The following is a 72,089-nucleotide window of genomic DNA, read 5'->3' on the forward strand; positions in this document are numbered from 1 at the left end:
CACTGCCAACAAAAACCTGCTGTTTCCATCTGAAGCTGGTCTAAGTATTCAGAGTAGACTCATATGAAGCTGCAAGAAGCAGCTGCGAGAGACTTGGAGATCCTTAGCATCAAAGTCAGGCAAGAATGTCGGGACAGACTCGCCCTTCAGACAGCACTGTTTTCTGCCTCTATAAAAAACGAGAACGAAATCCTATTGCTTCAGCTGGATGAGTTCACAAACTGAGGGAGAAGTGGGGAAAACGCACAAGTTTCACATATGCAAACGCTTTTGAAAGAAGCAATGCATGCAATAGCATGGCAAATTTCTCCCAACTACAAACTAGAGAAAATTTTACATTTGATGCAAATTCACTGCATGACAAAAAACAGAAGCAAAAGCTTTTGGCCTGGGAAGGCTGGACCTGCCACGAAAATGCCAGGAACAGCAGAAGAAATCCACCTAGACAGATTTCACTGCTGGTGCTACTGTTCCAGCTCTTGTTAGAGCAAAAACCGGATCCTTTCTTTGATGAGTGCCTTGGCACTTGCACTGGCACATCCCCACTGAACTGCGTGCCCCTGGGTTTCCAGGCGCTCTGGTGCTCTTGTGACTTGCACAAACACGTGTCCATGAAGCCCCTGGCTCCCAGCTGCTGTGGTGGTACCTGCAAGGTACCTGTCCTGGGAAGACACTGAGGCTACTGATGCTCTTACTAAAGCTGTCTGAGGGCAGGCAGGCTGCATGCTTTGGTGAGGATTAGGCAGCCCCAGCATTTTGTTGCCCTCTCTGGCTCTGAGAAGGAGCCCTTCAGTGTTACCCATCAAATCAATCCAAGTAGAAACACAAATGAGAACTTAAGCTTTTCCATTTTTGCTTCTTTTTACGTTTTATTTGAGTGAAATTAATTACTGATTTTACTACATTTACACCTGTAGAAATGTTTATATGACCAAGAGCTTTTTCGTTTTCTCCAACTCTACTGCTAGTTCCACCAAAATGAAAACCCCCAAAAAATCTTGCCTTACAAAATTCAGAACTGTTCAGAGGTCTCTGAAAGCCAGCAAAACACAACACCTGTGGTTCAGGCTCCTTAATTAAATGTTGCACGATGCACTCAACTTTGACATTTTTAAACATTTTATTTGTAATATTGTTTACAAATTTTCTTAATTTCTAATCTTCCCAAAGTTATTTTCCCTAATGTTGGGAATGTTGGGAAAAAAATATTTTGACATTTATAAATGTTTATATGAAAATATTTATACATTAGTGAAAATGTATTTTCAGTATTATTTCATTATACTCCTTGCCTCTTTTTCCTTGCCTTTCCATCATTCCTCTTTTTATGCCTTTGTACTGTCATTTCTTACCTTTGTTTTACCTCCAGTACTGCTTGTTTCTCCCGTCATCTTTATTTCCAGTCCTTCATACCTTTTCCTGCCTACCTGCACAAAACTCAAACTATTTCACTAATGAAGCAAAACGTTGGACTGTTGTGGGAATCATTATGGACAAGTAGATACAAGAAGCATCATAGGCTGCTTCTATGAATTTCTGAAGTTTAATATAGTTAAAGATCAGGTATTTATTTCTCCATTTCTGCAGAGACAGACTGGGAGACATCCTCTTGTCTGTACAAGATGATTGTGTCATTTTCTAGGGCATGGGAACCAGAGCACGCCACCCCCAGCTCCCGTTCACAAACAAATAGCAAAGCAAATGTCTCTGCACACCAGTACCACGTGCTCTCACTCCCAGGGATGAAGTACAGCGAAATCATCTGCTCAGTCTTTGCTGGGACACAGGCAATCTTCATCCAAATTCTATACTTTTACATTTGTCTGCTTACCCTCCAGCACACTCCCCCACAGAAAAAGCACTTTCCTGCTCAAAAAGAGATTTCGATAAACCCAGGGTGAACTGTAGCACACTCAGCAGGAGCTGAGACCAGTTAAACACAAGAAGTCACTTTATCATTTCTGAAATGCATTCGTGTCGATCACCACCCTTCATCATTTCTTCAATTCTGTGTCTGGCAGGAGAATGATGAAGTAACTCATTTTAAAACAATTAGCTGACAAGTATTTTACGCTGATTAATCATGAAGAATAGGCCTGGCAAATACAAACAAGGCTAATGATTTTCTACAGTAATTTTGCAGTTTCAGTCTGGTATTTTTCAAGCAACCAGTACAGTGAAGTAAGAGGAAAGGCTAGTAGCCTTGTTTCTAGTTATGGCTATTATAGTCCTTTTTTGAGGTGCAGTTCTTAATTGTCTTGCAATTTTGGCACACTGAACTTTAACATTTTGGTTTCCGATTTTTCATTTGCTGTTTTCCATACTTTTACTTTTTCCCATTAAATTCTGGACATTTCAAGACTAGAGAAATATGGGGTTTTTCTACATTAAAAAATAACATCCCTTTATCAGTACTTTGGCAGTGGAGCTGTATTTCAGAATTTGTCAGGTGCATCCTTTATACCAGCAAAAGGCCTTTTGCCGTTCTTGCTTAAAAACCTAAATGAAAAAACGTCCACATCTGTAGAAATTATAAATCTTTGGGAAAAAAAATCCTTTTCACAGTGAGTAGGTAAAGGGACAGTAAGCCTGGACAAAGACTTTGTATTAGACAAGAAGAATTTCCTTCCAGCCCTCAGCTCTCAGTCTTTCTATCTGAGGTCCTGAAATGTGAACACATATATGTAAAGGTGCATAAAATAATGAATGGCATGACTGTATTCTGTGTCTTTCAATGAATTAGGGGCCATCAAATGAAGCTAGTAGGAGCCAGATTCAAAATAAACAACAGGATTTTAGCAAAGTACCATATTCTAAAATTCCAGTTATAGGTAGAAAAGTTCCAAAAGTTACTTTATTTTTTTTCCTTTGCTTTGTTTCCTAGCTCAGTGGAAGAAAATGAAATGGAGACTAATTTACAGTGTGGTGGTTATTTCAGAAGAAGGACTCAAGAAAATTCCCTCTTCAGTCATTTACAAACCACCTCTTCAGACCTGGCATCGCAAAATTATTAGTTCAATAAAACCATAAAACAGATGTTTGTAAGAGACTTCAAGAGATAAAGGCATCCATTTCCTATCTCCCAAACAAGATCAACTTTTAAGATCTCCTGTAGAAACCAGGTAGTTTTAAAACCCATAACAACACAATATATACCTCACTCTCCTTTTCTACTGCAAATTAGAGACCCATCTCCAAACAAATTATATGGGTAACTAAACTGGATATTTACAGAAACTTCTCTGAACTGCATTTGGCTAGACATTGCTTTTTAAATACAATTGCCTGTTCGAATGGACTGACTTATGCTTCAGTCACACCAAAAAATGCTGTCAGCAAGCTTTCATTGTGATATTCTCACATGCACAGAGAACTAAATGTTTGGAGGTACACAGGAATTTAAGCTTAAAAGGTAACCGGAATGTTGACTAAATAATTTAATGAAAGTTTTGATTCAAATGAATATTAAACAAAACCCAGTCACTCCATATTGGATATGTAACTGTTTAGAAAATTTGGAGCTTGGGGAACCAACACTGCTAAATTCAAACATTTAAAACCATAAGAAGCTGCTTAAAGGTGAAAATGATGACTGCAGCCTCTAATGAAACAGATTAAAGGGAATTGTCTCAGCTATGAAAGGATGTTTTTGCCCTTTGGATCTGACACAACAATCACTGTAAGGCTGTTGATTTTATAATTGCAAGGAAGAGAGCAAAACTCATAAAATGATATGGAATGCTGTAAATGATATGGATTATTACATTTCCTATCAGTTCAGCCACAGGAATACTAAGCTAAGAATGACAATTATTTACTCTGAGTTATAAAAGAAGTCAATTATATGTGCAGTCTTGGCTTGAAGAATAGGATAAGGAGGCAACAGCCTAAGGCAGCAGGCTGGGGACAACAACCTGAACACCTGCCAGTGCTTGAAGAGAGAACACAGCCTCTTCCAGACTGAACTATCACACAGTTCCTACCATCATTGCTCATTACTGTGCTTGGTGCAGCTGAGGGAAGAGCTGAGCTGTGTAGGAACTACTCTATGGGGGGGAAAGAAGTGGCCCCTCTCTGCAGAATTCAATGGGTCCACTTGCATTACCGTGCTTTGACTCGGTTCATGGAGTCATGGAGTACATGAACTGCATTTCTTTTGGGTGAGACTAAATGGTAAGATGTGCTCCAGGAGTGCAGCTAATGCCATCCGACCGCTAGTGGACAGTCAGCCCATGGGATCTGACTGGAATCCAAATAGGGGATGAAAGTCCAAATATAGACCAAAAAAAGATCCAACATCAATAGAGAGTTGTGACTTAGTCCTCAGCATCAAGTGTTTTGCTCTACACTCTGCCTTGCACTACAATACTTGTCAATGCAGACATAGCCAGAGACCAAAAAATGTCAGGTCTCTGAAGCTGCTGTTTTGTCTCCCCACTAGCCATTCTTTCGAACTCTTTTTGGTGATTAATAATGAGCTTTCTCCTCACAGTCATTACTCTCTGCTAGGAGAAATTTGGAGGCCAGTGTTTATTTAATTTGATTCATATACCAAAGACCTCTATTTTGAAACCTGAAAGAAGTAGCTTTATTTCTGCATACTATACTGAAGATAGGAGGTTTTAGCTTGGGTGAAAGACAAAAGGATCACTACCTTCCTTACAGTCCCTGGTTAGACATGACAAAGGTGTGATCTCCTAACCATGGCACTTCCTCTTGTTCTTGTTGTTGTGATTTGACAATGGAAAAATATGCTTCAGATGACAAAAGTATTAATTTCAAGGATTTTTTTTTGTTGCCATGTTGCCATAATGTACACCTTTTAAAGTGAAGAATGGATGATTCATCTTACTGGGGATCCAAAGACTGCTGGAACACAAGGGTTATTTTATTTCCACAAGCAGTCAGCTTACTTTTTTTAATGTTGATCGTCACATCGTCAGGCCTCCTGTAGGTACAAGAAAGGGCTCGTTTAAAGCACAACAACTGCAGAAGCCTGAAAATATAATCTTATGATTGTCTCTCCTTTGAAGCACTTTCCTGTAGAAGTTTCGAGTTGATTGAACAACTTTGTAAACCATCACCTTTAATGATGGCTATATAAACAATACTCTTTCATGATCTCTAGCTTTCTGAAGGAGATCTGGTCCCTGAATTAAGAAACACAGCATGTAATCCCAGTCAGAGTGGACACTCGGTTTTCTTAACCGAAGTCAAATGCGTAACTTCTGCACCACTCCATGATGCTGTCATGACTTAACCCCAGCCGGCAGCTAGGACCGCGCAGCCGCTCATGCAGGTCTCCCCCTTCCCCTAGAAGAGCAGGAAGAAAAGGGAGAAAAGGAGGGGAAAGGGAAAGAAAAAAACCTCCTGAGTTGAGATAAAGACAGTTTAGTAGTAAAGTAACAGAAAAGGAAAGTAACAATAACAATAATAATAACAACTATAATAACAAAACCAATAATAATAATACCACCACCAAGTCACTCTCACCACCCAGTGAATTGGTACCTTTCAGAGCAGCACCTTCCTGCCCCCAGCCAACCCCCATTTATATAAGCGCACATAACCTCTATGGTATAGAATATTCCATAGGCTATTCCATCGTTCTGTCTGTGCTCCTTCTCAACTTCTATAAGAAGCTGAAAAGAGTCCTTGAAAAGCATAAATATCACTTAGCAACAACTAAACCAGTATGCATTATTGACATTCCTTTCACAGCAATCACCAGAAACAAAATTAACACTTTCCCAGCTGAAACCATGACAATGCTCTTTCCTTTGCTGTGTTAAGGAACCATGACACGTTGCCATCTGCCTGTCAGTAAAGAAACTGTCAAAAGATGGGCAGGGCCATTCACTCAAGGAGTTTGTTCATGTGCATAATGAAGCAGAAATGGTATCTCTGGCCACGGACTGCTCTTAGGGCTAAGGCATCTACTGTGAGATGTTTCATTAAACTTAGTCACCAACATCCACTCATACCTTTCCTATTTGGGTGTCAGCAGTCTGGATGCTGCAGAACAGATTTACTACTTCAGTCAAGACAGCATCTCCACAGTCAAGCACCTCTTAGCTCTTACAGAGCAGGACAGCATAGGGGGGGAAAAATAATACCGAAGCACAATAATATAATTAAGGCCTTCAATATTGCACCATGCAGTTGTTTTGCTCAGCCTCAGGCAACACGAAAAGGCCAAAGAATAAACCAAACACAGATATTTCCACCACTACCTCCTGCACAGGATAGCCATTTTGATAAGGCCAATTGCAGCCTCAAATATATGTCCTCTACAAATCTATGTTAGCCTGAAATCAACTCTTTACTCTTCATAGTGACTTCTATCTGTAAACCATCAGTACCCATTCCTGCTTAATACACACCAACAGCTCTACCCCTTAGAGATTTTACTTTTTATCTGTTTTCACCAGTTCTGCAATCACCTTCATAGCAAATAAAATTTTGTGCTTTCATCCTGCTTAACACAGCTTGGACACCTCCATTTCTGTAGCAAGTGGCACGTTCCCCTGGTCTCTGAAAGGTCCCTATTTTAAACCAGCAATAAACACAACTCAGGTTTTGTAGTATCCTTTCACAGTGGCAAAAAAAGTCCAACTGTGACAATGGACATACTGGTTTGCCTCGCATTTGGTGTCTCTACCTTGGCTGCTGCCTTGCACAGGCTTTTCTTGCTTTGTCCCGTGCTTGGAAAAGAGAAGTTTTGTAAAAGTTGTCTTCACTGATTGCCCAGGGTCCTTTCGAAGGACCTCCACGAAGGTCGTCCTCCACGAAGAATATCATATTTCTTTCACTCCTCCCTCTGGTCTTTCTGTTGCCTGCTTAGATTTCTTTCTTTGTTATTCTTTACAGCTTTTAAGAAAAATCTTCAAAACAGGCCAAAATGGAGTTACTTGAACTGACTTCCATTGGAAACATCTGTCCTTACACTAGAGTGATTTTCTCAGTCCATCAAAGAACAACTGTGTCTATTGCAATTAATAGTGACAAGCTAAAAAATGTTAGCTAGGTTGCTTGGGTTTTTTTCTCTTTCATACATCTTTCATATAGGGAGTACAAAACATCTATGAAATTTTACCTCAGTACTTCATTGCCAGGCTCCAAAATCACTGAGAAGCTTTAATGTTTCACAGAATGCATGATATTTTTTTCCTATCGTAATTTTTGTTTCTTTATTTTTCAGTAATTGCTCAATAACTTTGCATAATTACAATATCAGAATGGCATCTTACTTTAGAACAGCTAAAATTAAATGAATGGCACAATTTGGAAAAAAGTCTTTGAGGTGGCCTACAACTAGCATAACTTTCCATGATATGTCAGTCTAATCTGAAATCAAGTACATTTTGGAGGATTTGATATTTTTATTCTTCTACCTATTATTTCTTTTGAAAACAACACATTTTCAAAATTTAATTGAAAAATATTGAATGTAAATCTATGCTCATAAACATCTTTGATTAGAAAAGAATAGCTAATCTTTTTAAAGAAAAGAAGGAGTTGACCAGGAATAAAACACAACCTGGTAATACTGTGCCAGAAAAAAGAAATAGACATTTCCTGAGTAAAATCAAGATAAGAAGTTTTCTAAATGTTTTCTAAACAATTTATGGTGAAAATTTAAAAGCTAGTACTGTGATGATCCTGAGACCAGGAGACCATCATACCTCAAGAAGTTAGCAATAAGCAAAAAAGTTAATCTGAGTACACCCAGTCCTGCGCTGTGCTGTGCTGCACATCCAGCATGGCCTTCATGCCTATGTTGGGCTGCACAAATCCCTCGGCTGCAGGATCACGTCAGCTAGCTTTATTGCAACAGGGGAGCCTACAGCCTGCTCCCACTGGGTACCAGAGATTGCAACACCTTCCTGTTCTTGCCTTTATCCAAAAGGGTAGCAAAAATTTCTTATGTGAGTATCCTTTCTGTTTGACAGTAGAAATGATGAACAGAGTTGTTCTCATGTAAGAAAATCCTATAGTAACTCAGATGACCAAAATGGGGTCACTCTTCCCATGGTCGGGGTCCGCATGGTGTGCTGTGTGTGGATCAGAGGCCTGTTTGAAGCTGCACAACTCAGGTTTCCCAGTATCTAAATGGTTGTAAGATTGTCTGTATTCTTCTTTCTTTCTTTACAGTGTTAGCTCTAATAAGTAGCTTTTTAAAGGATACTTTACAGATCCTGAATGTCTTTCTTACTGGGATCATGACGGACCAGTATCTCCCAGTGCAAAACAACTACTTAGTTAAAATGACTATTTGAAAACAGCAGGACTATCTAGACTGCAAATGGAAATCAGCTTTTCTCATAAAATCCTAATTTCTATTTTCCTCTTCTGTGTTTACTGAAATTGCAAGCACTGCTATTTGAGTAAAGGGTTCATGCCCAGCATGTGTGCAGTTACAGTTACTGCTGAACTTCTGATTGGCTCTGAAATATATTTCCCTTGTTCTCTCCCCAGGAGCACTTTCAAGAGGCATTGAGAAAATTGGCTTAGACAACCTGCTCACTCCAGTTTTAAGAACCATTTTTGATGCAGTCAAATACATGCAAATGACTTACAAAAATATTATTTTTGAATCTTAAACATTCCAGACATTTAGTTCAAAACGCCTCTGTAGCAATTACATATAGCCATTACAGGATGTAATTCTGTCCTTAGGGACTCTCAGTGCTGGCCCTAGAGCTCAAATTGGCAATATCGACAGTAAAATTCTTCAAGTACTTGATTAAATCAACATAAGACAAGCAAGGGTTTGGACTTGTATTGTTTTTTCTTTGGCTGCTGCCTATGTGCACACCCACTATTAGAAATGTGCAACCAACAATTGTATGTTTCCTACAGAGGACATATACCCTGCATGTTACTGCAGAGTCTCTAATACGCTGCAAATTCAAACACCAACCTTCATTTCAGTCACTTATTCATGTATCAATACCTCCAAAGACAATGGCTGAATTTTCTCTTTTTCATTTATTTCTGGTGAATATGGCACCAATATATGGCAGAACTGTGACTTCACAAGTTTCCTCTGTGCACATTTCTCCAACCTGTTGAAGGTCCCTCCAAATGGCAGCAAAACCATTCAGTGTATCAACCAGTCTTCCCAATTTTGGATCATCTGCAAACTTGCTGAGAATACTCTCTGTCTCTTCAGCTATGCCGTTAATGACGTTAACCAGTATTGGCACCAGTATCAAGCCTTGGGGTACACCAGTAGTGCCTTGTCTCCAGCTGGACTTTGTGTCACTGATCACAACGGTCTGAGTGCAGCTGCACTTTTCAGTCCCCCTCACTGTCCACTTATTTAGTCAGTACTTTATTAGTTTGTCTATAAGGATGTTATGGGAGACAGGGTTGAAAGCCTTGCTAAAGTCAAGATAAACCTCTCATTCACCAAGACAGACATCTCATCATAGAGAGTTTTCAGGTTGGTTAAGCATGCTTTCCTCTTCATCAACCTATGCTAACTACTTCCATTTACCGTCCTGATTTTCATGTATTTGCAAATGGTTTCTGGGATTAGTTGCTTCATCACCTTCCTGGGGATCAAGGTGAAACCGACTGCCTTGTAGTTTCCCAGATCTTCCTTCTTGCCTTTTTTGAAGACAGAAGCAACATTTGCTTTCTTCTAGTCTTCAGGAATCTCTCCTGGTCACCACAGCCTTTTAAAGATAATCAAGAGTAGCCTCACAGTGACACCAGACAGCTCCCTCAGCACTCCTGGGTGTGTACAGTCAGGTCCCATGGACTTTTGTATGTCCAATTTGTTTAAATGTTCCCTAACCTGATCCTTGTCCATCGAGGGTAAGTCTTCAGACTTTTCCCAATGGGCTCAGGGGCTGAAAGTGACTCTTATCAGTTAAAGATCAAGGCAAATAAGTCACTGAGTACCTCCAACTTCTCCATGTCATTTGTCACCAGGTCTTCTGTCCCATTCCCCACGTTTTCCCTCATCTTCGTTTTACTGTCAGTTTACTTGTAGCAGCCCTTCTGGTTGCCCACCACATCCCTTGCCAGGCTTTGCTATCCCTATGTCTGCACGGTCCAACAGTCTCTATATTCCTCCCAGGTCACCTGTCCCTTTCACATCTTCTATGCTTCCCTTTTACATTAGAGTTTTGTCAGGAGGGCATGCAGGCATCCATACCACCTTTATGCAATTTCCTGCATGTCCAGAAGGACAATTTTTTCAACCTGGAGAATGTGATCCTTAAAAATCAACCATTTGCCATCTCCCATGCAATTCTTACAAACAACTCCCTGAACAGGAGCTGAACTTCACTATCTTATGGTCACTACATCCAAGGCTACTCCCAGCATTCACATCCCTAGTAAGTTCTATTTGTTTATAAGTGTGAGGTCCAACAGAGCACCCTCCTTCATTGGTGCCTTGATCACCTTTGTCAGGCAGATGTCATAGATGAACTCCAGAAACATCCTGCATTGCTCCTAGTCTGTTGTATTGCCTCTCCAACAGGTATTGCAGTGGTTGAAGTACTCCTTGAAGACCAGGGCTTGCAAAGATGAGGCTTCTTCCATTTGCCTGACACCCATCACATTGATCTGACCACTAATCCTGACCTATAAACCCTCAACTGGTTCTCCATATGTCCCAAGGCACTGTTCCATTCCCGCTGCTCTCTTATAAACAGCGTTACTCCTCTCATCACCATCCCAGATAGTCCTTCCTAAAGAGCGAGTATCCAACCACTGCAATGCTACAGTTGTGTGAGCTATCCCACAATGCCTCCATGATCCCAGTGAGATTGTAGCCCTGTAACTGCACACAGATCTCTAATTCCTCATGTGTCTTCCCTGCATACATGCATGCAGTAGTGTACAGGCATTTCAGAGAGGCACCCAGTTGTGCCAATTTCCAATAAGGTAATAATATGCAAATATTTCGTTTGTCTCAGCTAGAGAAGAGAACACTTGCAATTATATTTCCACTACCGAGAAATGACCTGATGTGTCTTCCTGACAATAACATCAGGAACTACATTTAAGGTGAAAGAATATATTCAATACCATGTGTTAAATAGTGGACATGACTCAACACTCAGGGTTTGACAAGATTATGCAGCCTCATTGCAGTGGTTTTGTTATGCTAATTAGCAAACAAAAAAGAATTATTGAATTGTGCAGAGCAGTATATTTCTCTCATTAAATAGCATTTTGTCAGGCAAAGAAAAGGGCAATTAAAAAAACCAGTCAGGATAAACCACATCAAAATCCATGACCTTGGTTCAGCATTCCACGGAGAAAAACAATATATAGCAATAGAGCACGCGGAAATGCTGTTTGGAAGGGAGTGCTAAAGGTCATCTGTGCCAGTCTCCCACTCAAAGCAGAAGTATTCCCAAGGCTGTCAAGTCAGCCTAGGCTTTGTCTAGCCTATTCTCAAAATCTTTCAAGGATGGAGAATATACAAGCTCTCAAGCTGTAATTTGTGGCCCATGTTCCTTGGTGCATCATTTGGCACCATTCAGAAGAGCTTGGCTCCGTCATATTTGTAATCTAGCGTAATCTAGTAGGCATAGGTTAGTAGATCTCCCAGCCCTGTGTCAGGGGAAGTTCGAATTGGAACTCAGGAAAAGGTTTTTCCTCAGGAAAAGGACAGGATGGTTGGTCACTGGAACAGGATCCCCAGGGAAGTGGTCATGGCACCAAGCCTGTCAGAGCTCAAGGAGGATCTAGACAATGCTCTTAGTCATATGGTTTAATTTTAGGTAGTCCTGTGAGGAGCAGGGATTTGAACTTTATGATCCTTATGGGTTCTTTCCAACTTGAATTATTCCATGATTCTGTGATTCTATGATTCCTTAGCCTCCTCTCTGCAGGAATAAACAGGCCCACACCCTCATGTCCCCCTCAGAAAGTCATATCTGACCATCTGTGTAGCCCTCTGCAGAACCTTCTTCAATTCCTCAATATGTTTCTTGAACTGGAGAGCCTATAACTGGACCCAGCATCCAGCTGTGGCCTCTCCAGCACTGACAGAGGGAAATAACAGCTTCCCTTGATCTGCTGGACATAAAACTCCTTTTTTAGGCCTGTGTTTTTTGCAGTGAGAACTCAGTGTTGGATCAGGTTCAGTGTAGTGTATGCTATAAAGACCAGACCCTTTTTAGCAAGGTTGCTACTCAGCCCTTCCCTTCCTAGCCTGCACTGATGTGTGGGGTTACTCTGTCCCAAGTGCAGAGATTTGTGCTTCTTGAACTTAATATGATTTCTGCTGGCCAAGTTCTCCAGTGCCTAAGGTCTTTCTAGACTGACTGTAGAATACGTTTCTGATACTCTTTCTGTCCCTCACAAGTTAGCACATCTCCTGCTAACAGGCTTTGTCTTTCCTGATTTCAGCCACAAGCGTCCAAACAGCATTTTTATGCTTCTACTTCATTTCCTTTTCTTGTTTCTATGACTTGAAGGCTTTCTTCTTGCACTTTAGTTGAGCAGTGAGCATCTTTAAACAGGTAGGTTTTGGGCCAGAATGTTGGATTATTCAAGAGATGTAAGCTCAAAATGCTATTGAATGACTGTACATAGTTTTAAGTTCAAGTGATCTTTATAGATAAGCAAAGACTCATGAACTTTGAGCCCCTTGTTAGGGCCTGCAATAAAACATTGGCAGTCCCATTGGCTGAGACTGGACATCTGAGCAACTGAAGGAGGATGTTGTGCTTTAAGCATCAGCAAAGAATAATAATGTAATATGGTCAAATACCAGCAGAACAGATTTTAAAGCCAGGATTGAGTCTTAGAGAAGACAATAGTGCTACACAGAATTAAAACCTGCCAGAGTAGTTGATGGGATAGAACCAGTCTGAACAAAAGAATGAAATTTTTAAAGGAGAAAGGAAAGCTTATAGACCAATTATGAAACAGTGAGCAAACCTGAAAGACTGCATGAAAGCACCTGAATATGAGAAAACAGTTGTGAGGATTACAGCTTGCAAATACATAACTGCAGTGGTTTTCATGAAGAAAAAAGCTCTGTCATGAAGGTCAAATACAAATGGGGACAGGAGTGACGAAGAGCATCACTGAGTATCACTGACACAAAAAAAAAATGTCAAAAGCGGTTGGGAGCAGTAAGTCTGAGTTTGCTTCAGAAATGTTTGTGGGTCTGACCCTCTTCACTGACCCACTGAAAACGGGCCTGTGGCCTCCACAGCTGAATAGATAAATTGCTGGAGATGCTTTCAAGATATAGATACATGTATATATACTGTCTGGATGAGAAGGAGCAGGGGAAAGTTGTAGCACTCATCAGTGACCTACAGATAGGATACATTTTTCATTCTAATATATCTTCTTATTAGCTTAAGTGCAAAGATAACATAGCTTAGGAATTAACTTTTCATTGCTTTCATTGTAACATTTTATTACTATGTGGGTATATTAGTATCTTGCATTTGTAGAGCTGATTCAACAAAATGTCTCTATGCCACAAATAAAGGGAGAACAGGCTGCAGGTTTACTACTCTCAGAAGGATTCATAGACACAGGTTGTATTTTCTTAAAAACAAGTCATGTGAAGAAGGACTATCTACCACTGTCTGAAGAATGTGGCTCCCCAGCCATGATTTGTGAAACCATACTGTGAGTGAGAATATTTTAAAGAAGATTTTGGTCTCAGATAGTGCATAGGCTCAAATATCTAAAGGGATCTAAGCACAATAACGTGTAATTTTAGTTCCCTGACTCATGTTATGGAACCCACTAAGAATTTAGTGGGTTGAGTTACCAGTGCTAAGACACTGCTTAGCTGTGAGGGTGAAAAGAAGTCCTGCATTCCAGCCCTTCTTTGACAAATTTTACATACTATAAATTTTATCTAGAGTATTCTAGTTATGCATATATAGAGAAACTATCACAGAGATGACTCCCTTAGCCTGGAAAATCAGGCCCATTTGTTTATTCTTCCTTTCTCTCACTCAGTGATCTTTAGAAATCTTCTTCCCCAAATGAGAATCATTTCAACAGAAAGGACAGCTTGTTTTATTGTTTTGTTTTGTTTGGGTTTGTTTTGTTTCTGAAAAATACGCTTCTATTTTCATCTGAACACTCACTGTTTTCAACATTTTATTTTTTTTTTAAAAGGTGAAATTTTTAAATAGAAGTAGAGTTAGCAAAGAAGCTCTCCAGGACCCATTGTCCCTGGGGAGTTCCTAAAAGAGTTCTTAGCCTATAAAAAAGAAAGTGCATCATGTCAATGCTGGTGAGATTTACAGACCTGAGGAAAAGTGGAGGATGACAACTTTAATAAAGTCCCTTCTCTCCAGTCATGTTACTTGAAACATGAAGAGACAATAAATTTGGAAATATCCTATATGGATGGCACCATTCACTTTCAGGCTGAGGGACAGGACTTGCAATTTTTCCTGTACTTAAGTGCTCTAAGTTTTGGAGGAAAGCCTTTACAGGAATGGAAGAAATTAAGAGCTACACAAGGGGGCAGGAAATTGCTATTAAAAGAATCAGACACTTATATTGCCTGGCTCTATAAAATCTGTAAGTCTTTGTTTTCAGAAGCCTGAAATGCAATGCCTCTACTGGGATGATAGCAGGCAAAGTTATGTTAGAGAGCCACTTTGCAGTTATCTCTATAAAGATATCCACTGTCTTGAAGAACCAGAATTCTAAGGGAGTGATTCAATTGCCTAAACATAGGCATTTATTGTTATTTCAGATGACCTGGCTATCAAACACAGCCACAGAGGCAGTTATAAACAGAAGGTACAGAAGGCACTTGGGGAGAGGCTGCTGGAGGCCAGGTAGCATATGCTTGGGTTTCTGAAACAGCATCTGATTCTTATGTTTAGGCAGCTGATCCACACCGCCCCCCCCCCCCCCATTTTTCAATGTTTCCTTAAAGCTGATTCCTCTCGAAAATATGCTCTGTATCTTACCTTAGATTGCATTTTTAGTCCAGCTATCAAAAGGAATGAGGCTCATGAAATCATACTTTTCATTGTTTTTTATACACAAACATACATCTCTGTCTATCCACATTTTCCATTCAACAACTTTTGAACAATTTCAGCCAATTTTACAGATGGACAGTGGCTTCAAATGCATTAACAACCTACAAGTGTCATGAATATAGGCTGGATGAATGACCCTATTAGTGCCCTGACAAGAAAAAGAGCATAGTATGAATTTTATTATAGACATTGAAGAGCCATATAAGAGAGAGCAAGTATGAGTACTCCAGCAGCATGAAAAACTTCATGTGGAGTTAGCAGCTCCATAAATGGCAAAAAGTCCATGCATAGGAAGCCAGGCTTCATGAGTTACACTGCTTACAGAGTTATCACACTTGTTATCACACTTTCACAGCCATCTCCATTAGCATGCGCTACCCAACCAGCATGGAAGTTTGACATGGCATAAGAAACAAGAAAGAGAAAATTTAGAGAGAGGAAAAAGCTCTAAACTGAATCCAAAACCAAAGGTCTGTAGGGGCAGGGAAAGACTCATATATTTATTCTTATATACTCAAGGCAGAAATCTGAAATAACAATAATGAAAAATGGCAGAAATGTATATTAACACATTTGTATCTGAACTGAGAGAAACTTTCACAAGTACCCATAGACATCCTATAAAAATAGTATTACATATGTTAGTAGTTGGCACTTCCAAGATCTTGTGGGAACAATTCTACCATATCTAACTGGTTCTCCTATACTTGTTTTTATGGCTACTACAAATCATTTCCTTGCTTGAGAGAGGAAACACTTGGCACTTTACTTATTTTTATAAGTAAAATCCATGCAAATGAAAATTATTGGATCCTTGAATGTTTCCGCTGGATTTTTTATTTTTGTTTGTTTGATTCCTATATAATGCAGCTAAGTCCTTGTGTACTTTATGAAGTACCTGCATATGCTCTACATATGAAAAGGATGTTCCAATGGGACCACCACTTGCAGGTCTAGGGGAATAAACAAACAAACACTGTTTAAAGATTAATTTCTAAGAGGATCACAGAAGTTAGAAAATGCCAGAATTATATTGTCTGTGAAATTCTCTTTTTATGTCTGTGCATTATGGTAATGTATTTAATGACATGCTTTGACACATCATTTTATTCCAGTGGAAACGATCATGACCACTGACTAGTGTTGACATAGTTTCAGACAGCTCTGTGACTATAGTTTCTTTTGAAAAAGCACAGGGATTTTATCATAGCTGTTTCAACTGCCTGATTAGCAATTTAATGGGATTTAGTTGACCCTAAATGAAAGGACAGACAGCCCTAATGCCTAAAAAGGCTGTTAGATTTATGTAAGCCTTCTTACTAAATGGGTTGCCTCAAGTATCACAGCAGCCATTTCCTGAATTTTGAGCCAAAATGGATACATACTTCTTCTTATGGTGGAATTAAAGGACGTGTCAGATAGAAGGTTTTAATTGGATTATCCCGCCAATATGATGTAAAGTTTGCATAGTAGTAAGTAACAGTATCTAGTATAAAGATTTCCTTAGGCTCAAGGACTTAGAATTGTCCTACATGCAACAGTTCTGCTTTAACTATAGTCATGTAGGATCAGATATAATTAAGGGAAACTACTGACTTAGTATGGGTAAAGGGCTTATATAGCCTTATATACCCTAGTCAAGAACAAGGTTTTACAAAGTGTAACAATAAGATGACACATAGAGGAAAAGGAATGCAGTGAGCGGAACTTATGGTGGGATCTAAAGCACGTATAAAGATTTTCATTACAAAGCATTGTTCAGATTTTTTGTTTTATCTCCATATACTGGAATATTATATTTGATCTTTTCCCCATTTTGGTACTCAACTTGAGGTATAGAGGAAAAATGCTGAAGAGCTCAGTTCTTTCTGATGTGCTGTCTGATTGGTCATCCTCATACTGGTCTCTTACTAATAGACACTCCTCAAAGTAATTCAAAAGAAACTTTGAATGGTCGGAAGCTCAAAGACTTCCTATGTAGCTTTATTCATTCTTGGGATGAATGTGGTAATGAACTTTAATCTCCTGATGCCCAGCTTTTTAAAAAAGTAGAAAAATAACATGAAAATACAACTCCATTTCACTTGATTTGTTATTTCAAGCTGATAAAGATTTCACCTGAATGCTTATTCATGTATAAAGAAATTTTCTGTATTAAAAATTACCTATTCATTACCATTAAACTACCTGTGCATTAGAACCAAAGGTCATCATTCTTCAGCACCTTACTGTCACTTAACATAGCATAGTGCATGTAAAAATAGGGGATAAACCACTGATATCTTGAGGAGAGTGCTCATCAAAGCTTTTACACAGATGTGAATGATTATAAAGAGTGCTAGGCGGTAAAGAATGCAGACTGATCCCTCCTAGCCCTTAGCAGCATGCCATTAGAAGGGCCTACTGAATTCTCACTCATCTAGTCAGGAGCTGAAGGTAACCCAGTCAACAAGTAACCTTGGGTGGTCTGGTGAAAATCTCAGCTGAAAAAGATTCAGAAGTAAGCATTCATGCTGAATATTGTCCAGGAAGAGGTACGCCTTCCTGACATTTCTTTCAGGTTGTTTGTATATGTTATGGTTTGAGAAAACCCGTAACAATTTATTGTCGTTTAGACAACTATTCTATCACCCGGTGACCACTCCCCACCTGGAAAGGGGAATTGGGGAAAGCAAGGAAACATGAGGGCTGAAATAGAAATAGATTTAATAGGATAAGTCTAAATATAAAGAACCAGTAGTAATCCCAATACTAATATAAGATATATAAGAATTATACTCAGACAATTATATCAGTAGGAAGCTGTGCGCTCCCAGCATTTTAAATGTCGGACACTGTGAGTGCAATGGCTTCAGGAAGAAGGGAAGGCCTCAGGGGTCTGTCGTCGGGGCAAGGAATTTCTCTGCACTGCCATCATCAAGGGAGAGAGAAATTCCTCATCAAACCTTCTAATTTATATAGAATGTGACATTCATGGTATGAAATAATCCTGTTGGCCAGCCTGGGTCAAATGCCCAGGCCTCACTCCTCCTCATCCCTGCACCTGGCAAGGATTGAAAACACTGAGGCCTTGAATCCCACATAGCCTAACTGGCTATAAAGTAAATATTTTCACAAATTCAGACACTAGAGTCTTCCAAAAGTGGAGTTTTCCCCAGAATTAGAAGAGAAATTAGTTCTGTGTCACTCAACACAGGACAGTATACCACTGCTGAACTGATCAGGTAGAATAGGGGAATTTTTTCTCCAACCGAAGTATCAGGCATTATCCATTGCTTAAAGCATGATGGGAGATTTAATTGTTCTACTCTGTCATGGCAAAACCTGCAGCGAATTCTTGTAATTAGGCTGACTGACACTGTAAAGCATAGTTCTCTACTCTGTTAGTCATCTCTTAAAAAGAAATTGCTGGGTCTCTTGTGGTTACCTTGACAATCCACAATTTAAGCTATTTTTTAATGCAAGTTTACCACAAAAGTGCATGCTGCACATTACAATCAAATGGCTCCAATAGACTGCTAGCAAAAATTACTTTGTCATTTAGGTAGAGTAGGCAATACGTATGCAAAACAATATGGATATGTTCTTACCATTCAGCAAAGCGATTTGTGGAAGTTATACAGATATGCATACATTTCTTTCTTGCTTTTAGATTCCTGCTGTCCCTGTGTCCTCATTTGCAACAATAATTGGTCTACATCAAATCTCACGTAATTAAACCGAATAGAATGGCACTTTCTTTAACAAGGGTAATTGTTCACATGTTGCCCCTGTGTAACGAGTCACCATAAACAAAAGGATGTGTTAATAAGTTTGCACAGCTGATATTTTGGGCTGGATCCTGGCTGAATAAGGACAGCTTAGCAAAACATTCCAAGCACTATGATGTTTCAAGCCACAAAATATACTCTAATTGGAAGGAGATTTTCCGCTGCAACGTTTATCTTCCCTTGCATTTTCAGCTTCAGCAGCTAAGAAATGAAACACTCAGAAGTCTCTCTACTGCTGGAATGTGAAACAGGTTCACCTTCACAAACTTTTAATAAAACTATATCTTTGCCTGGTACTTTTTGTAATGGAACCAAGCCCTCCTCTATTTAGATGTGGTGGCTGGGCACTTCTAAAACCTAACACAGATCATGCACATACCTAATTGACAGATGGATTTTGGTAAGGTTTGTGGACCTGACTGAGAAATTAATCACTGCTTTGTGCTAACTGCTGCAGTTACTCAAACAAAATTTTCAATTCTATATAGTAAGTCAATAAAAATACAGCTGGAATGAAGAAATGAAGGATTTTGTACTATGGAGTCATTACCTTAGAATCACTGTGAAAATCAGGGCCTCAAACCACCTTGTGTATTGGCAAAATGCTATTTGGAGGAGAGCAGGAAATAATCACAGTAAAACATTGGGAGGATATTTTCTGAAGTTTAGACTATATACACTGATAACCTTCATTTCCTACTTGAAAAAATATACCTTGAACTGTAACATGGGCACCAGAGGGCACAAAGCTACAGAAGGAGTTGAGGAAGCTCTGTTTTTGCAGGCAGACATATTCTGCTTATTAAGTGCCTGAAGTACTTTCCCATATGAGCATCATAGTGGACAGAATTCATCTGGAAGGGCACTGTTGGGATTTCATAGACCATAATTATTTGGAGTTCAGGATATCTACAGCCTTCTAGAAAATGCCTGTCTGATTAAAGGCTACTTTAAAGAATGATTTTAGAAGGTGTTTCAGTCATGCCCTTGTTTGACACTTACGAAATAACATCTGCACCCATAACGTGAAATTCATCAACCGAAATGTTGTTCAACAAAAAGCTGAGGATAACTTGAGTATGTAGTCACTAAGTGAAAAACTGTAGTAGTGTGTATAGGTTTAAATGCTGTGGGGAAAAAAAAATCAGAAAAATTATGAAGGATGACACAAGGTAAAATCTTTTGCCATAACAGTGTTCCTGAGAAGAATGGGAGACCATGGATGCTAAAGGCAGCTGTCTCTCTCCAGTGACACTGCAACTCAACTGTGAGGTCGTTATTGGAAAAGCGTTAGTCTGGTAGGAAGAATGAGGCTAAACTTCAACTTAATTCAGAAAAGGAGCTGAAAAAAGGAAATGGATAGCAAATATCCATATTCTGAAACGGGAGATACTGCAGGCAACAAATGGCTCACACATTGCTGCAGGATGAACAAAGCATCACACAGAAGCAGAAAGGAAGGTAGAAAAGACAAGACTGATGAGAAATGGGAAGTTTCCATATTCTGAGCATTGCTGATCATTCACATGCAGAAGAAAATTACATCCAGCCGCCTAATGCTGCAAGCAGACATTTTGAACTATTTTTGGTGAAATATTTTAGACAACTAGTCATATCTGTGATTAGTGACTGTCCTGGTTTGAGGCAGCAGAGAGGAGGTGAAAGTCTTTCCTACTGCATTATAGGTTTTCTCCTCTAAAATCTCTCTGTTTCTCTCTATAATATCCCTCTGTACTCGGCACTGGTGAGGCCTCACCTTGAGTACTGTGTTCAGTTCTGGACCCCTCTATACAAGAGGGACATCGAAGTGCTGGAGTGGGTCTAGAGGAGAGCTACCAGGCTGGTGAGGGGTCTGGAGACCAAGTCATATGAGGAGAGGCTGAGGGAGCTGGGCATGTTTAGCTTGGAGAAGAGGAGGCTGAGGGGAGACCTCATTGCCCTCTACAACTACCTGAAAGGAGGCTGTAGAGAGGTGGGTGTTGGCCCCTTCTCCCAAGTAAATAATGACAGGACCAGAGGAAATGGTCTGAATTTGCAGCAGGGGAGGTTTAGATTAGATATTAGGAGGAATTACTTTACTGAAAGAGTGGTCAGGCACTGGAACAGGCTGCCCAGGGAGGTGGTTGAGTCACCATCGCTAGAGGTGTTTAAGAAACGTCTAGATGTGGCACTTCAGGGCGTGCTCTAGTGGCAGAGATTGTAGGTTGTTTGGTTGGACTTGATGATCTCAAAGGTCCTTTCCAACCATGAAGATTCTATGATTCTATGATTCTATGATCTGTTAGCAAGTTGGGATGCCTTGCTGCAGAAGTAATGGAAAGCAGCCAGCAGTCAGGCACGTTGCCTTCTGCTGCACTGACCACTGCCCATGCCTCACTGACACCTCCCTGCCAAAAGGCATACATCATCTTAGTGACCCCAAACCCACATCTGACTTACATCAAAGTGAAACTGAAAACAAAGAAGTCAGACAACACCAGGCCAGAAAAGCATACGAAAGCATGTTCTTCATGGGGATTTAGGTAAGAAGGGCTCAGACACCTAACTCATATATACTTTGCTTACCACATGCCTATAGTGTGGCTATAAGGGCCTCTTTATTTACAATAATCTTAACTCTACAATTACATGTTTTAAAAGATGAAGGAGGTACAATACTATTTCTTCTTCTCCCTATGTTCACAGGTACTATATCTTCAAGAAAGTGGGTATAATACAAAGCAGGGCGTTCAGAACTTTTTGTATCAGCTCATCTGAGAAAGGTTGACAAAAATCATCTGTAAACCAGCTATTTTAAACCATAGCTGTCATTCAGCTGTGGTGATGGTGACCATCTGACTAGATCTACAAGCCTGTCTGAGAGCCACCCATGAACCTAGCATGGATCTGCCCTCCACCTGCTGGACCATGGAATCATAGAATGGCTTGGGTTGGAAGGGACCTTCAAGATCATCTAGTTCCAAGCCCCCTGCCATGGGCGGGGACACCTCCCACTAGACCAGGCTGCTCAAAGCCCCATCCTTGAACACTTTCATGGAAGGGGCATCCACAACTTCGCTGGGCAACCTGTTCCAATGTCTCACCACCCTCACAGTAAAGAATTTCTTCCTAATATCTAATCTAAATTTCTCCTTTTTCAGTTTAAAACCATCACCCTTTGTCCTATCACTCCACTCCCTTATAAAGAGTCCTTCCCCATCTTTCCTGTAGGCCCCTCTTTAGGTACTGGAAGGCTGCTCTAAGGTCTCCCCAAAGCCTTCCCTTCTCCAGGCTGAACAACAACTCTCTCAGCCTGTCTTCATAGGAGACATGCGTGTACAGCCATAATACTTGTGAGTTAGAGATTTCAAGGCAGGGCAAGATGTCATCACCAGAGGGAATCAAGAGCAGCAGTACATACCCAGTGCTAATTGAATCTTGCAACCATCCCAAAACCAGCAAGAAATGCATGGCTGATTCAGTCAGACCTCATGTCTTGGCTCTTGAAATCATGCTAGTTGTGTGTCCCCAGCTGTCTCAATATCATAGGTATACCAAGGCCTTCTGTGGTCTCTACAGTCCATAAAAAACCACAAATTGTCTTCCAGCTCAGGGTATACTCATGTAGTGGTGACTTTGAAACTTATTCTACCAGCCAAACCTAATTGCAGGAAATGTTGATAGCACTCAATGCTAAAACAACCCTAAGGAACTCCTCAAGAACACTTACTGATATGTCACTGTATTTCTTCCATGTCTCCACTATGTCTGCTTATTAAGGCATGACCCCATACCCAGAATTTAGGGAACAGGTGGTCCCTAGGCCTAGAACAAGTCAGAATTTCCTACCTGATTTTGTTAAATTTCCTATTGTGAAAACATTTACTGTTTCTCGGTACATTTTTCAACACAACTCTTCCCTCCCGGACCTCCTGCACACATTTTGGCCTGCATGTTACCCCAAAAACTTCATAGGATTGTGCTTTGGATCTACTTCTTCTCCTTCCCAATGTTCCCTGTGATTGAGATGTATTCCTTCCCTTCTGGCAGAGCCAGTGTGTTGTCTATTGAGATGCTGCCAGTCTGGAGTGTGCAGAAGAAGGAAGGAAGACACAATGAAACTGTCATGGATGGAAGTGACCAGACATTTTTTTGCAACATTCAGTAAGCTTTTTATGACCTGACACAAGGCAATGGTCTGAGGAACAAGGTGGGAATCAGGTGACTGCATTTATAAAGAATGGCATAAATTTTATTCCACCTCTTTTGACCCTTAAACCCAGAATCTATCTGCGCAAACGGCTAGAAAGTGGGGTTTTTTTCTTCTCATAACAGCATTTTGAAAGAAGCCCCTGTAACTTGGGCGTTGTCTCATACTGTAAGCACTGGCCTTATGGATTTCTACACAGTTCTACAGCACTGACTGTTTTTCTATTGATTCTGTCTGTTTGCAAGCTATATCAACTGTTCATTTGAAGATGAACCCTAGTATACACACGCATGTATTTTCAACACTTGATATAAACATCCATATAAGGCACAGAGAACCAGATGGACTTCACATTCCTCCTTTTCTTATCATTTTCTAGGGGACATGTGTTTAATTTTGTGCTGACCGAGAAAGATATGAATACATAAATATTTGTGGACAACATCATAGTATTGCAACACATTTAAGCAAATCACTCTTACAACCTCCAGTCTATACAGAATAGACAGTGGAGTCTCCTAACAGATACTGAAATGTATTCGGTAGCAGACAGGGGTTTATACAAAGCACATATAGGACTAATAAGTGATGGAAATGTATACAGGAAGCTCAGTTCATCAAACTCATCTTCCTTCTCCAGCAAATGCATAATCTTTTCTATCTTAAAATCTTGAACTCTGCTTAGTTGAGCTATGTGGTGCCTCTGGTCAAAGCCAAAGGATGATCGTATTTTATCATCTTTCTAAGCTCACTTAGTGCAGATCTTATTACAGCACAGTCTCTGACTAATACCACAGAAATGGCTGCTGGCTGTGGGTTCTGGTAATAGAACAGCATACTTCCATACATAAACCACCTTTAGGACAAATATACAGTCTTTTAAAATATCTGAAAATTCATTTGCATGGCCAATCTTATGCAATGTTCATTGTGGATCTCTCCAACATCTGTCATTCTATCCCTTCAATGTTATGCTGCAGCTTCTAGGGCAGTAGTAAGAATAGCATCCTGATTAGCATGATCACGAACTAGTGTTAAGCACTTTTTTTTTGTGTTTCTTTAAATTTGCTCTGGGCAGGTCATTTTCTTACAAAGGTAACTTTCTCATGGGAGCCTAGCATGGACACAACCACAATTTACTTTCTACGCAGTTATGGCCGCCTTTTTCTACCTTCTGATTTCTACTTTTCTACATTCTATATTGCACGTACATGGCCATGTGCTTTTACACACTGCTATGCTCTCGGAACATTATACTTCAGATTTGTAAAATAGTGTATTGCAAATGTCAATGAAACCGATTATAATTTCTTGCTGTGTAGCTCATGGCTCATAATCAGTGGGCAAGATCATCTCTTTTTCTTTAAAGCCACTATGATTGTCCCACCTGAAATAGAGCTAACCCATTTTCCCTCTTTTCAACTAGATACTTTATTTAGATTTATTCCAGCATGTGTCCTGAAAGAGCCAAGCATTCACTTGGTGATAGCTGGAAGTGTTCCTGGAGAATGGAATCCATCATTTGAGCCAAAAAGGCACTGATATACTAAAATCGCTCTTGCACTTATCTTTTGACATAAAATGTCACCTCCTCAGTTGTAAATTAATCATTGCATTCAAGATTGTCAGAGGTATTGCTGACCATGGTCTGACACTGATTTGCCACAGAGATTTGCACTGAGGTTTTTTGCTTCCTAGCAACTAATTGGATGGGAACCATTCCTTTGATATTCTATATCTGGGTTCATCTTAAATTAAAATTTGATTCAGTCCCATATTAGACTTTTTTTTAATATTGATAATTTTCTGAATTCCTGGGATTGAAAAAAACTGAGCTGACAATGTTTCACCCCCTCTGACAAGGCACCACAGATACCCCAAATCTATAACACTGATGCTCTGTATGACCCAGCTATGCACCAGCTTACCCAGTTCATTTTCCAATGCTTATTTCTTACTTTTTAAGAGGTGCTTAACCAGTATTATCAACAGAGACTAGTAAAAATTAAAATATAGAAGAGCAGAAAGAGATATATTTTTCTCACACAAACAAGATACTTTCATTAATAAAGGAAATATTTTGCAAAGCTACTATCTACTTACCCCCCTCCTCTTATCTCCAGAGCTTTTTTCTCTTTTCCTCTCATGATGCCTCTTTGAGTGATGCTGTAGTTTTAAAGAAACAGCACAGCACATGGCACATTTAGAATATTTAGCAAGGAGGTTCCCATAGCACAAAGAAAGTGTAACTGACTGAGAAAAAATGAGAGACTGGGAAATACCAATGCCAAACTTTGGTATACTATTAGGGGAAAATGGCACCTTTTTGTGCCTTTGAAGCAACGTAAAAGAAATTAAAAGTCTTCTTTGATTATTAACACACAATTTGGTACAATACCAGGAATGATTCTATGCTGACAGGTAGGAGGATTAATCAGCAAAATATAACTTTATGACATGCAGTAGCAAATTCTCAAGTGCCAGTTTATCGGACTCTGAAGACCCTGTTTCATGTGTTCTGATACAAACACAGGGAGAGCTTCATCCAAAATGCAAATCATTAAAATACATTTACTTGTCAGCAGAGTAAGCTAAATGTTAAGAGCCACAGGGATAGTTGCCACTGGGAAAATATGTCAGAGCTGCCCTACCAAATTCCTGATACTCAGCCTTCCAGCAGGTACCTCTAAATATTGTGGAGAGCAGATTGCACCTGTGTGGCTACAGCAGCTAGATCTCGTTCAGAGCAAAGGATGTAACCATTGAAATTACTTCAAAAACACATCATGGCAGGATGTCTTACATAACATAGACCTCTAATTTGAGAAGCATATTCAGTAGTTTCCTTCACAAAATGTGGCTGATTGGGCTGAGGGTTATTTGAAAACCTATTATTGATTTAAAAAATCAGAACAATTTGATATTGTTCCTAATAGCCACAATACCAGCACAGAATAGTGATTACCTAGAATTAGGATCCCATGCTGTGGATGCAATGTGTGTATATATTCATAGATAGATGGATACATCACTGCAGGATGTGTTCCATGAGCTTTGCATTTTTCATCATTGCAATTCGCCTGTGTAACCGGTTCTTTTTTAAAGATTCCAACGTACAAACCGGAGCCCACACAAAGGAAAAAAAAAGGTTAACTCTGCTTTATTGTGAAGCCTTGCTACAGAGGAAAAAAAAAAAGCAGTGAATTCAGCTTTATTGTGAAGCCTTGCTAAGCCATTCCCAAATGTCCCAAAAGTTACTTCAGAGAGTCTTACCACTCCATAGATCGTAGCAGCACCGATGAGCAGCAGGATAACGAGGAGCTACATCGGTACGGCGGAGGGAAGGCAGGCACAGCGCTTGCTAAGCAGATCCCAAATGTTCCAAAAGTTACTTAAGAGACTCTTACCAACCCATAGATCGTAGTAGCATCACTGAGCAGCAGGGTAACGAGATGCTGCATCGGTACGGCAGAGGAAGGCAAGGCACAGCGCGTCCAGGGCGTCCCCTGTATCTTCAAAGTGCGCTCATGTCTCTCTCTTCCTCCGGCCCGAGACAGCCCCCTTCTATCCTGCACCGGATTGAGTGGAAAAGTACAGGCTTGAGTCGCTGCACGCGTGGCCAGTGCATGCAGTGAGCCTCGCCAGACTCATGATCCAGCTTTGCTGACAGTGGCTCTCTGATACCTGGCTACACTGTTGTACTCCCTTCTTGTTATCTTCATCTTCGAAGGTCAGGTTCTCATGGATACACACATAGTTTTTGCAGCAACAGTACTAAGGTCCTTTTTCTTGGCATGTATACTGGGTTTGGTTCAACTAGTAATTTTCCGTCATGTCTCACTCGGACCATCCTCTATTATCCCTAACACAACCTGCCTTTTTATCAGACAGTGTTCTAAGAAGCTCATGTCTCTCTTCATTTTCTGCTTTAGATTGACTATCAGGAAAATGTTATAATAACTACAAATGAGTTCATTCCATGCAACTTTTGCTTCTCAAGACAATTTAAATATATATTTATAATTAGATTTAATATCAATTTTAGAGGATCCTACTGGTAACCTCTCACCACTGTGAAAACTGTCTATAATGAGAAAGCTAGAATAGGAGGTATCCTGATGTTGACTTCAATTTGTACCTTAGTTCCAAAGGCTTTAAAGATATTTTTGCACAACCATAAAAGAAGCAGGGTATGTCATGAGCATGAGCATGCAGACAAAGGGGGTCTTGCTAAGCGAAGATGTTCCCTGAGGGACCCTTTTGCCATCCTTAAGTTAGCCTAGCTGGTACAAAGGATATGCAGCACGAGGAGAGTAGGGTTCAGTGGTATTACAGGCATATGACTTACGAAAGTTTCCATAAATGTAATAACAAAATCTACAAGGCGAAAAGGCAGGTTACGGGCAGACATGATAGCCCCCTCCATCCTGAACTTTTGACGGGATTTTTTCCTAGGGAATTCAGTGCAAGAGAAGGCAGATACAAAGTTCAACACACTACAGTTTTGATGAGATAAGAAAAGTCATTAACGGAGGAGAGAAAAGGAAAGAGAACATTTAATAATATATGTGCAGGGACTATAAGGGAGAAGTGGTAGAGGAGGGAGCTGCATACTGTCAAACTGATTGATGGAAACTAGATGACTTCATAGAGCTGCTGAACTTTATCTTGACATACACTTGACCCCAGAGGCATTTAAATCAAGACACTGTTAAGCCTAGAGGAGATTCTATCCTTGCAGGCAAACAAATTAAATGCTTCAATACAGCAATAAAACATCTAATGATGGACATTTTTGGCTATTGTCACATGCTTCACTGCATTTTACTGATCTGTCCAACACAACAATTACTCCAGCTACCTAGCAATATACATCTCAGAGTGGCTGCTTTGTAGAAAAGTAGGATTAGTAGACCAAAATTTATAACACATGTAATACCCAGCACACTGGGTGATGCAAAAATCATCCTTTTCAACAAAAGCAAAGGGAAAAGTTAAGCAGATGCTGCTTCTGGAACCTTTCCACACTCTTAAAAAGATAGAAGTGGATCTGATCTACCCCTGTGCACCAGCTTCATCATCTGATTTAAAAACTCAAATGAGAAATATTAGAACGCATTTTCAGAACAAATATAGTTAGTTTTCCATGGCTAAGAACATATATGAACTCCACAGAAGCCCTCACTCAAAGGCCTTCCCACAGCAAACTGTGCTGTTCTTGAATTAGTTTTGACTTTCTGTGCATGAATTGTAACACTGCTTATAGCAGAAACTTCTATCTCTGTTCCTCTTCTTTACTGATAGGACAGCAGAGCAGCTATTAAATGGACACTGATTAGCCCTGACTAGTCTGATCTAGTATGTTGAAGAGTAATGTAAAAGTCTAATGTAAATCTTCCAAAAGTAACTTTCTCTTTCACAGTTGTCATTCCACATTCCTTCTCTTTGCTACCTGTTCTCAAAGTATTGCTGCTGCAATCCCTTTGAGCACAATTCTGCTGGCCAGAACAACCTGGAGTATGTGCTACTAGTTCTTTTACTGAAGGACTCAGTAATTTAAATATTTGAGAAATCTAGGATGACTGTCTTCCTGGCCCAAACAAGTTTGTCAAAACAGGAGACATTTTGTACATGCCCTGTACGGATGTCCTGAACTAAGTAACTTTCACTCACAGAATGATCAATGTGCTTTGAGTTCATGGATCTTCTCTAATAACGGCAAATACCTTGAATTAGGAAGTATTCTTAAGCTTCTTATTCCTCATTAAGTCCATGCAAAGGTGTCAAAAAAAAAAAAAAAAGATTCATAAGCTTCTGTGGATGACTTTGTGTTCTGCTCATCTACAGAATCCAGTTCACTGGCCCCCTCCATATCCCTCTCTCAAAGCACAGTTTAAAAAAACCTACTCTAATCTTCTTACTGCACCACAGTTCTTTCTGATTAGCCACCACACTGATTGAGAACATGTAGACATCGCAATTCCGTCTCCACATCTTTCTTTCTTTATTGGCTTTGTGTTAAGTTTTTAAATTATATATATTTTCTTTCACTCAGAAATGGTCTTCTATTACCAACTCATCTTTTATAAATAGTAAAATAGCCATATACAGTAAAGACTTAATCACCACAGGGCCCAATAGAGTGCTTGATATACATAAAAATAGTATTCTTTCCGTTTGATGAGAAGTAAAATTAGGCTGTACTGCCTCTTGAAACATTTGATTTACTTGAACATGTACAGTTTCAATAACCAAAAGCTAAAGTAATTTTTATAGTCTTTTGCTGTCTTTATTCTTTCCTTTTTGCATTACAGTTGGCACAGCTTCTCCCAAAGCAACGTACACTTCACCTGGCAGCCACTTATCAAGCATTGGCACTGTTATTACCCATGAGGCTCTGGCAGAGTAGCAGATAGCGGTTGGACAATTAGTCAGTGTCATGAAGATGAGAGTAAAATTAAGAAACAATAAGTATAACATTATCACTGTTAGGCTTAGAGAGAAAGGAAAAAAAATTACAGAAGCTTCTGGAAACAAATGGCATTGTTCTTAATCAAACTGACAGTTATAAAACTAATTAGCTTTGATTCACAGCGAGCTAAAGGTATTTTGTGTTCAAGGACTTTTAAAAGATGCTTCTTCTGTGTTTACTTCATAGGAAATACATTCTGGCCTTCATTTCACTTAAAAGTGCTAAGCTGTTAAGATGTCTGGTGCTTATTATCCTGCCCATAGACTTTTTGAAACTCTAGGCTGATTCTACATTTAAAATGGTTGAAGTCCATGCCTGACCCACAAGAAGAGAGTAAACTAAGTTTGGAAACTTCACCCTTAAGTCAAGTTCACTTTCAGAGAAATGCACCGCATAAAGTTATGCTATGAACTTCATATCAGAGTATCAGGGTGATTTCATTATATCGACCAGGCTAACAAGCCTGAATGCATTACTAGCATGTCATATTTCACAGAGATATTATCATTGTTGATGTTGATCTAGCACAGATTAAAAGTAGGAGTGAGATTTTAGTTTATTTGTAAAAGTTTCATAGGAGAGTCAATAGAATACTATGGCAATCTGTCAAAGATCTTGTAGATTTGTAGACATTTAAAAATAAATAGAAGGTGAATGAGAGGGACTAGAAAGAATAACAGATTCTGAAAATTTTGTCTGATTGGCGTAGCAGAAACTTCATGAGATTATTTAGACGTTGTAACACAAAAGGTCATGAAATCTCCACAGGAGACAGAGGTGTCAATAAGGGAGGAAATATATAACAAGAAAAGGTCTCTATTCAATTACAGAGTGCAGGAATTATAAGAGTCATGAGAAAGCATGAGAAAGGCATAAATGCTGCCATGGCTAGAAGATTGTATAAATAGGAATTTTTCTGAATAACCAGAAGAATCACCCTACAAAGAGGTCATCCCAATGAGAGAGAATATTTAGCTGTACTTGTGGAGTAGGCAGAGACAGACACACTGTGTATCCTCGAAATCCTAGGATGCCCTTTCATACAACAATGAAGAAAGCAAGTAGATGGGAGAGTCTTCCGGACTGAACCCTCTCCACAAACTATAGTATTAAAAGTAAAGCAATTTTAGGAGGAGTGACCAAAAAAATGGCAGAGCTTCTAGTCCTTACAAATAAAGGGAATAGAACGCTTATCACAAAACAAATGTCAATAAACTAAGGGAGTTGTTAGGCAAGTCTAATGACAAGAGATTAAGGAAAGCTAGCGGTTCCTCCAAGGAAAAAAACACAGGGATGAAAGATAACCTATTGTACTGCAGGGAAGAATTGGAATGCGTAGTCAGAATCAGATCTGGATGTCTTCTTCCATGATTTCAACCTCAAGGAAGCATACAGAAAGTGGAGAGTAGATTACATAAACATGTATATAAATACTGTATGTATACAGAGACAAATCAGATAGGCCAAGGTATAAACTGAAGCACATCTCACAGGTGATACCTAGGATATCAAGAAACAGTTATATAAACTAAGGAAAAGGTTACCCAACACAGAAGAAAATCTATCAAAAAATAGTGCCATGCAAACTGGATTCTTTAAAATCATTTTTAGACTGTTCCTTAAAAAGAATTCTTGGCTTAGGGTAAATAAACTTAAGTTGGGAGGTTCAGATGGAAGCAAAATATTTCAGACTAGCTAGGTGCAATATTAATAAAATTAAAGAAAGAGTGAATAAATCTCAAGGCTGTTCAAAGTTACCCTCGAGAAATAATGGAAGAAAGTTGAGGTAACAAGCAGCTAACGAAGGGGGCTTTGCAATGAGCCTGTTTCAAAGGATAGGGAAAGAGGAGCTGAAGAATTACAGATTAGCCAATTTACTTCAACTCACAGAAAGATACAAATAACAAAACAGAATGATTGTGACTAACTAGAATAAAACTGGAGGACTAAAAATCAAGACAGATGTCAAAAGGAAATCACTTCAGACAAACCTGATTTTTTTCATCAACAGCCTTTGTGGAAAGAGTACCAGGTGTGTCATATATTTTGTCTTTAATACCATTGACACAAGCTTTATTATTCTCCTTTCAAGCAAGGGTACCATGCACTAGCTCCCATAAGTACAGGAAGGATGCAAAACAGGTTTCGGTATCATGTTGAAAAAAGTGTCAAACATAATTCTTTAGCAAAATAGAAGGACAGATCAAGTGGCTGTGTACAAGGGATCTGTATGCTCCAGTATCTTCCAGATTTTCATTAACATCATAAAGAATAGAATAAATAGTATGCTTGTTGATTTAGCAGATTACATGGTCCTTGAAAGCACGAGAGGTATACTAGAGGATAATTTGCTCATGAGAAAGTGAAAAAATAACATAAATACTATGCTATTTGATAGGTGCAAGTAAAGTATTTTTGCAGGCATAGTCTACAACACAAATAAAAGATGGAATATAAACAAGAAAGCAAGCATTTCAAAGGCAAAGGGTCTTGGTAATTTCTGACCACAAGTTAAACACATCAATAATGACATAGCAAGAAAGGTAAATACCATTTCAGAGTGCAAATGGAAGAGTAATTTACAATTACATGGGACAATACCCCTTCACTTGGTTCAGTGTCGATAAAGTCTCAGCTTGAGAACTTTAAGAGCATTCGCCAATTGGATACTTTCCAGATGAGAGCAACAAGAATGACCAGAAGCTTAAAAAACATGACCTATGGGGAAAGACTGACTGAACGAAGGAGTAGCTAAATCTAAAAAAGAGAAAGAGGCTCTCTGAGTGAATCAAAAATACCAGTAAAGGTAAAAAGCTGCTGCAAATAGGAAGAAAATTATCTGTTTCACTCTGCAGTGTGATTATAGAAAATAAAAAGTAGCCTGAAGTGGCAGAAAGAAACACAGAAGAAGCCTTTCCAATAGTGTCAGTGATAGAGCATTTGAGTAAATAATCTATGGGTGTTGTGGAGTCATAAGCACTGCAAATCTTTAAAAGCAGCTTAGGCAAATAAGCAGCTATCGGCAACCAAAGGTAACATTAATGCTGCCTTGCGACTGCAGAGAGTAGTTGAAAAGCCAAAGTTTGTATCCTAACAAATATCCTATGATTTCACAAATACACATAATATGGAGAACTTAAGGTACAAAGAGGAAGATGGACTCTTTCATATTGGTTTGTATGACATATTAGCCATTTCAGACATTTAAATGATTTCTTGTTAACCATTTCTTGCTTGTCTTGATCTATCTAATATATTAAAAAGCTGTGAGTTTACAACTAAAAGTAAGAGCTTGTATTTTTTCTTTTTGTTATCAAGTGGAACATAACACGACCCCTAACAAATATGTCTCACTCTTAAATGTGTGCATTTACCCTTCCATCAAACGTTTCACTTTCTCATGGTTCAGTATATCACATATATAGCTGTACATTTGTTTCTGTGCTCACCCAAATATGTAAGATTCAAACCATTTCTCATCAACTAAAGTAAATTCAGGCTGTGGCAGTAACATTACTCAGCAAAGACAAACTATCACTGTGATTAAGTGGAACATTTTGATACCTGAGCTAAGTTACTGGTGAAAAATGGACTTGCAGTGTCCACTGTATCACAAGATGATCAAAAGATCTAAGAGAAGTGAGTGGAAGTTTTAATCAGGCTGTAAAAGCAATGCTAAGAGTGGTTTGTACAGACATAAATAACTAACACACTTGCTGAGCTCCTAGAGAAACAGATCAAGGTTGTGTGCATCTTACATGCACTTTGAAGTCAAAATAGATTATGTGACTTTGACAGCTCCATGAGGGTGAATGAAAGCTTTCTGGAAATAATGAAAATATTTGCAAATGCACTAGGATTTTGAAATATGATCTGGGAGTTTGTCTCCATTTTTTAAGTACCCAATTTCAAAGCTCTTTTAAACACTGGAAATCATGATTTATACTCATAATTTCTGCATTCCAACAGCATGGGTCCAAGTTATTTTTGGATATATTATAAACCCCTTAATTAAATTGCTCCCATGCATTAAATGATCATATCCTATCTATGATTAAATTTTTATTCTTTACAAGAAAAACACAATTCAAGGTAATCTGGGATAATTTAACAGAAAGGGACTGTAAGAGCAGGCTGATCTGGGGGAAGAAAAACTAGAAAGGTGTGGTGAAGCAAGAATTTGACAGGAAACTGGATAGGATTTGAAGGATCTGGATGAAAACCTATGTTGGTACAGGAACAGGCACTGGGAAAGGGAAGAGGGTGTTATAATTTTATCAAACACAGTCCTTCCTCTGTGTGTGTTTGTATGTGTGTACAGGAGTGGAAAGTGTCACAAATTTGGAAGAGACTGTACTGAAAGATTTTTCAACCCTTTGGAGACCGAAACTGAGAGGAGGTCTTATAAAGGGTTGTGAGTGTTCCTCATCTCCTCTTTCCTTCACCTGTCAGTATATATCAAAATATATCAGAACTGCCAGAAAAATAAAGTACAGTTTCCAACTGAACCTAGTTAGGAACATATAGAAAAAAGGGAACATAAATTGTGTTACCATTTATATTCCTTGTTGAGCTAACCCTCCTTAGTAGAGATGGAGGAAAATATTTTTTCATTCCATAACATTTACCGATATTTTTATTCCATGTCAATAAAAGTAAAATTCTGATTTTTCATCACAATACCAAATTTGCGGGAATCTTGAACAAACATTCTCAAAGATTTGCTGACATTTTTGCTTTACCAGAAATATCATTTCTCCCCTGAACTCTCCTTCATTACCTTCACATGAACAAGATTAAAACGGAAAATGTGTCTTTATTTTGCATTTGTATTATGTATTGCACCAAGAAAGTGTCTATCAAATGTTTGCTATTGTGTCATATTTGTTCAGTGCAACATTACACATAACAGCACTGAAAACATCCTATAATGAAAATAATAGAAATTAGAAGTAGATTTTTTCATATTTCTTACAAATTTAACATCAACAGAGGAAAAAGTTGAAAGTCTTCATGGAAATACTTAACTCTTCTACAATGCACAAAATGCACTGTGTACATGAATGCATATTTGTAGCTGCTAACCACAAATATTACAGACTGCATGGGAGAGGAAATACTGCTTGCTTATACTTTTTCTGGCAGAGTACAAGCCAGGAATGCTAACAGATTATATTTTTGTTTGGGTTTTTTTTGATAATTTATGTTTAATTTTAAAGGTTTTTAAACGCATAAAGTTATATAACCCAAAGCCTGCTGTTTGTGACACTGCTGCTGAAAATATGGACTTCCATGGAACCCCATGGAAGAGGGTAGATGTAAAAACCTGGCTGACAAGGAAAATATGTCTTGCAGTCTAATCATCAGAAGTGTTTGGATGTCACTCTTGTTAGTCCGAACAGCAATTACATGCATGCCACAGAGAGTGTGGAGGACAGACTTAACAATGGTGGTATTTTTGCTCAGCACACACCGTACCTATTTATCAGTCTTACACTGGTCATTATCTTTTTTGATGTTGGAAGTTCCATTAAAAAACAAAGGCAACGCATTGTGTATTCAGCCATTTGATGTGACACATCAAATAGTGGCCCAGACATTCTCAGGGAAATGAAATGAAGGTTGCTGCAGTGAGATCAATAAACTGAGACCAATAAACTGAGACCATACCTTAGTTTCTCAGCCATCACGTTCCAAGGATGATTGAGAGCAGCCCTGAAGAAAAGGACTTGGGGGTGCTGGTAGACGAGAGGCTCAACATGAGCCATCAGTGTGCACAAGCAGCCCAGAAAGCCAATCGTATCCTGGGCTGCATCAGGAGAAGCGTGGCCAGCAGGTTGAGGGAGGTGATTCTCCCCCTCTACTCCACTCTCATGAGACCCCACCTGGAGTACTGCATCCAGTTCTGGAGCCCCTACTACAAGAGAAATATGGACGTGCTGGAACATGTCCAGAGAAGGGCCACGAGAGTGACCAGAGGGCTGGAGCACCTCTCCTATGAGGACAGACAGTGAGAGTGGGGGTTGTTCAGTTTGGAGAAAAGGAAGCTCCAAGGAGACCTTATAGTGGCCTACCAGTATCTTAAGGGGGCCTGCAAGAAAGCTGATGAGGGACTTTTTAGGATGTCGGGTAATGGTAGGACTAGAGGGAATGGATTAAAACTAGAGATGGGTCGATTGAGACTGGACGTTAGGAAGAAGTTCTTCACCTTGGGGGTGGTGAGACACTGGAACAGGCTGCCCAGAGAAGTGGTGGAAGCCCCATCCCTGGAAGTGTTTAAGGCCAGGCTGGATGCGACTCTGAGCAACCTGGTCTAGTGGGAGCTGTCCCTGCCCATGGCAGGGGGACTGGAACTAGATGATCTTTAAGGTCCCTTCCAACCCTAACAATTCTATGATTCTGTGACTCTATGATTCCATGATTCCATGATGAAATTATTGTCTGTAAAACTGGCAAACTGTTGACTTTTATAAATAAAAGCATTTAATCCTATTTCAAGAATTCAAATTCAAGCTAGAAAATAATTTTATTCTCATTTTAGTTCAGTCTTATTATACAATGTTGTCCCAGGAGTGTCCTATCTTCAGTTATTTCTCTCACTCCACTTCAAATTTCACCTCAAGCTGCAGTTCTGGAATCACACTGAAAACAATGAAATGGCATTAAAAAAAAAAGATGTGAGCATTTAATTATGAACAAATTTTGCTTCTCAAATTGTCTTTCAAGCATACAAATATGCTGCATAATAGAAGGAAAAAATTGTAACTAAACAACTAATGTACAGAATTACTTATTTGCAAAAGCTGTTCAACATGTTCTTTGAGTTTCTTCTGTGTATAATACTTCAAATGCAATAAAATTTGGTGGATAACACTAGATTTTTCCCATCAGGTATGGAAAGACGGCATTCTCTGATGTGCTTCTAAATACAGACCAGCCCTGAGTTCTCTCCTGTTACTTTGTACAGTTGTCCTGAAGTAGTCTTTCAATCTTGGATAAGCACCAAGTCCTTATCACTTCTCCAGCCACCACTCTGTTTACATCGACTAAGTAACATGTCACCGAGGACAAAGTGAGAAACAGTGTATGCCATAATGCATTTGCAATACAGTTTCAGCTATGGGGCATACTGTGGCTATCTGAAAGGACAGCACTGAGAATTCTTAATAAAGGCTCATTCAAAAACATCCAGAAATGTTTTGCATTTTCAGGTATCTAATTATTCCAAAATAAATTTTGTTACAGTTAGAAAGCCTCCACATGCATGGATATTACTGAATTTTAATTCTGTATTGTGTGGTATAGTATGTCAGTCTTGTAGCAACAACAAAAACAAAAAGAGAGAGAACTTCGTGTTTTCGGGATCATATCCTTAGGTTTCTTTACATCCACTGAATCAATGCTGAATTCATAACTGTGCCCCAAGCTGTACAATACACAGCCTGGCTGATGTTTTGTGGCTTTTTGCATAAACAAACATGCAATTTATTTACAGCATCTTTTCCTTAAATTAGACTTCCCTTACATTAGATCTTAACAAGTAGCACTACAAAACTGCAAGGGGGAAAAATTGAAAAAAGTTGTTTAATTTTGTATAACTGCCATCTCATGGGTATTAAAGTTTTCAAAACTACCTAACTATGTTGATTTACAGCTCTAGTTAAAATTCTTGATTTAGGGGATTTGATGAATTTGGAGGTTAAATAAAAACATACAGTTAATTCACATTGCCCACAGGTTGTTACGGAAATTGATTTCAATTGGAGTAATCTCAGAACAAGTAACTCTTTTGTTTTTGTTGTTGTTCCCAAATAGACACAGATTTTTAGTGGTTTAGCCACCATCTAAACAGGTCAGCTTCAATTATCTGTACACCAAGCTACAGCACAAAAACATGAAAATACAAATGGCAAAATTGTAAGGTACACATGCAGTTGATCGTTCTGGTTTGGCAATATGATTATAGAAAGCAGTAACCATTCAGCTGTGTATTACCAGTAAGAAAGAAGGGTATGGGGGAACGAGTACAGACTATTGACTGAAATACTGTCGTGCTTCTCAAGGGGCGTTCTGCATATCACAAGCTTCTGGTTGCCGTAGGTGAACACACTGTGGCCTGGCAAGGAAACAGTTAGACAGAAGCTTTGTGCAGCTTTAGTAAAAACAGTCCACTGTGTGCAGGCTATGAGGCAGGTTGTTTCCCTCATAGAAAGAGTCAACAGAGAAATTTTGGAAAACAAAATGAATCATTTAAAATGTTTCCAGAGAGCTCTCAGAATAGCAGGCTATTGAAAGAAGGCTGCAATACTTCTTTCTTCAGGCAGATACCTGGCTACCTGATTAACTCTAAGCTTGTACTTGACTCCTACTGAAGTAAACAGGACATGAACACAAGCCAAAGTATGTTACCAAACAAGAATCGGGTGCTGAACTGAACCTGATCAAATAACTGGAGTATGGGATGTACGTCAGGAAGAGAGACAGGACATCTGTGTGCAGTTCAGTGATAAGCTGAAGGCTTTTTAGTGATATCAAGGGAAAGGGATGGAGAAAAACCCAGGATTCTTGATTTCAGCAAATTACCATGTCACTTCAGGTGGACTCATCGCTTCGGGCTGCCTTTCCAAGAAAACAAAGAGAAGTCAATCTGTTGAAACTTCTGTACGTAAAAAGCTAGAACAAATAGCAAAGCCTGAATACAACAGCAGCAGCATTTCCTCCCTTATGAAGTTATCTTCATGCCTGCAATGCTGCAATTCCCCCATGCTATGTATAATTATATCTTATGTAATAATGGCATCTGGTGGTTTGGACTGGAGCAATATGTCACTCAAGAACACTAATTTATTTGCCAAACATCGTGGCTGTCTGTGTAGCATTGCAAGGAGTATGGGGAATAAATAAGCAGAGGAGAACTCTGATTTAATTGGAGTAACACAGATCTGATGGGATATGTAGCAATTTTTGGAATACTAATAGGTTGTCCAAGAAGGGCTGGCTAGGGAATATATAAGGGAGGTAGCATACTCTCACATATCAAAGATGCAAACACTTGATTTGAGGAGTGAAACCTTCTGCACAGTGAAAAATGGAGAAAGCAGCCCAGAGCATCATTTGAATGATGCTTGCCCAAAAGCATCATTTGGATAATTTTTTTCCTGAATACCCCAAGGAATGATCTAAACCACAGGAACTGGGCATTAAAAAACATATAAGAAAAGCAAACAGCAGATCCAGAATGTCTGCTTAACTGTTGGGATGCACTGGAAGAATGGAGAAAGCATCTAGGAGGCTGTTCTTGTGCATTTCAGTCTTACCAGCTGTGGAAAATGTGAGGGTAGAAAGCAGCTTTAGTAAGGGTGACCGTGAACTAAAAAAGTGCCTGGCTAAGAAAGAATGAAGGAGACCAGAAAAATGAAACCAAGTAATGTAAAGACTGAATTCAGAAATTTGGTATTTAAGATCTCATGGGAGATCTTACATACCAAATGTCTAAGAGGAAAAAGCTTTAGAGAAAGCTTGCATTTCCTCAATTAAATGACACAGCAGGTACAAGCTGTCCCAGTGCAGACAAAAGCATGGAGACCATGGCTGAACCGTGACCTCAGCTACAGAAAGGGAAGTCTACAAAAGTGGAAATTAGGTTAGATTATAAAAGATTTGTACAAATGAGTAGATTGTATAGACAGAAAGTCCAAATCTGATTATTGAGGTGAGTTGTGAAGTGTACAGAAGTGAAAAATGGCATGCCATTGCGAAAAAGGCAAAACCATTGCCAGGAAGTAGAGAGAGTTTTAAACACAAGATAAATGAACTAATTGTCCCACTCCACAGCACTGGAAAGTCTCAGCTGCAATTTCGCAGCCAAGTTACTGGATTCTTTAAAAAATATAGCACAACTAAGAGAGTATTGAGGAAGGTAATGGGAAAATGAGTGCACATGAGAAGAGTTTGGATCAGCCTAGGTCATTTAGCCTAAAGAAGAAAATTTTAGGGGGATGATATGGCAGAGTACTGATATTCTAAAACATAAAAGATTGTTACAAATAAGGAGGTAATAATCTGTTCTCCATGAGATAATGAGCATGAATTGCAGTCAGGAAGATTACCGTGATTTTATCATAAAGATTTGTGAAGCATCAGAATGGGTGGCAGTGAAGGCTCCATCACTGAATGCCTCTAAGACTAGATTAGAGAAACTTCTCTCAGGATTGAAATACATGTCATTGATTCCTCCACAGAGCCACAAGGCCTGCCAAGTGATTTCTCTGGGTTTTTCCCAAGAACTTTTACTTTCCAAATTTCTCTCTATTTTGTCAAAGTCTCCCTTTCCCCCAATAATCTGCAGAGTTCCACTCTCTCCTCTTTTGTTCTTGATTATCTACCTCTTTGTCTCCAATTTAAAGCTATTTGAAACAATGCTACCCAGTAGCAGCACTTTCCAGCTCACTTGTTGTAGGAAATGACAGAGTTCAAATCCTGGACCGTGCATTTGAGATATTTAGTGCTCCCCAGATGCTTATACAACTCTGCCAGATAGTGCAACAAATGTCCTCATGGACCATCCAGACATTCTTATTAACAGATCTCCCCTCAGATGTCCTCTTAGTGCTCCATCAGTGCCTGGGGATACATGTGTTAAAAGCAGTTAAATCATGACCATCTCATCAGGGCTGTCCTAATGTCCTAATGTCTTTCATGCGCCTCAAATGCGTGCTGGCAGCCTTACTGCTTAGACCTCATGGCAGTAAGACTGCCAGCATTCATTGACACTTCAGTCAATTTCATTCTCCTTTCTTTCAGTTCCCTTTGAGATTTTTTTATATATATCTCATCTTCTCTCCATCTTTGATTCCTTTACCTTCTTCACTTGTTTCATCTACTCCTTTTCCATTTAGTACGTGAAAAGGAAAAAAGCTATCGCAGTCTTTTAGCCATACTTTTGACATTTCCCATGATTTTTATACATATAACACCCAGATGCTGAATGAATGAACAACCAGTGACAACCAAATGCCAGATACAGTTAGAAATTCACATTTGTCTTTTAGCTTCACCTCATGCTACTGGTTCACAAATGGCTGAAGCCTAAGTGCATTTAAGTAAATTCATTTTTAAAATTTGGAGTAACATAGATAATAAAATCTGTATTAACAGTATAGATTTATTTTATATATGTTATATAGAGATTATGTCTATTTTTAGTTATATTTAAAAAACTATAGATAATACAAGTTTTTTAACAGTTCCTATTTCAGCATTTTCAATATAAAACATTTGGTCTTTATTTTGAAAAAAATTCTGTTTCCAACATTCATATTTTGATTCCTTTAATGACTAGCTTTTTGTTTCATTAACAACTGCAATACATTCTGAATCTAAAATGAAATACAGCTTCACAAATAACCATAATTGTGTCCTGGGACCAAATTTCAGTCTCTCCTCTCTTTTCAGAGTGGACATCTTCCATTTTCAACAGTGCAATCTTAGGTGAAGTACAAGAAGTGCTAGTTAAGAAATGTGGAAATGAAAGGTAGAAGAGACAGAGAACAGTATAAGAAGATAAAGAGTTAGTGTATGGTGCTGCTATCTGCTGTGGTAACTATGGCTGGCCATTCTAGCCCAAGCACATCTGCATTTTGTAGTCCAGGTGTTAATGGAAAATTGATTTATTTTAGACGAGTTTTCTTACTCACCCTAATTCCCTGCTGGTTGCCTCCTTAAAAAGCTTACATACGCATTTCAGTAATGAAGTAACGCTATTCCACAAAGGCAAGGACATAAACACAGCCGTTATGCTTTAACCTTTAAGCCAGCCTCAGAATTAAAAAGCAAGATGGGTCTTTTACATCCAGGAATTGCACTACTGACCAGTTCCCAAGGATACTCAAGGATGTGCAAAAGTGAAGGTTTGAGCAAGAACCTCTGACAAAAATCTAAGACACCACGCCCCCCCCTTCCAATAATATATTTTACTCTTGTGTCTTATAACATGAAGACAGCCTTTTGAGGGGCATACTCACAAGGACGTCAGTCAGGAGTGTTCAAAGTAATAATGTGCCCAAGGGACTTCCATATAAAACAACCAGTCATGGAAATATTATAGAAATGATACTGCTTAAATTATAGTCTACCTTTCTTCCGCTCAGCAATGACAAGCATGCTGGGAGCATTTCAGCAAATTAACCAAATGGTGAATGGTTGCAGTGGCTACTGTTCCTGAGCCAATCGTGGGGACGCATCCTACTAACCCTTAATCGATCCTCACTTCACAGCCACTGGCTTTCCACCTGGGTGTTCCTTCATTTGCTTTTGGTAAAAATTATAATAAAAATGATTAATGGCATTTACCAGCCCAAGGCTATGAAAGCCAAGTTGAATCCAGTTGCTGAAAAGCTCTTTTAAGAGCATCCCACTGGACCTCCATGAGCACTGCATCTTGCCGGACAGGTCTGGCTTTGTCTAACTGCTCAGAGGCAGGATCTGCCACATCGTCATCCCTGATGGTCGAGTTTACCAGGGCAAGAATGGGGTTATAAGGAACAAGGCAATCAATGCTGGATGCTTTAGGGAAAATGTCACTAAATGTTTTTGACAAAAACAGGAGGCTGAGTCACTCCAAACTGTTTCTAAGATCTTTGTCTAAATTTATTCCATCTTTAAGTCGTTGACCTTTTCTCTATACTATACATGCAGGCTCTGTTAAGTATCAACATTGTAAATTTTATTTTTCTTCCAGTCGTGGCTGAAATTCTCATGTTTAGAAGAAAGAACTTAGTGATCTTTTCTAACTCTTCCTCAGTCACTATTATAATAATGGGAAAACCCTACTCCCTAGATCATTGCTTTCACATAAAAGTGTTCTGTGCTTGAAAGGTCATACTCGCTAAATAATACATATTTAAAAATTAATATTCTATCCTTGAATTGAAACTGTTATAAACTTAAAGGCAATGCAATAAAATGCCGCCTTGATTTTGTCTTGAAAACATTTCTCAATTTACCTCAGTCAGTGTTACAATGTAGGCCATTATTGTCTATAAAATCATCTGTAGATCAGCATGATGCAATTTGTTAAAAAGGCAGCGATCTAGTCCATGAAATCATTTGCTGCTCTAAGTCTCATTTTAACATCTACTTCTTGATCTGAGCATCAGCAGTTTGCTGTTTTGTCCCTGTAGAAAGATGGAAATTTCCCCTCAATAAAACAAGTCAGAAAAACCATGGACTACGAGGTTCCTATTAGTTGGGGTTTAACTGCCTTTAACTGCTTGTCTGCCACCTCTAGCATGGTAAGACAACTTTTTTCTCCCAGGAAATGAATCTCAAGCTTTTTTTTTAGAGCAGTTGACAACAGTCGTTTAATACCTTTTAATACTTGCAGAGATATTTTCATATAAACGGTTGCATTAATGAAAATTAATAATACTATCCATACTATACCTCATATGATCAATCAATTCCCTATTAATTTCCAACAGTAAGGAAATAAATAATATTTTTGCTTTTATTTATCAAATGCACCACTTGTCTGATACCTCTAGGAAGATTTTGTTATTTTTTGAGGCTTTTATTTTGTGGGTTTTCTATCAAGTTTAACAGCTGGAATGACTAAAAATAGTCAGGATTTGTCTGAAAGAGAAGCGTCATCATAGCTATCCTCAAAAATTAGCTTTTCCAATATGGATCAAGGAGGTATTTTGTATTACAAAGGTATAGGCGCACTTCTAGAAGGTAGGAAGAAAGGGAATGTATTTGAGACAACATACTGTATTTTCTTTTTGAAATGTATTAGCAATGATCCAAAAAATATAAAACCTCTTTTTGTGCAGCGAAACCCAGCTTTGTTAGAAGCAGAAAGCTGAGCTGCCAAGAAAATGCAAGCACAAGAGAAGACTATATTCACAAACTGTGAAAGAAACAATTATTTCTCATTTTACTTGTGTTTAATTATGTCTCTATCTACTGTTTACCCTCTTTAAACTTTTCTTCTCTTTTGTAAATGCAATGCCAGGCTTTACTATAGCAGAGCTGGGAGAGAGATTAAAAGTTTATTTGCAGTATGCCGTGAAGTTTTGCTGACGTTCTCACAGCAACAGCAAGTAAAATACTTTCCTTAATAGACCACCTTAGTTTAAAAGCTTTGCAGTTGCTTTCATTCATCTGGTTTTGATCCAGACAAATAACTGAACTCGTCATTATTCCTTGGAGGTGTAAGAACGCAGAATATTAATGGCAGGTCTGGAGAGCGCTGATTTCATGCTGTGCCCAAATGCTTTGTTGCTGGAAGAGAAAACATTCAGTTTGTCAACTTCTAACACACAGTTATTGAAGCTGAATTATCGTGCTGTTCTGACTTTGATAACTATATAAAATATTTTTAATCTACTATTCCTCACAGTCTTGACTCAATACCTACATATGAATATTCAATGTCAAAAATGTTTAATATATTCCTGGGTTTAGGAGACTGCTAGTCTTGACAGCAACACAGCATGATCAGGACTCTTTGTTAAATGTGTTTTCAAATTTAAAACCCATTTTGACTGCAAACTCTCGCTTTCTCAAGATGTACACATTCTAAGAAGGTAAGATATATATCATCGTTAATTTCTGACGCTCAAGAATCTATATGACAATCTAAAAACAGAAGTTGCAGGGTTAATCTGACTGTTGTACTTTATGTATCACTTGAAGAACCAAAGAGCCCTGAAGTATCTTTTAGCTTAAAGACAGCTTTAAGGACTTGCAAAAAAAAAAAGTAATTTGGCCTTCCCTCTGATTTTTCATTTATCTTGATCTGAAGTTGTTTCTTCATTCCAGTGTTTTCCTTCCTTAAAATGTCCCCCAAGTAGCTACTCCCACTGGCTTTTATTAATCTTACACACCATTCTTTTCCTTGATTTTATTTGAATTATTTTTTCTTTTTGTATTTGTCATGTACTTTAATACAACAATTGTTTGTTAGATATGAATGTATGATAACCCACATATATTGGTTTGCAGAAGGTAATCCTGGCAGGATGCTCAGAAGAGATCCTGTTCAATTTTCTGTACGACTCACCAATTACTCACCATTTCTTTTTTTTGTTAGATTTATTCCGATAGAAGCATACATGATTTTAAATAGGACAGGTGAAAATGGACAAATTTGTGGAAAAAAAATATTGTATGTGATGGCCAGTCATTTAACAGACTTTTTTGAAATGTATAGTTTCATTTCACATGAATACCTTTTTATTGTTATGACCACTTTGACTTATGTGAATCATATATAGGGCTTCAGAATATATTGAAATTTGAGAACCAACCTAAGATTTGAAATGAAGTTTCTCTTCTCATTCTTCATTTGAAGTGTGTGTGAGAAAAAAAATCCATATTTTATCAAATGAGAAAGAATTAATTCACTGATAAAATAATGAGGACACTTGGAAAAGAGGTAATTATATGTATTTCATGTGTCATTCTTGTTGAGAGAAACCAATTTTATAAGGTTCATAAAGTTTCTGTGTAAACAAAGGGAATATTTTTTAGAAAGCGATGAAAAAAAGAATCAACCCTGTAACACATTTTATCAGGCCTTTTTTAGGCATGTAATAAAATCCTAGTAAAATGTAATGAAAATAAACCTGTTAACTTCAGAAGGCTAAACACAATGGTGGTAATGAATAAGTTATTGGATTAGAGTATTTGAAAAGAGGGACGTGGGCTTTAAAGTGGGAAACCGAAATCTGTCAAGACAATTAATTGTTAAAAGTGGGAAAATATTCTCACATGAGGTTTCTCCAAAATATTCGCATTTAAGAAAAGTATTTATTAGAACATAGAAAGGAATATGTGCAGGACTAATACACAGACCTAGTGACTGGCCACATGCTGTCCCACTACGTCCAGATGACATTATGGTAGGGATTTTATTTTTGACCTTTGTGCTAGAAGCTGTAAGGCTGGAGAGAAACCCTGATAATTTTCTCTAGTGATCTATTCTGTGATTTCTTCAATGTTCAGGTTATTAGTATAGCCTCCATAGGTCTTCTTTAGCAAGACAAAGTGCTACGGGGATGTGCATCTTCAGCACAGAGAAATAACATGGAATAAAAATATGGGTGCAATGGCAGGCAGTTGCAGTAGAGAAAAATAAATAACCAAAGCACTTCAGAGGACTTTGCACTTTAATGCACACATCTTGCACATAAAAGTTCAAAGTAATTAAGCACTTCTTAGACCCTTAACAAGTGGCTTTTATACACTCCTACTCTTGTACGAATGTCCTGTGAAATGCAACAGAGATGGAACCAACAAGGTTTTTAAAAAATTGGTCTGGAAATCCAAAGAATACATTAAAGAACCATAACTACTTTAAAAAAACATTTAATCAACTCACAGAATTCTGTTCACAGAATTCTGAAACAATGTATCTTCCCAGATACATTGCTATTTGCATAAGAACTTTCAGTAAGATGCTGTACAAAGATAAATTTCTCCATGAATGAACAACTTAATTTTATTTCTCAGGGCTTTCTTGTTTATAATTACTTATTACTTATCAGCAGATATAAGTTCCAGGAGCCACAGATGCCCCAAGCTGTGCTGACACTGCTTATCTGTGACAGGAGTGTCTGATGAGTTCATTACACACGGGATGTTGAAAAATACCTCGTCAGCTCCCAGTTTTTCATTAGGCAAAGCCACCTCAAGGTGTTATAGCATACAGTCGCCCAGTAACGACAAGGCAGGCTCAACCATGAGTTAAGAACTGACCACCATCTGCATCGGCAAAATAAATGCATCTTATCTTATATCCCATTCTTTTCCAGAAGTCCCTTCATCATCTTGGTGTCCCTTCATTGGTCTCTCTCCACTATGTCCAGATCTCTCTCATCCTGTGGAGCCCAGAACTGGACACAGCGCTGCAGGTATGGCCTCACCAGTGCTGAGTAGAGGGGAAGGATGACCTCCCTCGACCTGCTGGCAACTCCCCTAATGCAGCCCAGGATACCATTAGCCTTCTTTGCCACAATGGTATATCACTGGCTCATGTTCAACGTGGTGTCCACTGGGACTCCCAGATCCTTTTCTGCAAAGCTACTTTCCACCTGGGCAGCCTCCAGCTGGAAGTCACACCTCCGCAATGGACACATCATTGCCATTCCTGCAGAAGCCAACAGGATGTTGTTTCCTCCATGAAGCATTGAGAGTCAATTGCTCTCAGAAAAAGAAATAAGCCCCAGTGACTATATACCTTCCCAAACCAGTTATTTAATTTCAGTGCTGACCTAGTCCTGCCATCTCAGAATATAACCAAGGCAAAAAGGAGAACTGACAAACTGGGAAAGAGAGGAAATAATGAGTGTCAGCTGGATGCTGACAGAAATATAGGAAACTGACGTGGATTGTCACTGCTGTTGACTTACCTGCATGCTGTATTGTGGAAAACTCTGAAAGTATTTTGTCCTAGAGTCTCTGAAAACAGTAAAGAATAGGATTCCTGACCATTCACAAGCTATTGAAACCTCAGATGCTTTATATGCCAACTTCGCTTTTAACAAAAATCTAAATATTCATTAACAGAAAACAGGCACCACCCTACCACAGTGGTAAGCTGATGGGCACATTCAGCATACTTCTGCTTTGGCATTCATGTTACAATGCTATTATTAAACCATTGTCAAGTCTAGAAATCTGGCAGGCTGTATTTTGGATTTATTATTTAACAAACACTTTGAAAATGTCACAAGAGCTGCCTTTTGTCTTCCTGAAATTATGCCAGTCCAAGAACTGTGGTCAGCAAATAAGTCTTATGGATGCTGCAGATTAAGGTCTTTGTTATTTCCAGGACTGATTATTTCAACTATTTATTTTGGGGCTTCATTGATTGCACTATTCAAACACTGCAGTCAATGACGGATGATACAAATCAGAGCATTTGCAGAATTTTGAGTAATGTGAAAAAATAATCCTATATATTTAACCCATCATAAATTTCCTCAGTGCTTTTAAAGGATTGCTTCCTGTTTGAAGGATCCTGAGAAGCAATAAGTTATACCCTTGGGCAGCAAGTGACTGGAAGCAAGAACTGAACTTCTCGATAGCCAGTCCTGGGGAAAACACTTCAGGATTTTATTCTGTTATTACTTACCTGTGTGCTCATAAATGTTAGTGGGAGTAGGAATGAAAAAGTAGTTATTAAAAATAGAGAAGTTACTCCCCTAAACTGTATCATTGTGTGCAAAAAAACCCCACCATAAACCAAGCTGTGTCTCTTCTGAAGTACATTTTGTCATCACTTCAGCTGCATCGCTGTTGATGAATCCCATTAAACTCTGGTGTGCTCAGCCCACCAACATGAAGCAAGATTAGAGATTTGGAAGTCTTCCCTTCTACAAAGACTCAAGAGAACCAGAGGCTTTGTGAAGCCACCTTGATTTTTCATCTCAAGAGAGACTCCTGAATCGGAGAATGGCATAACTGTATCTTTCTATAAATAACAGAAATGGCATAACTGTATCTTTATATAAAACTTCCTTGCTCCCTTGGAACAGACAGATGTTAGGGAAGAGAAAGCTAATAAGCTTCGGCTAAAAATGTTTATAATAGCTAACACCAACCTACTCTTGGTTTTGTTTCCTAGATCTTGCCTGCAATTCACCTGTGACAGTCTTTTCTCTCCTAACAAGGAACACAACAAATTCAGTAAAGACTATCTTAAATTCTTGCAAGTAGTAAAGAAGAGTTCTGGAGATTTAATGTGAGGGAAAGGGGAGGGTGAGATCAACCACAGGTTGCAGGGGTAAGAGCAGAGAATATATCTGGAAACTTAATTGCTTTACTTTTATTATTAAAATTCCTGCCAAAATATCTCTCTGAGCTAAAACTGCTTTTGTCCTGGCTCACATTAAGTTCCCATCAACAATATTATTACAGTCATAATGACAACAATATCTACATTCTGTTGCACGCAGAGCAATTGGCCTTTGAGGCTCCAGAGGATGCTGTGAACTTTACCACACTTTTTTGGACACAGAAAGCATGAGAGCTGCCCATCTATTTTGCATCTGTTAAAGGTGTACCACATATTTTAAGACTTAGATTCCCAGAAGTTTTGTTTTACATTTTCTAACAAAAAAGATAAATGTAGTATAATTCTACTGAAAAAGAAATTATATACTGTAGTTGTTCTCTTTGTCTGCAAAATATTCAAAGGGATTTTGGAGGAAGTGAACCAGCAAACAGCCTCAGACATATTGCATTACTTTCTCTTCATATTCATTTCATTTTCCTTCCCTCTTCTCAAGAAGCAATTATAATTTAAAACCTCAGTAATCTGCAAGTGATCATATGCATAATATGTGGACCTGCATCATTGTTTCAAAAAAGGGGGATTTATTAGGTAGAAAAGTCAAAACGACAAGTGGAATATAAATAGAATTGTGTAAAAATAAATGCTTAGATTATTCCAATTCAACTGGTGCAGGACCACAAAAAATATTGCTGATGAATACTTCGTATTTATTTGAACTAAACTGCAATTTCATAGTTCCCAGCTAGCATAAAGGTACTGCTCTTAAATAAGGAGAGCAGCTATATAAAATCTTTAAAACTGAAATTATAAGCATTTCATTTTTTTTATGTTCACCTCCCATCAACATTTACAAACTCCATATGTCAAAAGCTCAGAGTTTAAGACTCTAGGACTGCCAATGAGTGAAATGGAAAGGGAAGATATCCTGACACGTTCGTGTCTGACAAAGAAAAAAGCCTCTGGCACAATATGACCATAACGGTGAACAAGCAGGACAGAACTGGCTATAGGCAGGAGTCAACAGTCTGATACAGTACCTGTGAATACTATTTTTTCCAGGAGATTAATCTTGTAACTTTTATTTCCCAGTGGTCTTTCATTTCAGCAATGCATGACTCTACCTCAAAGAAGTTGTTAATATACAGGAAACCCCTGCCCACAGGAGCATGCACTTTGACAAGGAATACCCCACAGTGTCAGTGAAGGGGAGCTTTTAGCAAAACTGCCACTCACGGGCCGGGTGCCATGGGGAAGACGAGCAAGGGCCAACCGGCCCATGGGGTCACCTGGACGAGCATGCTGGGAGCAGCGTTCTTTCAAGCAAGAGACCTAATGACACCTCTCATTACGTCTGCTCCATTTGCAAAGGGGGCAGTTGTGGGAACGGGAAACGTCTTAACTGCCTCATTTGTTTGGTTAGAACTTCTACTGCCTCAGAAATATAAAAAAAAAAGGAAGCATTTATTATCTTATAGAAAAGTACTATTATGAACACAGGACTGCCACCTAGAGATGCCAACAATATTTAATCAGTTGGAAATGGACTTGAGTAGCTGTATTTACATGCCGATGTCTTTCAAATATCTAAAACTCCTAATAGGTGTTAGATACAGGTGTCTAATTTTGGAATTTGGAATATTTCTTTCTGTGCCTTGTTCAGCGTCCAAGTGAGAAAAGACCATTGAAAAAAATCATTAAATAATTCCTCATTGACTTGAAGGCAGGAGACTGAATTTTTATTAATTATCAGTAGCACATACTCTGTAAACACCACACAGCAATATCCAGATTGTACTGTACCTACAGATACTACTTCTGTCATGGAAAACCAAATCTTTCCCACTGGGTTTTTTCAAGGCCGTTTCCAGCTGTGCTGTAAATAGCTGGAGCAGCTAATACTTGTATCCACTCAAATTGGCAAATTCCTCAGTGAGTCCTTAGTAGTGCTGTCCCTGGGTATATGTAGATATGACAGCAATGTGACTACCTGCATCAGTGGTTAAAACTTCTGACTTTAAAGAGGAACACTGTTTTGCCATTGGTGAAGTTTTCTCTTTAAAAATAAGGTGCCAGAGGGACCTTTATTATCCCTGCCTTGATGCTCTACAGAAAGCTTTGCGGATGAGAGCTCGTGACTAATAACTCACATTAGGAAACAAAGATAGAGTGTAAAACCAAGAAAAGATGACCACGAAAGATAGTCTTTATCAAAGAAAGCATAGGCAAATATACAGGTACGACGGCATTTCAGAGTCAAGTTGTAAGAAGTATAGAAGTGAGGAAAGAGCTGTAAAAAGCATTGCTGGGTTTAGCAGACCACTTAGGACTTCATCTCTGCTCACAGGGGACAGTTTCAATCGTTGGAAAACACCAAACTCAAATTGCTTGTACAGTGGGATTAAGAAGCAAGACAGACACACCTGCTTAAGGAATAAAGGTTTTATTTGTAAGACAAATCATAGGGCAAAAAACTTAGAAGGTAGGTACACATGCAGGCAATTCAAAGAGAACAGACTATAAGGCTCGCTGAAAAGCAGGAGGAGGCGTCCTGACGATAAACAGAGGAGAACAACAGAAACAAGGTTTAGGATAGAAAAAACAAAGCAAGCAGCTGTAGACCAAGTTAATTTCACTTTTGAGTGAGATCGTCTCAACCGTCTCAGAGGAAAGCATTCCAACTCTTCCTTTTTTTTTTTTTCTCTTTTTTTTTATTTAAAGAAGTTGGTACACACAGATGGCAGGAGTACCCAGGCATCAATTAGCATGAGAAGCATTCTGGTGTGAAATGAGGAAGAGTGTGAAGAAGGTGGAGGAGGATGTTATGAATGATGAGAAACATGGCAACCAAACCATTCTAATAGGATCTTTTCACGTTAGCTCGTGAGAAACCGACAGCTGGCCTTTGTGGAGGTTGGTCACTGCACTGACCTTGTAGGGACATCCTGAACCTTTCAGCCACTTCTGTGGCCTGTGTGGAGGGAGTCAATTAGTGGCCAGAAGGACGGCACATCAGCGCGGGTAATGCAGGTTGTTATGGAGATGGCTGACTGGACAGAAAAAAGAAGAAAAAACAACCAAGGGCTACCAATACTTACAGTTTCTGGTAACATTAAGTTACATGTTAAACAGAGAGTGGCTTTCGAATGCCAGGCCATATAATAGTTGATATAATTAAGATATTCCCCCATATTACAGTCCTTAGAGACTTGATCTCTACAAGTCACACAGAGAAAGACATGTTGCTTTCTAAATAATACAAATCTGTGGATGGCAGGCTGAGAGGGCAGTACGACCAGGCATTCAGTGTGTGATTAATCCCTTTTATAGAAAGATTAACACCACTATAATCAACTTTTATACATGCCTGCCTAAGCTTTTAAAGTTCCAGAGGAATCTATTGGTTTTCACTGAATTAGTTACTAATATGGCCAACTGCAAAGAGTTATGTTAGATCTAATCAGGAAAAAAGAGCAAGAAAAATACAAGTTGCAGTGCTCTGCAACAGAAGATGCAAGTATTTGAAAAAGACTGACATTCTGAGGAGCTCACCCAATAAAACTCCAGTAAGTCCATGTTAAATACATATTTTAGTTTACTATAAGAAAATCGGAAATTTTCCAGCAGCACTAAGGTACCAGCACTAATGCAGCTTTTGTCAAGGATGCCTTGATGCAATTCAGAAGATACACCTAGTAGATTATGAGGACTAGTAACCTGGACACAGATGTGCAAAGCAAATTACTCAAATTAATAAAATAAATTTATGCTGCAAGCACAACCAGTGTTTGAACAAGCTGTGAAAGACGGCAAAGTAGGACAGTCAATACAAATGAAAGATGAAAAAAAAAAATTTAAATCAAAACACTCTGGTTTTGATGCAATTCAAGAATTGGGGTATTTGGTCCTAAAGAACAACTCTATCATTCCTATCTATCATTATAAAGCTATGCCTTGATGCCTCAACAAGAAACTGTTAGAAGATTTAAAATCCCTCTAGAATTGTATCCAGAAAGAGCTTGACAAAACGTTATTCACTAATAATGAAACCCATAACTGGTGGGATAGTCCTGAGACCATATATAGATCTCAAAAAAAAAAAAAAAAAAATACATTTCCAAATTAAACGTGAAGCCTTGAGGAATTCTTGATTTGGACAGGGAGAATGAAAAATATCCTGCAGGGGAATTTGCAGTTCCCTCTGGGGTGCAGAGCAAGGAGTTGAACTTATTGGGAAACCAACCACAGGAGCTGAGCAACTTTAACTTTCAAAGATAATACTCTTCAGCGAGGAGAGACGCTAATGGCGTACACTGAACAGATGCAAGGGATCACATGCTGCAGATATCTACAGGGACATGTCTACACCCGAGTCACTCGCCCTAGACTCTGTTTAAAGCCAGAGAGAAACAGGCAGCCTCAGAAGGGAATCCCAGTGGTTGTACCTGCAAAGGAATGAAGCACGGACAGATGGCTCATTTACCATCTGCCCATTTGTCTGTGTGTACATATAACCACTTCAGGTTCACTACCTTGTAAATTAATATAATAAAAGCACTAGAACTGTTATACTGTTTTTCTCTTTATTAAAATAAACAGCATATGCATGACCATCTGTTAATGTAAACAATTTTAAATAATTCTGAACTGTATTGTCAATTACAGTTTCAATAACTGCTTCACTTGGCAACATTTGTTGCAATAAATATGAAATATTATCTTAAATTTCAGAATCCAAGTAATAACATATCATAAAAATGTGTGGAACATTTTCCCTCTATCTGCAGAGCACACCAACTTTAAAAACCAATTTTCAAACAACTGTGATGAGCCAAAACCAGCTAATGATTTAACCTTACTCCCTTGATGCCTAATTAAAACAGGCCAAATCAGTTGGTTTGACAGGGATTGAACAAATACTTAGCTGGTGATTAAATCTGTGCTTTTGCTGTCCCTTTTCCTTGCCAGTGTGGAATTTTATAGACTGTCCACGATTTTTTTATAGTAAAACTAAAGTAATAACTCACAGCTAGCTATATATTAACTTTACATCACCTCTCATCTGTTTGTAGGCACTGTATCTGCGTGTACAACACTTTCTTCTATGTTATTTTTGTTGCTTGTGGTTGTGCAAGGCTCTTCTCTGATTTTAAAACTTGGTTGAAAAACTGCATCCAGAATCGCTGCTGCCAACAGCACTTCACAAATGAGCTTACCCTTCTGCAACAAGGTATCTCATAAATATTTTAGGACAGATAGTCAGAATTTGATATTTGAAATTCAAGCTGTGCTGGTTAATTAGGATTGGTTACGTAAATTGCAGATTATTGGAAGAGCAAAAAATCTGTGCAAAAGAAAAAGCTCAAAAAAGCTGCAGCACTTTGAATTTTCCAGGGAAAGTTAATAAATGAGAAACACAATGGTACTGCAGAACCTTGCCAGCAGTTTCTGTCCTGGGGGGACGTATGTCTTGCCTGAGGCAGAGGAAAAGAGGAGGCTAGAAAGACTTTTTTTACCTTGGTGCACCCTTAAATTGTTATTGTTTTACTCAGCCAGAAGATTGTCGTATGAAGCCAACAGTAAATTAGCATGTTTCCATCACATTTTTCAGTAGGAGGTGTTGTACTGCAGATAATCTGTGGTGTCTTGGTCTGGATGGATGCAAGTTGGCTATTTGGTGTGTTATCTCAACTTTGATGCTGTTATCACAAGTGAAAGTTGCTATCACAAATGCCACGCTTCAAACAAAACACTTTTTGCTACTTAAAGCAGTGAATGAAGCCCATTTTACTGAAATAAATTCTTATCACTTCTTATCAGGCCAATTTTAGCTGTATCTTATATACTAAAAGTTCAAAAATCACATTTTCTGGAGGATGACCCTGTACCTACTGAAACACATATTCAGTCCATGAAATTCAAGAGTGCATGTACACAGTCATACTGCTATTTGTGTGATATTTTTCTATCTAAACCAAATAACATAGATAACTCTTATGCAAACACTCAATATATCTATTAATTTCTATAAAGCTTCAAAAGAAATTCCAGTAGACATCTTAGAAATGATTAACCATTGTTTCTTTGAACTGTTTATCTAACGTCACTATTAATTTCTTAAATGAAATGGTATTCATCAACATAGAGATGACAAAAACAATGTCCACTGTACTATTTCTCTTAGTCCACCGCAGACCCTGAGGTCAGCAAGCCTGTAAATAACAGAACGTAACTCATTTTTTGAACAGGCTTGACTGTTATGATATCAGAAACGTACAGGTTACATCTAAAGTCTGCCACTTCTCTGCACTCTTCCAGTGCAAATTATTACTTTTTCCATTAAAGTCAGTGAAGTCAGAGCAGTCCTAAGTCACTGGAAACAGGAAGGAAAGAAATCTGCAACATGAGCTTATGAAATCACACCTTGAAGGAGGTAAATAGAAAATGACTCTTCACCATCCAAGGACAGGAATTTGGGGCAACTTCAACAATCAAGAAGCAATTGAAAACAATCAAAAGGAAAGAGAGTTTTTCACACCACGGGTTGGTAAATTCTGTAACACATTGCTATAGGTTGCACAGGTGCCAAAAGGTGTATGGTTTAAAAGTGATCACAGAATCACAGAATGGTAGGGGTTGGAAGTCGCCTTCATATATCATCTAGTCCAACCCCCTGCCAAAGCAGGGTCAGCTAGAGCAGGCTGGACAGAAATGCATCCTGGCAGGTTTTGAGTACCGCCAGAGAAGGAGACTCCACAACCTCCCTGGGCAGCCTGTTCCAGTGCTCTGTCACCCTCAAAGTAAAGAAGTTTCTCTTCACGTTGAGGTGAAACTTCCTGTGTTCCAGCTCATGTCCATTGCCTCTTGGCCTGTCACCAGGCACCACTGGGAAGAGCCTAACACCATCCTCTCAACACTTGCCCTTTAGGTATTATAAGCATTGATAAGATCCCCTCTCTGTCTTTTCTTCTCCAGGCTGAACAGACCCAGGTCTCTCAGTCTTTCCTCATAAGAGAGGTGCTCTATTCCCTTGATCATCTTTGTAGCCCTCTATTGGACTCTTTCCAGCAGTTCCCTGTCCTTCTTGAACTGGGGGGCCCAGAACTGGACACAGTTCTCCAGATGCGGCCTTACCAGGGCAGAGTAGAGGGGGAGGATGACCTCTCTTGACCTGCTGGCCACACTCTTTTTAATACATCCCAGGAGACCATTGGCCTTCTTGGCCAGAAGGGTACATTGCTGGCACAGTGATGAGGGTATCACAGAAAAATGTAGGGACAAATAAAGGTATAATACCAGCTCTAGCTGGGAAAAAAAAAAAAATAACCACCACCACACAAAAAAAAACCCAACCCAAACCTTTAAACTGCAGGTCTCTTGAAACTGGATGTTTATGTCTGGAAAACCTAGTGAAATGGTTGCCCTATTCTTTTACTTCTCCCTGAGAAGCATGGGCCACTAGGACAGCATATGGTATAGACAAGCCTTGATCTGGACAAATCTAACTACTCCAATGGTCCCGTGAGCATCAGGTCCCATATATCCAGTGGCTAGGATAAAACAATAGTAAAATTTTTAAAAAAGGTTAAGGAAAGTCCATGTGAATTTCAGGGCATATTTATATTCCCTGGTTCTTTGAAATTTGTATTAATTGGCTATATATGTTAATGTATCCAAACCATATGGAAACAATAACCCCTTTCAGGAAGCCAGCCTTTCTTATTGCTGCTCAGAAGCAATGATTACACCATATGTTATCAATTAAATGGCAAGAGTACATTTGGCAGAAATCTATTTAGGAGAAAAATGTGAGCAAAATTAAAGTATAGGTATTGAGCAGGTTTGACAGTAGGGAGTTAAAGGAGCATGAAATTAAGTTATACTAAGAGGTGATTTTTAAACTGGCTGATTTCCACCAGAGCACTACTGTATTCACGTGAAGTATTTTTTGCTCTCAAATGCATAGCAAAGAGCATACCAGGCTCCAGAGGCTGCAGAAAAGATTAATAAAGTGGAAATGCTGAACATGGGGAGATTAATACAATTTTGATCAAAAGACCAACTACTTAGAAAAGGCAAGTTCACCTCTTTAACACTTGAAATAAAGTGATCATTAATACTAACAGTAAAAGACTAGAAATTGATCTCGGGAGGCAAGCAGAGAGCTTGCAACACCACAACACAAAGACATTTAGAATTTCTTAGCCAAGGAAAAAGTGATCTCCAGGATTTTAATTTTGAACATATCACTTTCCACTCCTCTATACCATGAGGCTTTCTAGTAAAGCCTGCATTGCTTCACGCCAGCATCTCACAGGAGGAAGAAGCATTTGGATTACGAGGCAAAGCTGGACAACAGAGGTCACTGTTAGGTTTCCAGGGCCATAGGATAATCCAGGCTGGCTCGGTGAGCACAGCTAGACCAACCTCTGCTGACCAACCTCATCTTCCACAGATGCTAACAGATTTCCCTGCATCACTGCTACATTTCCCCGTGCTCCTTTCCCATGCCAACACTACCATTTCCCTAATGCTTTTCCTGCAAAATAAGCATGACCAATTGTCTCATATAATAATAGTGTATTTTTAAAAGCATCAATAACTGAAAGAAACACAACTGTGGAAACCTAACGTTATGTAAACTTAAGCAGTGATGAGCTCCAAATCTGCTGTTACACACAGAAAGAAATCCTGCAGGACGCAGGCTATTCTCTGAAAATATCATTGTTGTGAGAAGTGCCACTAGGCAAATAAAATGCTAGAATTTATTAGAGAAGGAACAGAGGAAAACTGCATTTTGCCACTGTATAAATTATGACAAATATTGTTTTCTGCATCTCAGAAGAAAACCATAGAGATACTGCTCCAATGAACAGAGATTGAAGAGAGCTTCTACAGCCTACAGAAGGGAGAAAACTGGTGGAGGGCATGACAGAAGGCTATAGAAATATGAATGAAATGGGAACAAAGCATAAATAAGCCACGGTTATTCACAGTTTTTCATGCCAGAAGGGAAAAAGGATATCCAATAAAATTAACAGGCAGTAACATTAAGTAACTCAAAGGGAAATATTTTTTTTATAACACATATAGTTGATATCCAGAATTTTTTACTGCAAGATTTCTGGCGCTTTTTCTGCAATCTGCCTCTCCAAATGGCCACTGACCACTCCCATGGGACAGGAGCAATTTGGACTGCTACTGTCATTCTAGGTGCATTACTCATTTAATGTTGCCATTATCTGCTCCAAAGTCTTTTTTTAATCACCACTCTCCAAGGACATACTTGGCTTTTCCCAGCCATACAACATGATTCAACAATGGATTTGTCAAATCCATGGTAGTATAATTTATTTTTATATTTCTTTTAAAAATATGGCACTATTTTATAATCATAAGATAATAGTCTATTAATTATATTTGCACTCATTTTTCATTCATAATTTATTTGCAGTGCACCCATTTCTAGAATAAATGAACTCCACAAAACCTGTTTGTATAAATATTCACTCAATGTTGGAACTGGTCTGTAGATCTGATTTCCTGGCACACCAGGCAAGCACTTTCTGAACCAAAGCCAGTGGAAGCATCAGTGCTCAATTCTTCGTAAAATCCAGTGGTCAAGAGGATTTCACCCAAACATGGGAATAGCCAGAAACAAATGTTTCACCTTTAACATGTCTGTCTTCACAAGTAAGTACAGATATACTTATTCACTGTATTTCAGTCAGAGGCAGCAGCTCTAAAGAGGACTAGGCAATAATGAAACACAGCCTAACATTTTTCACCATTGCACTGTCTCAATAAATAGCCACATTATCCCTAGCACAGTGAAAATCATGTCAGGAGCAAGGAATTTCTCCCATTAGTGGCAAATAAATCTAAATACAATGCATCTTAGTCAAAGAATTATATTAGATAGTGTAGTACTCTGGCGCTTAAATTCATTATATTAAAATAATCTTAAGCATGAGTGATCTCAGTCGCCAGTACATTTGAAGGCTCTACACTGAACCTAGATTATCTCAAATTCCTACTTTTCTTGGAAATATTTGATTTGTAGGTTTTATATAGATGAAAAAATCATGCCATTTATGTTGTTTTCTTCATCCTTTTACTGCTGTTTGCAGATGGCAGAAAACTAAACATAAAGAGTATCCAAACTGCGTCACAAAGATCGGCACCAATGCAGAATACAGAGCAAGAAATGGACTGATCTAATGCATCCACCACAGCACAATGCAGTGCTGTGCACACCGGCGCCAGTCTGGAAGGAGCATCGTTATGATCATGTGCCATAAAAAGTCTCATCCGGGGATGCTTCTGGCTGCCTCAGTGAAAAGAACCAGACAAACCAGCAAAAGCCATCTCATTTCCCTGCAGAGAGTAGACATGTCGGTGAATTACACTGTTTGATGGGGTAGCGATGGATCAAGACCGCCTTGTTCAGGTTCACTGAATCTTCTCCGGGTCCGAGTGAGGCCTCAGCTTGAACACGCGTGATGCACAATGACCTTTTAAATCCTTGTAGGAAAGGAACCGCTTTGCCATTGCAAAGCGCTGTTGAACAGCAGCTACGGAACCTCCACACACCAAGTAGGAAATCTGTGATCCTAGCGGAAGTAAATTAAATTATGTCTGCCTATTGGTCAATTCTGCTGTTACGATCTGTTTCAGGGTTTGCGGAATTTTGTTGGTACAAAGATCGTTCATTTTCATCAGCAGAACTGACCAAACGAAAAAGAGGTCCATTTTTACAGTAATGGTTTGTTAGTTTTATTACTTTGAAATGACTGATAGACAAATAAATGTTATAGCCATCAACAAACAGCAATCAAGTCTTCTCGTCTTTCCATACAATTGCCTCTGCCATTTGTTTAACCTCTCCTTCACTGCAATGCATTGTGAACGCTACATAAATTTGTACTTGGTCTCAAGGCAGTCATGGATGGGTCCTGCACTGAACTACTATGGTGTAGACACAGGGTAATTCTGTTTTGACCTATGAATGCATAAAGCCTGTAACTCTGTCATGATAGACCCCTTCTGAGCCTTTTCACGGGCTCTAGCATGTCCTCTCCACAAGAGCCTTTTCTCCTTAATCTCATTTCAATCCACGGTACTAAAACAGACATAACAGAAGACAGAGAAACTTCACAAGTTGTAGAATAAACTGCTTTATGTTATAGCTGGTATTTGTTAAATCACGAAGTCATAAGCATTCTGTAATTAGGAGAGGCAGCCTTCCAGGAGACTGCTGCAGTGCTTTCTACTGTGGTAGAAATGAGCCTGTTTTTCTAAACAGGATGAACCACACAAATCTCATAGAAACTTCATCATAAGCAAGGCACAGAACACTAAGAAAAAATGCCAACCGGTATATGAACAAATTCTGTTACAAGCAAACCAAATTTTAGCCATAATTATCCCACAGAAGTAACATTTGGTAATTTTGTATAGTCCTTTGCATTTGCAAATTCTCAGCTAGTTTTTGGATAATCATCAATTTAGTCTCATGACTCCCCCTATTTCCCAAATATCACTATCACCGGTTTAGAGAGAGAAAAAGAGAGAATTTTCTCATGAAACAGAGCAATTTCTGCAGGGACACACAATCAAATAATAAAATTCAAAAGCTTAACCTCCTTGGCTCTGTTCAAATTAATTTATCATTTTCCACTTTCAGTCTGTAAGCAAGGCTACAGACTGAACTAAATGGATTGTCCCCTGAGGAAACGTTCCGGGAAATAAGAGAGTAATAGAAATCTTTAAAAATAATAAATGCTGTTGATCACCAATTATGCCAAGTAGATGAGAAAAGCAATAAGAGGAGATAAAAAAAAATGACAAAACAACACATCAGAAGGTTCTTCAGATACAAACAAAAACGGAATAGGAACCATATGGGACTAGCCTTCAGCAAACATGGATTAAATAACCCAGCATGGGCCCCCCCCCACTAAAGTGATATCCAAACAGGAATTTATGCATTTGGATATTCCATACGATGACAGAATTTGATACCCAATACCATAAACCAAATTCACAAGGATGAATTAAATGCTTGAATTCTCTGTACATCGAAAGGTAGGGAGCTAGATGCAATTCTGAGATCCAGCCAGCTAAATTGTGGGATGCCTCCGTTAGTCAATAGAAAACGGTGAATGGAAGAATGCATGCGCCTGAAATTCACCCCGTCATCTCTTCTCCATTTAGTTGTCTATGCCCAGATGTCTATGAGAAATCAGTATTCAAAACCATTCATTTATACACTGATAGGATTTTTTGTTCAAACAACTGGTCCTTTTCTCTCTTCAGAAAAGCAGTGGCTGCCTCCCATCTTCCCATGGTAGCCCGACAGTTAGGCAGCACCACAGCTGGCCAGACAGCTTGGGACCTAAGCCCTCCGTAACCATAAGAATTTAAACCCATAGCTTGTGCATCCCAAGAACAGGCCTATAATCAATCAATAGGCACAGGAATAAGCTATATAATAGCTGGAGGAGAATCTTGTTCAGTCTAGTAAAACAAAAGCATTTAATTACTATGTAAACATGTCCAGGTACAAACCAGACGGGGAAAGAGCAGTTTAAAAGAGTAATCAATACAACTGCAAATGTATATTTACTACATTAGCAACTGAGCAACTGGCCATAAATAATTTTAAACTGGCAATCAAAAGGACAACTTTTCAAACACAGCATTTTGTAACAGCTTCCCAGTAGAAGGAATAAGGACAAGAAAACCTATCCAGCCTCTAGGATACAGCCTGAAAATTTTCTAGGGGCATTTTAGGAGGTGTTGGCAGGTGTCTGGAGCTACTGATTCGGGTCCTTCCCATCCTCCATTCCTATGATGCTTCTGCATAGCAGGCTACCAGCAACATGGCCCCTGGCTTTTTAAATGACTGGAAGAGCCATTGAGAATATACATGTAAGAACTGGGAGAGTACATACCAATTAATTCACGGTAAAACATTTAGGTAGACAATGAAAAAGCATGCCATGGTCTCGACATATTTGACAGAAACTGCCGAGTACAAAAAAAAGCACAATTATTGCTGTGAATCTAGGAGGGTATTTGGGGGCTGAACCTGCTCATCCTAAGGGTCAATGCTCTCAAGCTAAAAGAGAAAGTAGTCTCAGACAAGGTTTAAAAGAGTGAAAGCAAACATTTAAAAAAATAAAGCAGCTAAATTTAAACTCCTTCAGTTATATTTAGTCACGATACGGTAATATTTTCAAAAACACAGGGATGATTTAAGAGCAAAAGCCCTGTTAAAAGGCACCAGGACATGGACCCTTTGGAAACTGTTACCCAGCTAAGGGTGCATAATTTTGAGAATTAGGGTTTACGTAACTTTGTGTAATCATAGTTCTGCAAAATAACAAATAGTCTCTAAACAGCTGTTGACATTCTCAAAAGCTGTATTTTAACTCTTGACGAGTGGCACCACGTGGTGAAAGTGGCTCGGTGTTCTTGTTGTATGCCTGAAGAGTGGCAGTTAGCTTGCTAAAAAAGTACCCTGCTGTGGTGAATGCAGATCGGTGTATTCTTCTGAGACCTGTGCTTCACTTTTAAGATACCATGATTCACCTGCAGGGTAGGCATAACCAACCTCAGGCCCACCATCAGCTACCAGCAGGTAGTAAAGGCAATCCTTCTTTGGCTATTAAAGGTCTGTCTGTAGAAGCACATATTGAGATATTTCAAAAAATGGCAGTTCAGAGATTTGGATTAGAAATTCCCAGTAATTTTCATGAGAATTCAGCCCATGCATTATTCAGGCAACCGTGGACCTCTCAGGCAAAGTGTCTTCCACTGTGCTTTTCTGTTCAGTCAGTATTCTTTCCAGCCTCATTGTATGTGGATTCGACCATTACGCCCAGCCTTAACCAGCTTCCCAATTTCAACATAAACAGCAAAAAAAATAAATGAACAAACAGGGGAGCTACAAGCCTTTTTTTTTTTTTTTCCTTGAGAAATCTCCCCTTCACATTACATTTGTGATAAACAGGTTTGGAAAACAGTAGGCTGCTCATGGATGTATCTGTCCTTTGGAATTGATCAATTTTGCAGTCTCATTCTGAAATTTTGACTTTTCCTTCTTGTCCTCATACATAAACTGCCTGGTTATATGTTTGAGGATTAAGGTTCTAGTCCTTTGCACCATGTTCCACACCAGTAGGATTCATTCGGATAAATTTTATGATTCTTTGTCCCTTTCCCAAAAACCAAAACTTACTGCTAAAGAAATTGATCTAAAAAAAAATTTTAAAAAATATTTCAAAAAGTGATTAGCTCATGCCATCAGACTGCCTTAGCAAGGCAACTGGCTAGAAAAGCATGAAATAGAAATATAAATAATATAAATCTTATTCTACTTTATGTAACAGATTACCTTTACGTGATGAATTACCTTTCAGTTAAAGGTTTTTCATGTCCCACGGACTGGATCCATGTACAACCGCTATGTTTCATGAGCACCTAAAGTAATTTACTTTAACTCTAGGAAAGCAAATTGGGCATGACAGTATGTTTGAACAGCTGTTAGTGGATGTGAGCATTTCTAGTTTGTTGGCAATTTTCTGCTATCACAGTATCAGTTTTCAAAATTGCACAACTTTTTCCAAAGTATTAATTTTATTTGCTGCAAGGGGTTGCTTAGGCTTTCATTAGTAGTGGATGCTTCATTTATTTTTGTTCAGGAACAAAAAAAAATAATAACATAAACATGCCCTTGTTTGTGGTGATTACATTCTCATTTCATTTTTCTTTTAGTTTAGCTGACTTGCAAAAAAACCCAAATAAAATATAACCTGGAAGTTTAATTACATATACAGTCTATCTGAACTCAGTCAAGTAGCACAATATTAGGCTTTGCAAAACTCAGTCAGCCCAGTGTTACTCTCCACTTCAAATTAACTCCAGTTGTAACCTATCACGTGAAGATTTAACGAAGTGTGGAAATGCCCCATAAAGCATGAGCCAAGGTAGCTCTGGAATAAGCATCTGAGCTGGTGCATCCCCTGGGCCCTTAGCCACCTGCTCCTGCCTCACTGAGTGCCACCACTCTGGTTTTGGGGTGGACTGAAGTTTCTATAAAGCACTGCAGTATGCCATGCATACGCACATGCACTTGGTGATCTTTTTATTTTGGTCCCTTGCAAAGGGCAAGTCTGAAGACACAGGGGGAGTCAGCCTCCTTGGTCAGCTGCAAAGCAAAGCAAGCTCCAAACGCAGCTGAACTTGAGCTCCTCTCCCTCTCTTCCCCTGCAGATCTGCTGTGATGACCAGCCAGTGCTTCTTACAGAAAGAAACACTGCGCTAGCATTAAAAACGAGTTAGCAGTGTTTCTCTTGGGTGCGTGCCCCTGGGAGGATAAAATGGAAAATGCCAAGGAGGCGATTACACTCAAGAGTGGAGGCAACGTCCAAGTCTTACTGAAAGCTTTGATGTGTGAACTCACATACCTGCAATCACCAAGCATTTATTTGCAAAATTGCTTCCTTTTAGCTGGGTTTTCAGGGTGGTACTGAATTCCAGCTTGCAACCAGGCCTGCTTATGCTATATTAATTTAGTAAGGGTGAAGACAGTCCACATAATCTATTGTTCATGAAATATTCTCAGATTAAAAAATGTTCACAGCCAAATTAAGAAAGATTTCTGAAAAGAACAGTGGATAAAGCTTATTATGTTGATTCATCTAGCCCCAGGCCAGGCTGTAGTAGTAATTTCCTCACACAGTAAATTCTGCGAGAAAACCTGTAATTATTTGCTCTATTATATGGTAAAATAATCACTGCAGAAGTGTCTGGTACAACTCTATTAGGACAGATTGAAGATAAGGATGGAGTAAGAAAGCAACAAAAGACAACTTATTCAGCACTGCTACCTGTGATGGCTTTCAGGAAGGATCAATACGCTAAAACAGTGTAAGAAGAAATGATGACGTATTTTCTTTTGCCCCTGGAAGTTTCTTCACAGAGAAAAGGCAAAATGTAACACAAAAAAAAAAAAAAAAAAAAGATGGAATTTACAGAGAACCATGTCACTTGAGAAAGGTAAAAAACCTGTCTGTACAGATAGTAATTGTGATTTCAGTGCAAATCAGATAACCCTATGTACGAGCAGCTACAAATATAATTTTTGTATTCTTGTACATACTTTGTGAATGTATGTATGACATATGTACATATTGTGTAGTAAGACATATGCACTCCCGTGCATAAAATTTTGTACATAGGTATTAAGACTCCATTCTTCAAAATTTGATAGAACAACCCAGATGGATGTAAAAGCAAAGTCCTTCCTGCTATTAAAGCCTAAAAAAAAGGTGGGATCATTTAGACGAATTCCAGTTATCACATCTTTCTGCTTACCTTTAATAGAATAGAAGAGACTATTTCAGTTGGAAGGGACCTACAAAGGTCATCTAGTCCAACTGCCTGACCAACTCAGGGCTGACCAAAAGTTAAAGTATGTAATTAAGGGCATTGTCCAACTGCCTCTTAAACACTGACAGGCTTGGGGCATTGACCGCCTCTCTAGGAAGCCTGTTCCAGTGTTTGACCACCCTCCCAGTAAAGAAATGCTTCCTAATGTCCAGTCAGAACCTCCCCAGGCGCAGCTTTGAACCATTCCCATGTGTCCTGTCACTGGATCCCAGGGAGAAGAGCTCAGCACCTCCCTCTCCACTTCCCCTCCTCAGGAAGCTGCAGAGAGCGATGAGGTCACCCCTCAGCCTCCTCTTCTCCAAACTAGACAAGTCCAAAGTCCTTAGCCACTCCCCATAGGACATGCCTTCCAGCCCTTTCACCAGCTTTGTTGCCCTCCTCTAGATGTGTTCAAGGACCTTCACATCCTTCTTAAACTGTGGGGCCCAGAACTGCACATAGCACTAGAGGTGTTGAATACAGCAGGATAATCCCCTCTTTTCTCCGGCTGGTTACGCTGGGTTTGATGCACCCCAGGATGTGGTTTGCCCTCTTGGCTGCTGGGCACACTGCTGACTCACGTTGAGCCTGCTGCCCACCAGCACCCCCTGATCCCTTCCTGCAGGGCTGCTCGCCAGCCGCTCCTCTCCCAATTTATACTCGTGCCTGGTGTTACTCCATCCTAGGTGCAGAATCTGGTATTTGGACTTCTTAAATTTCATCACATTAGTCACTGCCCAATGCTCCAATCTATCTAGATGCCTCTGCAAGGCCTCCCATCCCTCAAAAACATGTCCCAGTTTGGTGCTCCCTGCAAACTTGCTAATGGTGCAATTAACTCCTGCATCCAGATTGTTGATAAATATGTTAAACAGAACTGGCCCTAGAATTGAACCCTGAGGAACACTGCTGGTGACTGGTCACCAGCCAGATGTAGCCCCATTCGCTACAACACTTTGAGCCCTGCTCTTCAGCCAGTTCCTCATCCAGAGCACCATAAATTTGCTCATCTCACAGTTGTGAGGGACAATATCAAAAGCCTTACTAAATTCCAGAAAAACTACATCCACTGCCTTCCCTTCATCCACTAATTGGGTGACCTTACCATAGAAGGATATCAAATTAGTTAAACAGGACTTTCCTTTTTTGAACACATATTGACTGTGCCTAATGATTGCATTATTTTTTAAATGCAGAAGTAGTACTAACAGTAGTAGTAGTAGCACTAGTAGTATCCAGTATAATCTTCTCCATTATTTTCCAGGACAATCTCACTGAAAGTTACTTATGACTTCACATCTTCACAACTTGTGCTACATATAAGTACATATTAAAACAGAGACGACCCACAGCTGTGACGGTAGTGCAAGCTGCAGCACAGTCATGAGGTTTGTGTGTTAAACCCAACATCCACGTGCACAAATTACTGTTTGCTAAACATAACACTTGTACGTCATTCTTATGCTTACAACACAAATATGTAATACTAATACAAATTATGCTACAATATAGGAAGCTTATGCAAGCAAATTGAAGAAACATGAGCCCTTCAGAAACTTCTGAAAGTTATTCCTTGATTTTTTCCAAGGGGACAATGCTGATCTCGGTCTCAGCTACCAACAAAATTCTTGTTTGTTTAGGATAAACCAAAATTCTCAAACTTTGAAAGTTTATTCATTGCTAGGTAAATAAGTTCCTATCTTCATAACTCTGAAAAAGCAAAGGTTTTATTCTTTCTTGGTGATTTTGTGTGCTATCATTCTGATGCATCTGAAAGAAGATGGCTTTTTTGAGAGTAAATGCTTAGTATTTGAGAATTTTGGCTCTGCTTGGCTCATCGAAATCTGAATATTTATGAATTAGCCTTTCCCCAAAGACATTCAAAGACTGTAAATTACTGAAAATTACCATGAAAATGAAACTACTGTGGATAATATAAGCTTCATATCTGATATCAATAAAATTATTTCTCCCTCTGTTGATGATCAATATTTTGCAATGAATAAAGAGTCATAAATAACTAAGTTGTGGAAGAGTACTTCCAGGTATTTTTTAATTAGTAGCCAACATAATGCCACTGTAAACTGTTTAATCAATAAATTCAGCTACAGAAATTAAAATGTTTAAAAATTCAAACTAAAAAAATATTTATTAGCCATAAGAAAATATAATCAAGGCAATAAATCATCTCTTAAAAACATAATTATTCTAACCTTAAGTATTCTTATAATAATTATTCATGAGTAATGGAAATGACACTGTCAAAATTAAATTCTCACCCTGTCTAATAACTGCTTGTAATCAAGGAAAAAAAATCATAAACTAATTAAAATATACAGATTTTCAAAGTGAAAGAATACAAGGAATACAAACAAAGTATTCCATTTAATTCAATCACCAGTTAATTTGGTAGAAAACTTTCACAGTGGAAGAATATAAGAAACACAAATTATTCATTTAATTCAATTAACAGGTGATTTGTTTCTCTGTATAATCTGATAAAATCTTAAAAATTTAGTTGTATGGATTTAAAAAGAACTTTCCTTCACACTGCTTTTACTCTTGTATTTGTCTGGGTAAATAAGAATGGCAAATTTCTGATGCTAGTAACATTAAAACTGTGTGCAAACTTTTTTTAAGATACATTATTGGCTTACACAATTTGTAGAAGCACTTTCTGGATTCTGTATGATTCACTGAAAAACCCCAGTCTTCAGGGTTGAGTTCGCACTTTCTGCACAGCTAATTTATTCACTAGTATCTGACAAACCGTATTTGGTAAGCTCTTTTCCTAAATGGCAATTCAAGTCTCTCCTCAAAACCCACGTGGTCATCTCTGTCTCCTTCAAGGATGAGTTGTATTTAACCAGAGGAACCTCTCTCCGTCCTTACACTGGGCCTTCGTTGGAGCAGGCGCTGTTTGTTTCAAGACTGTAACAGTGAATTTGTAACAACATACAAACAAATAACATTACCAGCCTACCAACATAGTTTATCATGTCCGTTATCACAGACCTTAGCCATTGCTCACCACGTCTGTTTACCTCCCTGTCTTCCCAGCTCCACAGTAGAGAGCCTCTTTAGCTGACCTGTTGTTCATAAGTGACTGTGGCGAGCATTGCGTCCTGCATAGGAGAGAGGAAGGCTCATAAATCTAATAATCTCTGGGAATGAAACCTCAGCTCAAAAGTCAGTGAAGCCCTTCCTCTTCACTTTGAACCCTAAGACAGTGTTTGCATTTTCAATAGTATAGACAATGTAGAGAATTAACATGTTATAAAATAAGAAAAAACTGATTGAAAACAAGCTGGAGTTTTGGTACGTAAAACAACAGTGAAAAACAGAAAACTGAAGTGCTCTATTCAACTGCCGTATACTTCTCCAGGGATATTTAATCTCACAGGTTCTTAATCTCTATGGCTATAAAACATGGATATTCCTTCCTGCTTACAAGAAAAGTAACTGGAAATTTACCTATTCATTTCTGCAAATACTGGAAGAACCTGAGTAAAAACAATTCCATACAAGAAAATTATATGCACTTTCTTAAACTAACGGTAAGCAGCAGATAGGCAACAGGAACGAAAGTCAATATAAAGGTGAAACTCTTCAGGAGTTTCTTTCCTGCTCCTCTCTGAGAGGGGGAAAATAGTGATCTGGAAAGTTTTAAATGCTTTCTAGCTTTACAAGACAAAATAAATAAGTGTCCATGCTCTTTAAATGAATGAAGATGATGCATTAAACAGGTTGAAATGGTAGTCATCATGTTATCTCTAGAAACCAAACTGATCTGTCCTTACACTGAGAATCCACCAGAGCCAGCATAACCGCTGCAAAATATCAAGTTCAGCAGCCAAATTGCAAATGGGCGTTTTGGTCAATGTAGTGTTTGGACAGCGATTACTCAGACTTAAAAAAAAAAAGAAAAAAGGTGAAAATTCAACAAACCCAGAGCCAGCTGCTAGCGGGGCGCTGGAGCAGCTCCACGGGAAGCACTGGGGTGGCCCCAGGGGTGGGCAGCAGGCTGCCAGGGCCAGCGGGATCAGCAGACAGAGCCATAGACCTTGCATGAGTGCTGCCTGCAGGGTCCGCTGCTCCGGGAAGGGCGGGAGGTCTGTAGGGACCTTCACACAGGCTGATCTTCCCCAGCAAGGGCACCCCCTGGCCCCACTGCCCTTTCCCTGGCGAGGTCCAGCCTTGCCCAGCTGCAGCCTTGGCTCTCTCCCTGCTTTGCTCCCTGGTCAGCAGATGCTGAAAAAAGGTATGGTAGGCTTCTCACAGGGGGTACCAAAGGAGGGTAACAGTCTGTCAAGGAAAAGCAGCAATGAGAAGAAAGCCTGCAACTCAACTCCTTGCAATTTCCCTGAAAACAGCCTAGTGACTGTTTCTTTCCACACCCTCAGCCCCCATCTCCCCACTGATTCTCTAAAGCTCCCTCACCTCCATAAATCACCACTGACCACCCCACCCGTCTTTCAGTGTGATTTCTTGACCTCACCATCTTCTGCGAGGTGTCCCACCTCCCCTGGGACATCCTGCTCTGTTGCTAGTGATGGACCGAATATTTTCATCTAAAACCAGAGGGTGAAAAATTCAATCAGAACAAAATTTTTGGGATTGCTATTCTGGTAAGGAGATATATTTTTTCTTTACTGCAACAGGAAGTATTTTAATATTTCTACTTTGTCAGCAACAGAATAATCAATTATTCCTAGAGCTGTAATGTGCATATTGTTACAATTGTCTTTTCAGCTGCTACACGAGCCTTTCTTCCTTCTCTAGACAAATGCCTAGGCTCTTCATCATGACTGTACAAAATTTTTAACATAAAATTAAATAGCGTATATCAATGGAACATTGTGTTTAATACAAATAGCACCATTACTCGGCTATAGAGGACCATTTGGATATACCTTTCAGCTTTTTAAATAATTCCAAGAGCACAGCTGCTCACTGTCTTGGAGATGTATAATGAGATATTCTTTTTAATGCACTGTGAATCATTACTAAAATGAGGTTTTGTTCTTTCTTTTCATAGGGAAAAGATGTGAAGTTTTCCCTGTATTAAAAAGACACAATCAAATTTGCTCTCCTTCCCTCACAGTGACTCCCTTGTCTCTCTTGTTCCCAGCAACAAGGTTTTTTCCCTTTTACCCTCTTCCTCCTCCTTGGTGTTCACTCACCATACTGAGCATCTGTGTATCCCACCAGTGGCCCCCTATATTCATCAGTTCCCCACTATTTCCTCCAGGATTTGGCTGTGAAATGGGTAACAGCTCCTGAAAATGATAATGGGATGTCTGTTTGAAGTTTCCCTACCGTTGCTTTTGTGAAGGTGAACGAACACCTCAGTATAGCAGAGCGGCAGCAACAGAAAAGACACACAGTAGCCGCACACAGTTAATAAATTTTCAAGAACTCATTAAAAAAACTACTGCATTTCTTTGGCAGAAAAGTATTCATGGCTTACACTACACCCATCACTAATATGATGAGAATTGTACCTTCCTTATGCTCTGGCATGCCATTGCTAGTTTGGTAAATTCAAGAACTCATATTCAAAGATGATCAGTGCCTATTGCACTAGGGCACCTTTTCCTTTTGTTCTCAAGGGCCCGATTTTCACCAGATTGAGTTATTCTTTCTCCTCTTGTTTTTATGGTTTATTCATTAAGTTAAAAGTGTTGAGGCCTAATAATTTGAAGCATTTGTCTTTGACTTCAACAACATAGTTCTGCAAAACATACTAATTCCCCTTCTTTATTCTTTAGAAAATATGCACATTTTATTCTGGAAGACAACAAAATATGACATTACAGTAAATTATAGTCAGATGCTAATGAGAAAAATGAGGATGAAGATAGGAATTTTTTTTGTGTAATGCATCTATTTTTCTGACTTGTATTTCACTGGAATTACTCAGAAGCCCTCTGGTTGCAGCTACACTGTGAAGTCCTCCACTTCTGTAGGACTATTAAACAGAGATTTTATAAATCAGAAGATCACAATTTACTGTTTCCAATAAATGTCTGAATACATGTGCAGCTTGGGATTTACACCAAATTCAAATCAGTATACTGCATTAACTACAGAGGGTGGAAGAGAACAAGTTATTAAATTTCTGTTCTATATTTGAATTAGTATGGCACTCCACAGGGCAATATTTTGATATAGGCTTAAAACAGCCATATAAATTTAGAAAGATTCACACAGTTTATAGTTTCAAGAAAAATAAAAGGTGAACAACACCTGTCTATCTCTCTTCTGACTTTCCCAATTTATTTACAGCCATTTGATTCTTAATGATCTGCCTTTTAATTAAATTATGGAAGTCATTCCAGAGTAGAGGTGACATCTGAATTTCTGATCAGCATCAACATCTTTATATCTAACTTAGCCCGTGGAGCCCTTACTGTGTAAGGACGGGCCAGGCCATGGTTGAGGCTGAAGTGTGCCATAAGAGACCGCTGGCCAGTACGTATGTCTTTCTAAGCTAGCTTTTGTCCAGAAAAAGACACTGAGACCTTGAAAAATGCCATGAGCTCTTCACCACAGCTATAGCATCACCCTCCTTTATGTTCATTTGCACAAAGTTGATCAAACAGCCTGCCGCTACAAGGCTACTGAGTAACATCTTAGCTTTGCCACTGAAGACAAACCAGACCACCTTTGCCCAGAATAGCGGTTTCTCCTCAACATCCAGACCTGGACACAGGACAGCAATCTGCAGTGGCTCTGCTCTCGGTCTCTACCAGGTTGCTGGATTTTGAAGTATGAAATTTCCCATTCAAAAAGTTCTCTGTAAGTGGAAAAAAAACAGTTTTGGATCATATCTCTCACATCTGTGTTGAGCCCTCACCACGATACCTATATGCCTCCAACATCCCGCACACTTTGTGGCCTGATCCATTTCTTTATGAAAAAAGGAGACTTGCAGGGGGTATTGTTAATTGCTCTGCATGCTATACTGCAGTAACATTGTACTACCCTCTGTCAGGTCATGAGTGTCTAGCATTGGCCATCATTTTCTTAGAACTCTATCTTCAGGAAGATAAACTTTATTATACCAGCCTGTGTGCCCACCAATGGTCCCCAGTATAGGCACCTTCCTCTAGCAGCTGGGAGCCTGACCTACAGGACTTGGTGTGCAGAGATTTTGAAGTTCCTACACATTCTTCAAATTATAAGCCACTTTTTTAATGCAGGGATTTGTCATATATTTCAGTCTTCTTTCATAATTAAGACTTCTGCTGTGTTTGTACTAAATAAACAAAAATATTCAGAGATTTTCTGATCTTTGAGAATATTGTAGTCTTTCATAATTGAGACTGCTGTTGTGTTTGTACTAAATAAAACAGTTCAGAGATTTTCTGATCTTGGAAAAAATAAAAAAAAAAAAACAGAAAACAAAACA

This window comes from Chroicocephalus ridibundus, chromosome 3, assembly GCF_963924245.1.
Source record: "Chroicocephalus ridibundus chromosome 3, bChrRid1.1, whole genome shotgun sequence".
Lineage (NCBI taxonomy): Eukaryota > Metazoa > Chordata > Aves > Charadriiformes > Laridae > Chroicocephalus > Chroicocephalus ridibundus.